The sequence below is a fragment of the Microtus pennsylvanicus genome, chromosome 9, assembly GCF_037038515.1.
Source record: "Microtus pennsylvanicus isolate mMicPen1 chromosome 9, mMicPen1.hap1, whole genome shotgun sequence".
NCBI lineage: Eukaryota > Metazoa > Chordata > Mammalia > Rodentia > Cricetidae > Microtus > Microtus pennsylvanicus.
Window position 1 is genome coordinate 82,807,618 of NC_134587.1, and position 72,089 is coordinate 82,879,706.

General features: G+C 41.4%; 1 protein-coding gene, 1 non-coding gene and 1 pseudogene across 2 annotated transcripts; 2 read left to right on the plus strand and 1 right to left on the minus strand.

The window, feature by feature from the left end:
- Positions 1 to 39,864: 39,864 nt before the first annotated feature.
- Positions 39,865 to 40,809, minus strand: Zfp42 (ZFP42 zinc finger protein). Its single transcript, XM_075984541.1, has one exon. The coding sequence runs from the start codon at positions 40,807 to 40,809 to the stop codon at positions 39,865 to 39,867; it is 945 nt and encodes a 314-aa protein (XP_075840656.1).
- Positions 40,810 to 42,769: 1,960 nt separating this feature from the next.
- LOC142856904 (vacuolar protein sorting-associated protein 29-like) lies at positions 42,770 to 43,332 on the plus strand (annotated as a pseudogene).
- A 12,954-nt stretch (positions 43,333 to 56,286) lies between these two features.
- On the plus strand, positions 56,287 to 56,393 carry LOC142858078 (U6 spliceosomal RNA). The gene has a single exon (XR_012911959.1). It is a non-coding gene; the product is annotated as a U6 spliceosomal RNA (small nuclear RNA).
- Positions 56,394 to 72,089: the final 15,696 nt, after the last annotated feature.

Below are 72,089 nucleotides of genomic sequence, written 5' to 3' on the forward strand. Positions count from 1 at the left end.
ATTCAAGTTAAAATGCTTTTGAAAACTTAGTTTTCACCAGAGGAGAAGTGTGAAACTACATTTTACAACTTGAGCCTCTTTGACCTCAAGATAATCTGTACTTTGCCTTACTTTCTTGCTGTCTTCTTTTGTATTCACAAGTTAAAGACTTCTAACAACATGTCTTCTGGCCTTAGATCACTTCCTACATTATGTCACATGTGGGCTTTTCCCTTGCAGAGTTTCTCCCTGGAAAGTCTGCCCCTGCTACCCTGTCATACGTACAAAACGACATGAAAGGCAGTTTTCTTACTCTGTATATACCCAGTTTCCATCTTCAAAAGAAATCACCTTGTCTTAGTTGGGGATTCTGTTGCTGTGAAGAGACACCATGACCACAGCAACTCTTATAAAGGGAAATCATTTATTTGGAGTGCTTACAGTTCAGAGATTCAGTCCATTATCTTCATGGTGGGACATGATGGTACACATATACGCATGATGCTGGAGAAGGAGCTGATAGTCCTACATCTTGATACACAGGCAAACTAAATTAGGGTAGCTTGAGCATAGGAGACCTCAAAGCCCTCCCACACAGAGACACTCTTCCTTCAACAATGACAAACCTCCTAATAGTGCCAATCCCTATGAGCATAAGGGGGCCAATTACATCCAAACCACCACACAACACTTCGACAGTTTCTTTCTTTGGGGGGGCGGGGCTTGATCAGAAGGACTTGGGCCTCCAACAAGTGATGCTAGAGAGTAGGTCTTCCCTACACAACTTTTCCAATGCCACACTGCACAGGGAATTCTGCACTGGCCAGTTTTAGATATAAACCCACCTAAGTTTGCACATCTTCTAGACCGACAGAAGTGTAAGGATGTGTATACAGCTAAACATGTACATGTCTACATAAAAACATGTACGTATGCATGGTTCTGCAACCAAACCCATCCATTTTTCTCCCACTAAATTTCAATGCCATATATGTGTATGTATGTATGTATGTATGTATAAATGCACACACACACACAAACACATATATGTACTACCTACTCTGGTGACCAGTTTTATGTCAACTTGACACAAACTAGAGTTATCTAAAAGGAGGGAATCTCGATTGAGAAAATGCCTCCATAAGATCTGGCTATAGGGTATTTTCTTAATGATTGACAGGGGAAATCCTTGCCCATTGTGGGTGGTGTCATCCCTGGGCTGGTGGTCCTGGGTTCTATAAGAAAGCAGGCTGAATAAGCCATGGAGAACAAGCCAGCACCCTGCATTGGCCTCTGCATCAGATCCTGCCTCTGGGCTTCTGCCCCATTTGAGTTCCTGTCCTGACTTTAATCGTGGGCAGTGATATGGAAGTGTAAATGAAAAAAAAACCCTTTCTCCTCAAGTTGCTTTTGATCGTGGTCTTTCATCACAGCAGTAGAAACAGTAACTAGGACTCGTACCTTTGTAGTTTGCTATATTAATATGTTATTTCAACTTCTGGAAAACACTTCCATGTAAAGGAAACATAAAGGAAATTATTTCTTGACCTATCTTTAATGACAAGTCTGGCATGGCTCATTGTGGTGGCATACTTGAAACTGGGTAGTTTGTTTGATGAGGGAGGGGCAGGATGGAAATCCTGCAGTATTAGTTAGCTAGTAGTTTTTTCTGTCTGTTTCCAGAGTGACTCCTTGTTGTCATATTTCCAGAGGAGGGGAGGAGTGCCCTCACATCAGGACAGAGAAAGGAAAATAGGCTGAAAGCCACTGGGTGAGGTCTTTAATCCCTATCACGACCTTAGAGATGGCTGAGCAGCATCCCATTAATCATAGCATTTGGGAAAGACACAAAATAGCACTGTTCTAGGAAGGGAATCACTGGACCAAGGAGCAATGCACTGAAGTCTTTGGTGACACTGATGCTTTTCCTTTCCTAGGTATTAGATCCATTAGACCAGAGTAAGCTTCCAGGGACCATAGAGAAGAGTGGAAGTATCCTCCATGCCCCCCCCCACACACACACATTGTTAGCCTCCTTAGAGGTTTTTAGAGTTTATAACTTAAAAGAATCACATTGTAACTTTAATGTTCCCTGTTTAAACATACTAATTATTCTCACATTTTAGAGACATTAGTGGTTGCATTTCTGTAATTCTCAGGAACTCTTTAGAGAGCCCAGCATACTTTTCAGGATTTTCTATGGCACTAGAATGGCACTTGTCACCAGTTACCCTGAGTTCCTTGCTTTGCACTTAGAATTCTCTTGCTGAAAAACCCTTTTCCAACCCTTCTTTACATCTTAAATCAAAACCCTAATCCATGTGAGCATACTACCTACAGGTGACAGATTGGAGAAACTAGATGGAGGGAGGAGCAGGAAATTGTGAGTAGAATTAAGTAAATGGAGGAGAGATTGGGAGAGAAGCTTCTTACGCATAGTGTCAGCTCGTGTTCTTCACAAAATATAGCTTCAGTGTAATTTCCACCTCCAATTATTGTTCTTCTGTATTCTAGTCATGACAATTAACAACCTATGTCTAATATTCCTATAAATTTCACAACATACACATTTTTATGGAAAACAAAGTTGCCCCCCTTTGACAGGTTGCGATCTTAATAATTTGTGCCTGCCTATGCTTTGGGTGCTACTAACATCCCTAACACGTCCCTCAATCAGTGTAGGACCTCTAAACGGGGTTAATTCACTCAAATATTTATTGAGCTGATGCTCTGGGAAGGATCTTGGTACTCACTGGCGATAGAGTTGACAGTCACAATCCTCACCATGAGAGCTCGGCTGATGATGAAAATAGACACATAGGTAACCCCAATGGATGTAATTTCAAGACAAATAAAGCAGCAGGAACTGAAGCAGAAATTATGGAGGCTCGCTGTTTGCTGGCTTGTTTTCCATAGTTCATCCTGCCTTCTTATCGAACCTGGGACCGCCTGCCCAGGGGTAGCATCTCTCATACTGGGATGGACCCTTCACATCAATTGTTAATCAAAATAATGCCCCCAAAGACATGCCCAGAGGCCAATCCGATAGAGTCAATTCTTCAAATAATTTTTCCTCTTCCAGGTGACTCTAATTTATGTTAACTGGACACCAACTAACCAGCACATTATCTATAATCATCCTATAGAGGAGATGTGCATTCTTCTGAGGAAGTAGAGGCTGAGTTTAATTACACAAAAGACTAATGAAGAAATCTATCTTTTTTTTTTCAGTGCTATGCAGTTGGAAGGCAAGTTTTGAAGATTTCTGTCCTTGTAAATTTTGAATTTAAATTGGGAGAAAAAACCAGATACGGAAGAATGCTATGAAATGCTTCTAGATGTAACTTATTAACTCACTTCAACTATGGTTACCTACACAAGATCTATACAAGAGGAAGCCAATGAAATCAATTGATATCAGGTATCACTAATTAGACTCAGTGAGATTTGAAGACAAAAGCAGAGGTGGAGATTAGATTAGATTAGATTAGATTAGAGGTGGAAAGGGGTGGAGGATGAGAGAAGAGAGTCAGGGATAGATGGGATAAAGAAATACTTAACACCTGTATGCAACTGTTAAGGAAACACCATTGAGGAGTGACGCCCAGAAAGGTATCGTGAACATTTATGACAGAAGGGCACAGGGTGGAAGGCAAGATCAAGAATGTTTCCTCGTGGGGGGCTGGAGAGATGGCTCAGCGTTTAAAAGCATTGCCTGCTCTTCCAAAGGTCCTGGGTTCAATTCCTGGCAGCCCCATCTGTAATGAGGTCTGGTGCCCTCTTCTGGCTTGCAGACATACACACAGACAGAATATTGTATACAAAATAAATAAACAAACAAATAAATAAATAAATAAGTAAATAAATAAATATTTCCTCGTGGAGGTGACACCAAACTCCCATCTGAGGAATGAGGGGAATTAATTGGAGAGTACACAAAAGAAGGTTAGGATAACCAGCTCTGAACACCATAGCAAACAGGGGCATGTGGTGGCATACAGGGATTCACAGTCCAACAGCAATAACAGCAGAGCATCAATGTTTCAATAGCCCTGCTAACGGTTAGTTATTAAACTTGTGCCCATCTCTCGAGTAGGAAATGCTATTTAATTTTTCAGTGCCCTTTTTATAAAGTTACGAACTATTTACACTGTTTTTCTACAAACCCTCTCTCGCACACTCTGTACCTTTCCTCCTTGTCCTCAGTCATTTGAAGAAGGCTGTCACAGATGAAATAAACTCATCTCTTATGTGTGTCACGAGGTACTTAGTAAGGGTAGCACATGTCCGGGACTGACGTAGAGTGTCTGTCACTGGTTTGCAAAACAGAGTAGAGACTGGCGTTGCTGAAGCAGAGGGATGGAGAATTGTGTCAGAGGTGAAAAGACCAGAGATGTTGACTGTGTAGGGGACAAGATGGGGTACAAGGGGGCAGAGCACACTGACTCTTAGAGGTCTTTTCCAGACTTTGATTTCAGTATGAGTAAGATTAAAAAGTGACTGGCAGATTAGAGAACAAGAATACTGTACATGCCAAATCTAAATCTGGGTATGTCAGATGGCCAGTCAATTCATTTACGGACATTTATTTGAAATAAACATTCTACACAGACAACAAGTTGTATGGCTGCAGGAGGGGGCTAGGGGAAAAGTTTTGTACAAAGATAATTGCAGTGTTTTTTGCAACTGAAAATTAGCAACTGAATTGTATATCCTGGTAGGGAAACTATAGCAATCTGTGCTGTGTCTATACTACAGAATACAAAGGAATGATTTGAAGTATGAAGATATATATATATTTTTTTGGTTGGTTTCCTGTTTTACAAGACAGGGCTTCTCTGTAGCTTTGGTGCCTGTTGTGGAACTTGCTCTTGTAGACCAGGCTGGCTTCGAACTCACAGAGATCCACCTGCCTCTGCTTTCCGAGTCCTGGGATTAAAGGTGTGCACCACCACTGCCCAGTTTATGAAGATAAATTTAAAAGTACAAAGAAGTAAATAGAACTTCTACCTTCATTTGTGTGTGTGTGTGCGCGTGTGTGTCTGTCTGTCTGTCTGTCTGTGTGTGTGTGCGTGCGTGCGTGTGTGTGTGTGTGTGATGTGTGGGTTTAAGTTCAGACACACACATGCCAGAGCTCACATATGGAGGGAGGTCAGATGACAACTTTCAAGAGTTAGCTCTCTCCTTCCTCTGTGCATTCTAGGATTTGAACTCAGATCCTTGGACTTGGGCAGCAAACATTTTTACCCACTGAGTCTTCTTGTCAGGCCAGGACTGTTACTTCTGTGGCAAAGAGGTGCCCATGGAGGGGGCCTGTTTTGTTTTGTCCAACTTGTTCCTGAAGTTTATGGGCTTATTTGAGATTGGTCATAGAACCAGGGCAGGAAAAAATAGGCCACTGAAACAAGAGAAAAAAAACAACTGGTTCTTACTAGTCTCAGTTGCTGATATATGGGATTCACTTTGTTTTTCTCTCTGTGTTCAGTAGGTTTGAAAGTTCTATAAAAGAAACTATGAACTCATTAAAGATTGAAAAAATAACTGAAGCATGAAAGTCAGGAAATGATTCCACAAATGTTTTGGTTGTTTCTTTGCTCTGCATTTAAAGCAAACTCATACAAAGGGAACATTTGTAATGAATGTTTTGATATACTAGGCAATCAGAGTTCTTAGAATTAAATGAGATGATCCATGTAAATTATTTAGCCCTGTAGTCTCTATATAGAAAACAAAAAGTTATTTTTTTCCTGGAAGTTTATTTTTTTTTTCACTTAAACTATATTAAAGTTATTATTTCTTAAATTGGCCAACCTGCCTATCTCTAACGAATTTACCTTCTGTTTAGTGATCTAATGCTTCATAATTTATTTAGACATTCTCTTGTTGACATTTTTTCCTTTATAACCTGTTATAATAAATGTCTTACAAGACATAGTTGTGCAGTTAGGGATGTAGCTCACTCTTAAAATGTTTGCGGGGCTCTGAGTTGATTTGAAGCATTTCATGAAATGGCGGGGTGGTATATGCCCATAACCCCAAGCACAGGATATGGAGACAGAAGGATGAGGAGATTAAGATCATTGACAGGTCCTTAATGAGTTCAAGGCCAGTCTTGGACAAATGAGACATCATCTCAGAAAAGTAAAAGAAAACCCCTCATCTATGTACCTTCTCAATTCTTTCTTTTAAACTTTTAACTTCTTTTTTTTTAGGTATTTATTTATTTATTATGTATACAATATTCTGTCTGTGTGTATACCTGCAGGCCAGCAGAGGGCACCAGACCTCATTACAGATGGTTGTGAGCCATCATGTGGTTGCCGGGAATTGAACTCAGGACCTTTGGAAGAGCAGGCAATGCTCTTAACCTCTGAGCCATCTCTCCAGCCCCCCTTCTCAATTATTTCTATGAAGTCCCATGAGTGGGCATTTTGGTCAAAACTTATTGCAGTTCCACAGAGGTTTTAGTTTGGCACGCAAAGAAAACCATATTTACTTTCTCTATGCATTAGGGAATTTCTCTATGCACTATGGGAATACTTGTTTCCCTATAATCTAGCCATAGGACATTATCAATATTTGCAGGCATAAACTGGGCTCACACCTGTGATTCTTACACTCAGAAAACTGAGGCAAGACCATCACTGCGGGTTCAAGGCCAGCCTGGGTTGTACATAGTGAGTGACAGGCAAGTCTGGGCTACAGAATGAGACCCTATCTCTTATCAAAATATTTCCATATATAAAATTCATTTTCTTCTTAAGACATGAGTTTTATTCCCCGAGTTACTGGTGATAGTGAGTTAATATTTATTATTTATTTTATCTTTACCATAGTCAAATACCTTATTGTGATCTTTATATTGGATTCTGTCTTTTTCCTACTGATTTCCTAATACATATAAGACTATTGCCACTTTTGTCAAGCATATTGTAGGACATTCCCCCTAGTTTCCTAATTTCTTTAATTCACACAAAGGTTCTCACCTTTATTTTATGGTATCTAGCATTTATGATATGCTAAGAAAAGACTTTTCTACTTCCAAATTAGAAGCCTATTTTTTCTGTAGTATCTTTCACTCTGTAGTATTAATTTGTTTGCATTTTGTCTTAATCCATCTGGAATTTATTATTAGGTAAGGTTATACAAATAATTCCTAATACATAGTCAACTGTTCCAGGCTGGGTCCTGAAATTTTTTTAATGTCTTTCTAGAAGTCTCCATCCTATATTTTCCTTTAGGTACTTTTTATGGGGCCCTTCCTGCTAACATACATACTTTAGAAACTTCAGTCAAGGCTACATTTGGAGGCACTTTAGAAATAGGGTGAGAACTAACATTCTCTAACACCAAGCATTCCTTCTGACTTTTGAGATCTTTTAAGTAAACCTTAATTTTAATTTCCCTATAAATCTTTTCCTTTTTTTTTTTTTTTTTTTTTTTTTGGTTTTTCAAGATAGGGTTTCACTGTAGCTTTGAAACCAGTCCTGGAACTAGCTCTTGTGGACCAGGCTGGCCTCGAACTCACAGAGATCTTCCTGCCTCTGCCTCCTGAGTGCTGGGATAAAAGGCGTGTGCCACCACTGCCCAACAAATCTTTTACATTTCTTAAGTATTTCATAATTTTGAAGGATTTAAAAGATGTTCGTCACTCTGATTTTTACCTGCTACTGCTAATATAACATACACAAAATGCTATAGGCCTTTGTGTATGCATGCACGCAATACATACACACATATATAAGGAAGCTCCTTATAATTCCATCAGTTTTAAGCCTGAGGCAGGAGGATTTCATGATTTCAAGGCCATGGATTACACTGGGGAGCGTGCCAGCCTCAGTGTCCCCTTCAGGGTTCAGAAGATGTACAGCAAGCACGGCACTTAGATCTGAGGGCAAAATGAACTCTCCACTACGTACTTTTCTGCATTAGTTTCTTTACTCTGCTCCTGCTGTTCTCCTGTTCTGTAAATTTTCCAGTTTATATGCACACGCAAAGCAAAGGCATTTCTGGGAGCTTGGACATCCCTTTATCTTTGAAGGTCCCAATGTGATCTATATGAAAGACCAGTTTCCTGACTGCATGTCCTGCCAAATGGAAGACAGTGGCAGGAAGGTGGCTTCTACTGTATCTCAGGGAGGGAAACAGAGATTAGACTGTGGGAACCAAGGCTATGGACTGTGTGACTAAATTTCCCACTGGTGGTCCCAGAGAAGGTGGGGGGCAATGACCCAATACACCAGTACATGGGAAAAAGTTGTGCCCACTTGTCCATATCTGCTGAGCACCAAGGGAGAGTCATTATGGCTTCACAAGACATCCACTGTGAGAATCAGTCCATATGCAGAAGGTGGTATGCCCAGCGCCTTGCGAGCTGGGCTTATCTCCATCAGAATGCGTTCATCCTGGTGGGTCAGCCTTCTGCTCTATCAGCTGCAATCTCACTCCATCATTCCTGCAGACCACAGCAGGACTATATAAACTCTGCTGCAGAAAGCAACAGACCACTTGTAGTCTGATGTTAACTCTTAATAAGGCACAACTGCTAACAGAAGAGCTCTAGTGTATTTGCCGTATCAGAACAGAACCTACAGGAAAGACAGAAGCAAAGAACGACTCCAGACACGCGCATCGTTCACTTTCAGACTAAGGTCAAAACAGAGTGGGGAAACGGAGCCAGCCTGGCCTACAGATAACACTTGGGCCAGTCCCTGTAGACACTGAAACAATGGACACCAAGAACTTAGACTATCTCCAGGGATCTTAGGTTGGAGAAGGAAAAGAGCTGCTAGATCCTGGTGCCAGCTGGAAGGGGAACTTGTCTCCCAGAAGGAGATTTCACATAGTTATGACAACTTGTCAGACCAACAAGAGCACACTTTGACCAGGAATGCTTAGCTGTGACTACCTCTTGCTTTCAATTTAAACCTAAAGCTCATGTTTGCAACATGAAAATGGACTTAGGGATATTACTGGAGATCTTTGAAAAAAAATCACTTTTCTGATATATATATGAAATCAATATAAATAAGGAAACCAGAATATAAAATACTATCTCAGACATGTCTTACCAAAGAAAATATGTCTACATTTACATTTCTGTTAGAATATGGAAGGCAATCCATTAAAATGTTAACCACCGTGATTTATCTTCTCCAGGTGGTAGGATCTGATGCACTCAATCTAACTTCTCTAAACTGTTACTGATCTCCTTTCAGAACAACAACCGCATATTCGCTTCTGAAGACAGTTGTTTACATTTTGAATTGTTTAAAGTCTGAATTACCGCTTCCTATAAGAACTTTAGCTGAAACATCACACAAATGAGAAGTTTCGAATGCTAGAATTCCATGAATGATGTCACTAAACAGGGAACAATGAAATGCGGTGTCTGTGGCCTCAAACACTGTCAAGGGGACTCCTGCAGGCGTGTAGACTAAACTCAGGAAACGATTTATGCCAAGGTGCCAACTGCAAGGAGGAAAAGAAAACTGCATGTGTGTATGCAGGTGCTCAGACACAGACTTTTAAAAGTAACTCACCATGGGCAGGATTTCCCAACATAATACAAACGCCGGAGACTCAAGTCCTAACTACTTGGCAAAAAGCTGTATGAAACAACATTACAAGAATCAGCTGGGAAAAATCTACAGTTAATATTGTATACAAAGGAGTGTTTCCTCTCAAGCCATCTACACACCTAGGAAAGCAGATGGTCAAGACAAAAGCCAAGGAAAGCTGTGAGATGGCACAGAGGGTAAAGGTGCCCGTTTCCGCACCTGATAACCTGAGCTGGGGCCCTGGAGCACATGGTGGGAAAATGGACGACTGACTCCCACACAGTTGGTCACCTTCATCTGCATACACCATGGTAGGTGCATACACCCCCACACTCACACACACGTATGCACACATTAAATAATAAGTCGATGAGTAAATATAAGAAAGTTAATTAAAGCACAAATAGGCAATTCAGTATAGGGAGTTTTCTGTGGGCAGGAAGGAAGAACCAATCAGGCAAAACCCTACAGAAGGCTTCTGCAGCTCTGGTGACACCGTATTCTTTGTTTTGTTTTTTTTTTTTTTTTTTGTTTGTTTGTTTTTTTTTTTTTGTTTTTCGAGACAGGGGTTTCTCTGTGGTTTTGGAGCCCGTCCTGGAACTAGCTCTTGTAGACCAGGCTGGTCTCGAACTCACAGAGATCCGCCTGCCTCTGCCTCCCAGGTGCTGGGATTAAAGGCGTGCGCCACCACCGCCCGGCTGTATTCTTTGTTTTTAATCTAAATTAAATCTAAATGGATTCACAGATATTTCATTACTCCCTAGTCCTTGTCTATCTATGTATATGTGTGAATACATGTATGTCTTAGTCTATTTTATGTTACTATAGTAGAACACTTAAATCCCAGTAAAGTTTTTGAAATTTATTTATTTAAATTTTGAGACAGGGCCTCACTGTGTAGCTCTGCTGGCTGGGTACTATGTAACCAAATGTAGTTTTAAACTAACTCATGATGATATTGCTAGCTAAGCCTCCTAAATGCTGAATTACAGGAGTGAGCCACCATGATTGCAAAGACAGGTGAATTTATAATAGAAAGGTATTTATTAATTCACAGGTTGGAGGTTAGGAAGTTTGACTTCAAGGTAGTCTCAGAAGGTAAGAAGGTGAGAGAGAGATAGAGAAGAGTCTCAAGCACACGATAGTAGCATGAATCTACTCATGAGAGTGTATAGCTACCCTAAATATAATAAGTAACCTAGAAAGTTTCATCTCTCACTACCATTACAATGGCCATTAAATTCCAACATGGATTTTGGAGGGAAACATTGAAAATATTTACCACCATACACAGCCATGTGTCACTTAATAATGGGGACATGTTCCGAAAAATGTATACTTGGTTGATCTCATCATTGTAAAAACCTCAAGAGTGCTTGGACTGATGAATACGATCACAGTATCACTAGACACAGGAACCTATGAGACCACCATAGTGTGTGTCTGGGACCTGTTTTTGAAAGGACCATCTCTACACGCACAGTTATATAGTCTGTCTGTGTGTCAAAATGTTAAGAAGTCTTAAAAACAGAAACAAGGCACATTAGGGCTGGTGAGATGACGTAGTGGGTGAAAATGCTTGCCATCAATTTCCTTGGTGGAAGGAGATGACCAGCAAGTGGATCTGCACACACTGGTGCATGTGGCCATTCACGCATGCACACACACAGAAATTAAGAAAGTAAATGCAAACTTATCTTTAAGAGACATTAGACTGGGGAGTGCGTGCCTAGTACGCACAGGTCCCTTCTACATTATTGCATGAAATACACCCATAATCCCAGCACTCAGGAGACAGAAGGTAGACGTTCTAGGTGATCCTTGGTTACAGTGAGTTTGAGGTCAGCATATGTTATGTGAGAGTCCTTCTCGAAAATGTTGTGTTTAATGTACTGAGAAAGGTTTGGTGACACTGGGGGCAAGAAGAAGGGGCAGAGGTCCTGGTGAATGTGTATCCAACTATCCGTGGAAAACTGTCATCTATGAAATTTATGGTGCATATATTTTTTTATTTAGCATTTCTACTTCAATGGTAGTCACTTTAAGTATGTAATTCTACACGTATTATATGAGATTACATGATCAAGGTTATTTAACAGTGCACATATTTTTTATTTAGCATTTCTACTTTAAATATTCACTCTAGATATATAATTCTACACGCATTGTGTGAGATTACATTATCAAGGATATTTATTTATTGTAACCTCGTGGGTTACAGTGCACATTGAAAACAGTACTTATAGGGACTCCAGTATATAAAACACACTAATGTACTTTTAAATATACAAGCAGTTGTAATAATAAAATAACGAGGGGGAAAACATGGGCAGAGGAATAGATTGATAGTTTTAAAGGATTGTATGATCTATCATTTTGTAGAAATAGTGGCAAACTCTGTTATAATCATAACTAGTTTATTGAGAAATATGGGGAAAGGGAGATAATTCAGGGGACAAAAGCACTTGCTACAAAGGCATGAGAGCTTATGTAGAATGACCTTGTAAAATCCCATGTGTTCTATGGAAGGAAGAGGCAGAAAAATCTCCAGAAGTTTAGTTTACGGAAAGTAGAGGGTACAGGGGTTGCTTCAAAAAAAATGTAGAAGTATGCTGGGCAGTGGCGGCACATGCCTTTAATCCCAGCACTCGAATGGCAGAGGCAGGCGGATCTCTGTGATTACAAGGCCAACCTGGTTTACACAGTGAGTTCCAGGACAGCTAGGGCTATAATACAGAGAAACCCTGTCTTGAAAAACAAAAAGGACAAAGGTGAGGATTAACTCTCCAGGCAGTCCTCTGACCTCACATTGTGCCATGGTGTGCATTTCCCTACATTCATGAACACACATGTTGACACTGACATACATACATATATACATACATTATCCACACACATGTGCGCGCGCACACACACACAAATATAAACATGCTTGTTACTTTGCATGTTCTTATTAGGTCTCAAACCCAGAGAAACCCTGTCTTGAAAAAGAAAAGAAAAAAAAAAAAACACAGCACCAAATAACTGACAAGGTTTTTTTGTTTTGTTTTGGTTTGGTTTTTTTTTTGGGGGGGGGGGGCACTGACAAGGTTTTGTCTTGTTTTTGAGACAAGGTTTTGGTAGGAGCCTGGGACGGCCTAGATCTCACTCTGTGGCCCACACTGGCCTTGGGTATATATCAAGTCTCCTGACTAGCCTTGGGTATGCATTGAGTCTCCTGACTGACCTCCTCAGTTCTGGGTTTGCAAGCTTGTACTCCAGTGCTTGCCTTCTCAGTGACAGATTTTAGAATCAAGTTTCCACGTGGACCTGTAATTTAGCCATCTGAGCAAATTAAGTGCGCGTTGTAATGTACATAAGACAGTTTCAGTTGCATAAATTAAAACCTTAACAGAAGAAAAGCAATTACAAGAAATTATCGCTGTATCAAATTAATTATAGTTGTATTTGGATGACAGAATACAGGGCGATAGTTAATATTGGTGTTTCTGTAATAACAGTGTAATAGCACAAACTTTTGGTGGGATTCATGAGTTTATTTAAGAAAGAAAGGAAGGAAGGAAGGAAGGAAGGAAGGAAGGAAGGAAGGAAGGAAGGAAGGAAGGAAGGAAGGAAGGAAGGAAGAAAGGAAGGAAGAGGTGCTGGAGAGATGGCTCAGTGGTTAAGAGCACTGGCTGCTCTTCCAGAGGTCTTGAGTTCAATTCCCAGCAACCACATGGTGGCTCACAACCATCTGAACTGATATCTGGCGCCCTCTTCTGGCATGTAGGCATACATAGAGGCAGAATGGGGTATACACAGTAAATAAATAAAAAGGAAGGAAGGAAGGAAGGAAGGAAGGAAGGAAGGAAGGAAGGAAGGAAGGAAGGAAGGAAGGAAGGAAGGAAGAACATAAACAAAAATAACAAATTGCCCTGACAGTATTTTAAAGAAGAAAGATCATAGCAGTGTTAAGATAACTAACAAAGTGCCCAATAATAAGAAGGGCAGCTCCGCCGGCGCAAGAAATCCAATTAGGTCAAATCAAACCAAATCAAAATGCCCACCATTTTATTAAGCCCAACCCTCTAGGGTGGCTGGGAGACAGGAAAGCAGGGAGGCCATGCAGAAAACCACGTGTTTCTATTCTGGGAGCCCACTTAAATAACCTCTGGGAGTGGTCAGGACCAGGCATGCTGGGATTTGGAGTCCAGACCAAAGCAACTCCAAGGCCTGGGGGCTGGGATGTATGCCAGGGGCTGGGTGCTAAGCTCCCAATTTAACAAGTAGTTCCTTTGTTATGTGTAGGGGAAAATAGTCAGTTGTTTCCTTATATCGTTCAACCAAGACCAGAGCATATTGGTGAATCACCCAGTCATGTCCCCAGCTAACTAGAATGTCTCTGGTCGATGAAAATGCAGCCAGTTTTCTCCAGGGATGGGACAGGCTCTGGGAGGGGTTAGAGCTGCTCTTTTATTTAACACCCAGGATGAGACTAGTTTGTAGCATTACATCTGAGAATATCAAGAAAGCAGCTCCCCAAGGAATAGACAGTTATACGATTTTGTAAAATAAAACTAGAGGCGGGGGGCTGGAGCTACAGCTCAATTGGCGGAGTGCTTGCTTGCACGCAGGAAGCTAAGCTCCATCCGCAGCACTGAATGACTGGGTATGCGGGCTCATGCCAGCAGCCCCACTACTGGGGAGCTACATAGGAGGGTGATTACAGGATCATCCTTGGAGGCACAGAAGGTTCAAGGCCAGCAGAGGGTACAGGGTCTCACAAAAGCTGAGGCCACAGGAATGGTGGCACAGGTTTGTAATCCACCTATTCAGGAGGCTGGAGCAGGCAAATCTGAAATTCAAGACACGTTAGGCACATTTGGCCTAAAAAGTGACCTTATGCCATGTGTATGGAGGTCAGAGGCCAACAGGCCATTGGTTCACTCATTCTACCACGTAGGTCCCTGGATCCACTCAGGTAGCCAGACTATGGCAGAAACCTTTCCTTTTGCGGAGGCCTCCCAGCAGGCCAGCTGTGGATTTGAAGGGAATCACATCTCAGGCACAGCCTGGTGCCTTCAGAGTCAATTGGAAAGAAAACCACGTCTCAAGAATTGACACTAACCACATCTTGAGACATGTAAGCAACCACCCTTAGTCAAAGGCTGACTATACTAAAATCCACCAGTTATATCAGTCTTACGATAAAATCATGGGCTTCCCACTGTTTCTTTCTTTTTCCATCATAGATGCGCCCACAGGCCATTCTGTCTCCTCAGACTCATCCATTTGCCCAAGTAAAGTGCTTGTTAATTCTTGCACTTTGGGAGGAATGACCCCAGGTGTTCCAGGAGTTAAGAGGTCTCAATGCCCTTAGGCAGTCATACCTCATCTTCCAAGATGGAAGGCTAATTTTCCAGACTAACCTTAGCCTATTGTATTCTACCATTGGCATAGTATTCTTAAAAGAAACTCAACACTACAAAGGAGTAAAAATGAAATTAACAGTGGGCTAAATAAAAAAAAGGTAAATAAATAAAGATATTTTTGTACTTTTAATTTTATATCTGCAGACAATCTTTCCATTTCTATTGGAAAATAATGTGAAGTTCTGGCAATGGCAATGCTGGCAATGGATCCAGTGTTTCTACCCAGCAGCAACGTTTTTCCTTCCTTCCTTCCTTCCTTCCTTTCTTTCTTTCTTTCTTTTGAAAAGGCCAACTGGCACACTTGGTCCCCAAGCATTTCCTTGAACACCCTCACCCTTGTTAAGATCTGTGACTTTCAGAACAGCCTCAGCACTGCCTGGGGAATTTCAGGTCCCATTTCATTCTGAGGCCCCAATAGGCCCTGTTAGCAAGAGCTCTAGGTGACTCATGGCACAATAAAAGTTTTTAAAATCCTTTACCCTCTGCATACCAATGTTGAGTTCTTAATCCCCAGGAGTCCCAAACTGGTAAATTCCCTACTCAGATTGCCTCTTATTCCCCCTGACTTAATGGTATTGGCCTTTGCCTTATAGCCCTCTGCATGTTATCTGCATTGGTCTAGAATCCAGGTAAACTCTTTTTTTTTTTCGTTATACTTTCTTACTAATTTTCGTATCCTGAGCACATTCCTCCCCTCCCCCAGCCCTTCCCAAGCAACTCAGCCCACCCCAACAAGGTAACCTTCCTTTCCCTGGTTCTTCTTACTTGTGTTTCGAAAGTTGTCATGTTCCACTTTCTACCTTGAGATTCTTTTGAGCAAGATGAGGTGACCATCTAAATTTTGTTTCATTTTGCTGTTGGAACATAATACCAAGAATTGCAAATTCGTATTGGATAGCAAGCTACTTGTGCAATTTCTATTTATGAGTAAACATTATGTGCAATGTTTAGATCAAGCTAAACATACATTTTCCCAACCATTCACCATGTCTTTATTTCAATGTTTTTTTTTTTAGCTTCTTGAGACAGTATCTCATATAGGGTAGGGTGGTCTTAAACTCTGTAGCTGAGAGTGGTTTTGAACTCCTGAGCTTTCTGGTTCCATCTTTGTAGGACTGGAATTATAGGCCTATGGCACTATCAAAATCCTTTCTTCTAGGTTTTTGAAATTCACAGCACATAATGGCCCTGCTGAACAACAGCACCCCACAATTGCATGGCCTCATTTAACTGTAATTCAGTACCACAGACCAGCTTCCCTTGCTTACTGGTAAAGTACATGCTTAGCATGTCTAGGGTTCTGGGTTCAATTCCCTGCGCCTAGATTTAAAAAAGAAATGCTGTTAATATTTCTTTTATTCATTTTCCTACCATCAAGTTCTAGCACCAGGTTGAGTGAAAGTTACTCCGAAAGGTCTTCTTATATATCCTAATTCCTGAGCCTTGTGAATGTGACCAGTGAAAGGCGGAGATGCCAAGAAGAAATGGTTTCTCCCCAGCCAAGACTGGGAGCAGGAAGGAATGAGCAGGCAGTCCACACAGCTGCCTATTTGAGATAAATACTGTATAGCAAGAACATCCTCTAAGTGTCTGTCTTGCTCTATATGCACAGACTCTTTCAGTGCCTCCCATGTATGCACAGGTGTTCCTAACAAAAGCTTCTCGTTTACCATTTTTTTCTTGTTTTGAGGCAGGTCTTTCTATGTGTTCCTGGCTGTCTTGAAGCTTGATATGTAGACCAGGCTGTTCTTGAACTCACAGATATCCTCCCGCCTCTGAGTACTGGTATTAAAGGTGTGTGCCACCAAGCCTGACTCTTTTGCATTCTTTTAGAAGCAATGACAGCTGGGTATGATGCCCCAGGGCTCTAAGCATAGCCGACTTGACGTTGGAGGACAGCCTGGGATACAGAATTACCTGTCAGCAGAACACATCTTTAACTCTGGTCAAAAGTCTGAAGCTGTGTCATAGGTTATTATCCTTAATCAATTCCTACATTGTGTACCTGGCAGGTCCTATGCTCCCAGACATTATCTAGCTATGTAAATTGTATGGTTTGTTACTTTATTACCTATTTTAAATATCCAAAACAATTATCTATATTCAAAGCACTGCCTACAACTTGTTTATACTTGTTGATCTGGCAAACCATTAGCTTAGAAAGCACAGGTTTTCAGTTCCACACGTTGTTTAGGGAAACATTTTAGTATTGCTGGGGGTCAAACTACACAGTAACACCTCACCAGCTTCTACCCACTCTGACCGGGAAGATGGGATACCTATGTCTTTATGATTAAGCACATTGTTATAAGACTAATCATCTAATTCTGTTAAGTTGCCATGACAACCTGTGCAAACCTACATTAGTTGATATTTTGTGTTTTCAGTTTTGTCAAGATTTTAAGCTTTTCTGAAGAACTGCCCTGGGTCTTGATCAATCTCCACCTCCAGGTTGCCCTGGAACTTTTTGTGTATAGGAAGACGACCTTAATCCCTGATCCACCATCTCCTGAGTACTGGTTGGGATTACAGACATGTGCCCCCATGGTTTATATAGTACTTTGGGACAAAAACAGGGCCCTGTTCATCCCATGTAAACACTATACCAACTGAACTATGCCCCCAATGCCCTCTCTCTTTTTTTTAATTTCTTTTCCTCCTTAGATGGTGTCTTGCGTTTCTGCCCCCTTTCTCTGGAACTAATCAGATTTTCTTTCAAAGTCAAAGGCTGTAACAACATTTAAAGCATACTTATTAAATATCATTCATACCGACCACATTCCTTTAAATCCAGCACACAAGAGCACCCAGCATTGGTGGATAGCTGAATTTTTTTTTTTTTTTTTTGGTTTTTCGAGACAGGGTTTCTCTGTAGCTTTGGTGCCTGTCCCAGAACTAGCTCTTGTAGACCAGGCTGGCCTCGAACTCCCAGAGATCCGCCTGCTCTGCCTCCTGAGTGCTGGGATTAAAGGCGTGCGCCACCACCGCCCAGCTTGTGATGTTTTAAATTGTTTTGGTTGAGCTATATATTTTTCTCTGCTCCCCTCTCTTCCTCTCCCCTCCCCTTCTACCCTCTTCTACGATCCCATGCTCCCAATTTACTCGGAAGATCTTGTCTTTTTCTACTTCCCATGTAGATTAGGATCTCTAATTTTGAGGTCAGCCTGGTCTATGAGTTCGAGGACAGCCATGAATACACAGAGAAATCTTTTCTTGAAAAATCAAACCAAAACAAAACAAAGAAACCACCACCAACAACAAAAACCTTTCACATAATTGTTGTCGAAATACTCTGATATTTCCGGTGATTTCTAACATTTAAATTTCCTTGGATGTCTAAAAGAACTGAAACACACCGTTTTTCATTCTTCATAGTTTTGAGTTTATCTGACTTTCACTGAAGAAACACAAGTTCAGCAGTGCAAAGGTGCTGTGAGATTTCTCCTTTGCTGAGGACATAATGGTGCAGTCCTGTAATATCAGTATGTGGATACTGGAGGCAGGGGGCTCTAGAGTTCAAGGACAGATTTGGCAACTCTGGTGAGATCAAATATGTGACCAGCCTGGGTTACATGAAATTCTGCTTTAAAAAAAAAACAATCATGAGGGATGGAGAGATAGCTCAGCGGTTAAGAGCACTGACTGCTCTTCCAGAGAACCCCGGGTTCAATTCCCAGCACCCACATGGCAGCTCACAACTGTCCGAAAATGCAATTCCATGAGATCTGATACCTTCACACCAATGCACATAAAATAAAGTTAAATAAAACAGAGAGAGGGAGAGAAAGGACAAGGAGGAAGAAGAGAGAGGAAGAGGAAGGGGCTTGTAAGATGGTTTAGCAGGTACAGATGCAAAGACTGATGAGCTGAGTTTGATACCATGGACTTACATGGAGGAGGGAGAGAACCCATCCCCGCAGGTTGTCCTCTGGCCTCCACAGGCATGCCATGGCCCATGCTCTCCCTACCTGCACATACAAATAAACAAATAAATGTAATAAGAAAATCTTTAAAAAAATCACGAATGATATTGTTTTCTTTTAATGATAAAGCAAATTCTTTTATCCCTTTAACTCAGTGTGGCATGAATAAATACACTTGATTTGAAGTTGTAAATGCATAATATAAAAATCTACATAATCTACCAGCACTCCTAATTTTTAAAAACTCAATTAAAAAGTTAATCATACAATAGAACAGAGATCAGGATAAGCCTATGTGGTGGCTCGAAAGAAAATGGCCCCCAAAGGGAGTGGCGCGATTAGGAGATGTGACTTTGTTGGATTGAGTGTGTCCTTGCTGGAGGAAGTGTGTTACTTGGAGGCAGGCTTAGTTGTCTCATATATGTTCAAGCCACACCCAGTGCCTCATACCACTTCCCGTTGCCTGTGGGTCAAGATGTAGGACTCCCAGCTATTTTTCTGGTACTATGTATACACATCACATCATGACAAAGGACTAAACCTCTGAAAATGTAAGCCACCTCAAATACATATTTTTCCTTTATGAGAGTTGCTGTGGTCATGGTGTTTCTTCATAGCAATAGAAACTCTACGACAGTGTACGGCAGTGCGGCAGTATAGTGCTCAATTATGACATATTATTGTGTGAAAATGCAGAACTATGAAGCTAGTGCCAATATAACTTCTTATTTTGTGAAAATCTTTCCAATTTCATGGTTGGTATTATTTTGTAATTAATAAGCAAATGTAACTGAGGTCATTTGCTATCTTTTGGTAATTAAATTAATCTCCTTTGCGCCCATTATCTATTGTTTTTCTGCCTGGTACTTAACCCAAAGGGCTAAGCAACGTAGATACAGGTGTTTTAACTTTGGGTTTGTTATTTTAAGGCCAAGTAATTTTCAGTTGCTACCACAGTTGACAAAACCTATTTGACTGCAAATATTACCCCAGGTTTCTCTTTTTAATTAAAAGTAATTTCATTGGTTTCTACAGTTTCTTAATTCCTTAAAATGGACTATTTTTAAAACTAACTCAAGAGGCTGGAGAGAGGGCTCAGTGGTTAGTAGCACTGACTGCTTTTCCGTAGGACCAGAGTTCAAATCTGAGCACTCAACTCTAACCTCAATGATGCTCTGAGTATTAATAAACTATTCTTAGCACCCGTAAGATCATAGTAGTGTGCCATAAAAAGCATAGTACATGCTGCCTACAACTCAAAATGATGGTCATAAAGTACATATACAAATCAAAGAAGTAATAAAACTGGGAAGAATTTTGATAATCGTCACCATTAAATGTCAAAATGCTGCACACAATATATGTAATTACACCCAGTTTTCTAAGAAAATTGGTGCTTGTACAAACTGCTGAGGACTGAGCATGGTGAAATTTTGTGGATGGAAATGCTTTGGGGGTTTGCCAAGTCTATGTGGTTTTTAGAAATTTCTACCTGTCCTATAGTAAAGATGGCAGCAAATTCTTTGCCATTCCTCCTATTAAAATGTAAGATCTAGCCGGGCGGTGGTGGCGCACGCCTTTAATCCCAGCACTCGTGAGGCAGAGGCAGGCGGATCTCTGTGAGTTCGAGGCCAGCCTGGTCTACAGAGCTAGTTCCAGGACAGGCTCCAAAGCCACAGAGAAACCCTGTCTCGAAAAAAAAAATGTAAGATCTTAGCCGGGCAGTGCTGGTGCATGCCTTTAATCCCAGCACCCAATAGGCAGAGGCAGGTGAATCTCTATGAGCTCAAGGCCAGCCTGGTCTAAAAGAGCCAGTTCCAGGACAGGCACCAAAGCTACAGAGAAACCTTGTTTCGAAAAACAAACAAAAAAAAAAAAAAGAGGAAGGAGGTGCATGAGAGGGGCTGGAGAAGGCAAAGAAAGGGCGAATGATGCAATATTCCTTCCTCCAGCACCTCCCATGAACCTCTTTGTTTCTCTCATAAGCTTTTTCCTAAAATGTTGTCACATATATATACATGTGTGTATATGTGAGTGTGTATGTATGAATACATAAATACAACCTGCTCAGTCCATATAATGTTATCTATATGTGTATGTCCTTAGGGCTGACCACTTGGTACTAGATAGCCAATTAAAAGGTTCCTTCCTGGGGGATGACCATTTTTCTTTCTCTCAGCATTCCTCAATTGCCCATAGTTGCACATACACGTATGTATATATTTGTGCAGTATCTGGAATCTTTTCCCAGGTTGGTCTTGCACTTGCTATGTAACCAAAACTCATCTTGAACTTCTGGTCTTTTTGTCTTTACCACCCAATTGCTAGCACTGGGGATCAAACCCAGGGCTTTGTGCACACCAGGCAAACAATCTACAAACTGAGCTACATCCTCAGCCTATGTCAGAGTTGAAACAAAACTGTACGGTTTTGCCTGTCATGGTGAAGCTTGCTCATAATCTCAACATGAGGCAGGGAAGTAGACGAAGACAAAGGGATGGGGAGTTTAGTCATTCCTGGTGTCTTAATTTCTCCTTTCTTTCTTACTTTCTTTCTTTTTCTTTCTTCCTTTCTTCTTTTCTTCCTTTTTTTTTGTTTTTTCAAGAAAAAGTTTCTCCATGTAGCCCTTGCTGTCCTGAACTAGCTCCTTAGGCCAGGCTGGTCTTGAACTCAAACATTCACCTACCTCTGCCTCCACAGTGCTGGGATTAAAAGAGTGAGCCACCACCACCAGGCTTTAGTTACTTTTCTATTTCTTTGTTAAAATCATGACCAAGCAATGAATAAAAGAAAGCATTTAATTTGAGGGCTTACAGTGTCTGAGAGTTAAAGTCCATAGCCTGATATCAGAGCAGAGAAAATGGCAGTGGGCACATAGGCATGGCACTTGTGCCATCTGAGAGCTAACCTGACCCACAAGCAGAGAGCACTAACTCAATGGCATGAACTTTGAAGCCACAAAACCTATCCTCAGTGATACACCTCTTCCAACAAGGCCACACCTTCCAAACCTTCCCAAACAGTTCCACCAACCAGGGACCAATTATTCAAGCATAGGAGCCTATGGAGGCCATTCTCACTCAAACTACCACACTTAGCTATATATTTGATTTGAGAAAAATCTCAAACAAAACAAAACAAAACTGTATCCAGGTTTTGTTTTGTGTTCCTATTGCAACTTGTGTGAATTCTGGTATCTTCATTCCTTTGACAAAAAGTGAGTATTCCCAGCCATTGTGAATCCCACCATTCTCTTAGCTATGCAGAAACAGTTCATTCTGATCTGAATTTGCATTCCTTAGTAGCTAACTATGTTGAGTATGATTTATGTTCTTATTTGCTTTTTGGTATGCTCACTAGTGAATTATCTCTTCACATATTTCTCTCTGTTTTTAATCAGGTTGGTTGTAATTTTCTTATTGAGTTGTAAAAGCACTTTATGTTTTCTAGCTATGAACCCTTTATTAGATATACATGTTTCCTATGCTTTTTCAAGATTAGAGCTGCTTTAAATTTTATGTGAAGTACACATAAAATTTATTTTGAATTTTGGTAGAGTACAATTTATTAATTCCTTTTTTAAAAGTTTTATACTTTTCCTATATTACTTTTCTTATCTTATACAAAAATTATTTATGGAGCTATGTATAATGGCAAACACCTTTAACCCCAGCACTTGAGGCAGAGGCAGGGAGATCTCTGTGAGTTCAAGGCCAGTCTGGTCTACAGAGCAAGTTCTAGGACACCCAGAGCTGTATAGTGAGACTCTGTCTTGGGATAAAAAAAGAAAAAAATGTGTGTGTGTGTGTGTGTGTGTAATAGCAAGATAGCTCAGATAGCTCAGAAAGTAAAAAACATTTACTTTCAAGGCTAATGGCCTGAGTTTGGGCCCCAGGACCCACATGGTAGAAAGAAAGAACTGACTCCTGAAAATTGTCCTCTGACTGTAGGAGGAAGGGATGCTTGTTAGTTACTGGCTCCCTGACTAACTTAGACCCAAAATAATCACATAGAAACTGTATTAATTAAATCACTGCTTGGCCCATTAACTCTAGCTTCTTATTGGCTAACTCTCACATATTAATTTAACCCATTTCCATTAATGTGTGTATCACCACGTGGCTGTAGCTTACTGAGTAAAGTTCCTAGTATCTGTCTCTGGCAGCTCCATGGCTTCTCTCTCTCTCTCTTCCTCCTTCCATGCTATAGGCCAGGCCAGTTCTGTATTTATTAACCAATAAAAGCAACACATAGAAGAACCTCCCACACCATCTGACCTTCACTCACTTTATCCAGACCACCACCTCCTACCCCCAAAATACATGTAAAAATAAAAAAAAAATCAAGTATGTTTTTGTTTTTAAATAAATTCTCCTCAAATTGCCCCATACATACAACACATTCCAGACTAATGTCCCAAAAGGATCATTTGCAGAAACTGACATTTGGCTCAATATACATAAAAATGCAAAGAACATAGACTAGCCAAAGCGAGTTTAGTTAAGGAGAAAGCTATGGAACTTAGCCTACCTCAAGTGCAGCTTCCTGCGGAGGGACAGTGGTTGAGTGTGTTGTGCTGACAACAGACGTAACAATCAGTCATCTGTGGTACATGGTCACATACTCCTGACTTCTGGCACAAATATCAAGATAAAGAGAAAGGAGAATCATTGCCACAAACAGTGCTTGGAAACTAGGTTAGAAACACATTTAGGAAGCTGCGAGGGTGGTTCTGCAGTGTAGAGCGTGTCCTGCTCTTGCAGAGGACCTTACATGCTTGTGTATTAAAACTCAGTTTTGCTAACATATACAACATAACTTCAAGCTAGGTCAGAGATAAAATAAAAATAGGAAACTATATGTTTCTGGAGAGGAAGAAAAAACAGGGAAAACATCTGTGTTTATAAAATAGACTAAAGCAGGAGGCAAACTCTGTCTACTAGGCAAAATGTAGTCCCTGGACTGCTTTGTATATAAAGTTTTATTTGAACCTTACTGTGTTTATTCATTTAGACCTTATCTCTGGCTTCAGTGCTTCAGGGGCTGAACTGAGCAGCTAGAGCAGAGATCACAGAGACCATGAGGTTGGAATATTTACTGTCTGACCCTTTATAGACAAAGGTTGCTGACCGGTGGGCCAGAATGCAGTTCTCCTTGCTGTGCGCGGAGGATTGGTTCCAGGACAATGGAGGATATTTATGTGCCTATGGTTGCATATGACATATCAGCATCTTCCCGTACATGCAAGCCATGTTTAGATTGCTCACGATACTTGATTCAATACCAATGCTATACAAATAGTTACTGTGTAGAGAATAATGACAAGAATAATACCTGTATATGTTCAGTACAGAGGCAAGTACTTCTCCCTAATATTTTCATCTCTGGTAACTTGGATCCAAAGAGAAAAACCAATGGGCATATAAAACAATTGTATTTAAAATGGATGCAGAGGAGCCGGGTGTAGTGGCACATGCCTGAAATCCCAGGAATCTGGAGGAGGTAGAGGAGAATCCCTGTTCTGGAACTCACTATGTAGACCAACCTGCCTTTGCCTCCCCAAGTGCTGGGATTAAAACCATGCACCACCACTGCCAGGCTTAAATGTTCTTTTTAGATACAGTTTTGCATAGTTTAAAATCAAGAGATATTTAAAGTTTGGTTTTATGAAGCATACAATATATTGCCAGGGCTAATTTTTTTTTTTTTAGGGTAGAGAATAATTCACAGAAGGTAGACTCCATGGAGGAGCTATGTTAGCCACACTGAGTTCCTATTTCACGACGAGTGAAGTTATTAAAGTCTAGCTGTTCAATTAGCATGGTAGCGGGCCCCAGTGGAGGTAAAGTATAATTAAAGTTTAAAGTGGCTCTCTGCTGAGACGGTTGGGAGCGGCAAAGCACACAACCAGGCTAGCTCAGAAGGTCTCTGGAATTGTGTGTGTGGAGGGTGATGCTATGGGCTAGCCCAGCTTTGGAGAATTGCTGGAGGTTTGGCAGTGAGTGGTCCTGTCACCGGCTGAGCTCTCAGCATGTCTGCCAAAGTCATAAAGGTCCTGAGTCCGGTAGTGAGGCCAGTAACTCACACAAGGAGGCTGCTAAGGTGTACTGTACCATTCCCATGGAAATGGGATTGCACTCCCCATTCTTATCAGAACGAAACATATGTCATTCAGGTAGCAAACCATGTGTTCAATCACGTCAAAGCGATATAACAAAAAGTCATTTTGCAACCCCACAACAGCTGGGGGAGTGTCTAATGAAGCACTAACGTTCTTTCTGTGTCATATTAATTTCCTATAGTTCTTATTTTAACCTAGTATTTATTGAGGCATTTTTCTGCTTTACATTATTTACTTTGACAAAAAAAATATCTCTTTATATAATTATTTTCTTTGAAAATAGCCAGCATTCACTCTGTGCCTTCCAAGGGCCTGGCATAAAGACTTGGCATCATTGTTCAACTCTCACAGCAACCTAGGTACAAAGTTAGTATTGCAACATTGCAGAGTCACTTGCTGGTTTGCTCAGAGCAAAAGAGTCTAACTGGGTCCCCTGTCATGCTCACACTTAGATCAGTGTTTCAAATTCCAGATATAGTGAACTCTAGACCCCGAGCCATAAACTCTGTTGACACCAGAGGCCAGCCACCTGGATCCGAGATGTCTCTTAGGAACAATACCATCATCTGTACAATCGGTGCCGACTGATGCAGATTTGAGCTTCTGTAATTTCTTTACACAGCTGCCACAAAAATGCAAGTTCGCACTTTGACAGGTATGCTAAGTTAATTGTTAGCATGTTATTAAGGCAGCTAATTATTGATTGGCATATGAAATGGTACAGGCCAGAATCCCTTTTAGGACAGATGCCATCCAGAAGAGAAAGTGGGCTTTAGAAGCAGACAGTAGCATTGGCAACACTGTGAGTGCTCTCAGGGGGACTTGGGGTGCTGTGTAAGCCTTTCTGCAGGAACAAGTATAAATGCCTCACTCAGTGGGATAATCAGAGGTGGCTAAAAGCTTCATGTGTGTTCTGACACCAAATGAGGTCAGAAGTTTTAGCTCCAGCTCCTTGGTTACCAAGAGTAAAACCTCATCCTGGGCATCATTTCTCTGTCTGTGGGAATGATACATGTTTTAACTTGGAGAAAATGTTTCAGGATTTGGACTCTGTGCATAGTCAGTGCTCATTAAGTGTTGGTGAAACACGTGTGTGTACACTGGGACAGAGGATGAGAACACTCATCTGGGTTTCCTCACGTAAACAATTACAGTATTCTGTCCTTCGTCAGAAATAACATGTAATTTAACTTTGGAATACATAACTCTTTCCTTTTTTATCTTAATTATTTTTGTTTGTTTGTTTCAAGACAGGGTTTCTCTCTGCAGGCCTTAGCTGTTCTAGAACTTGCTCTGTAGACCAGGCTGGCCTTGAACTCACAGAGATCCACCTGCTTCTGCTGGAATAAAACGTGTGTGTCACCACTGCCCAGCTTCCTTTATTATCTTAATCAGAAAGTTCATAAGCTATGTCTGCCTCTTAGCCGGGCACTGGTGGTACAAGTCTTTAATCCCAGCACTTGGGAGGCAGAGGCAGGTGGATCTTTGTGAGTCTGAGGCCAGCTTGGTCTACAAGAGCTAGTTCCAGGACAGGCTCCAAAGCTACAGAGAAACCCTGTCTCAAAACAACAAAACAACAACAACAACAACAAAAAAAAAAAAAAGGAAGGAAGGAAGGAAGAATGAAAAAAGAAAAGCTTTCTGTCAATATGTAGGGGATGGGGCCTTCTCTGGGCTGTTGACTGGTTTGATTTTCTGCAGTTCTGATGCAAGCAACCACAGCTGCTGTGTTCCTTCCCAATGATGTCCGTTTAGCATAATAATAGTAGCCAGTTCCCTCCTGGCCCTGGGAATACCCTGGCCATTGTTTTTTTTTTTTTAAACAACTTTACAGTCCTAAGCACATGTTTTGTACTAGTGCTCTCTACACAAATAAAAAATTAAATTTTAATAGTAAAAAATAATGAGGGACTGGTGAGATGGCTCAGTGGTTAAGAGCACTGGCTGCTCTTCCAGAGGTCCTGAGCTCAATTCCCAGCTTCCACATGGTGGCTCAAACCATCTGTAATGAGATCTGGTGTCCTCTTCTGGCATGAAGGCAGAACATGATACATAATAAATACATATATCTTTTTTAAAAAATAAATAAATAATAAGGAGAAGTTAGATTTACTAAAATTGTTTGGATTTAGATAAGTGCCCCCAAAGACCACTTGTTAAAGCCCTGCTATTGGTTAGTGGTGACACTGAAAGACAGTAAACCATTCTGGAGTAGGACCTAGGACACTGTGATGGGGATGTTAGGATTCCGGCCCCTTCTTTTCCTTCTCTTCTGTTCCCTGAAACTATGACCTTTATCATGAAGGGGTGTTGGATTTTGTCGAAGACTTTTCAGCATCTAATGAGATAATCATATGTTTTTTTTTTCTTTCAATTTATTTATATAATGGATTACATTGATAGACTTTCATATGTTGAACCACAAGCACCTGATTTTTGACAAAGAAGCTAAATTATACAATGGGGAAAAAGGAAACATCTTCAACAAGTCTTGTAGTGAAGGGATCCAGGGAACATATCTAAACATAATAAAAACAATATACAGCAAGCTGACAGTCAACATCAAATTAAATGGAAAGAAACTCAAAGTGATCCTACTCAAATCAGGAATGAGAGAGGATATTCTTCAAAGAAAGTTTTCTCTCACTTTGAAAAGTGGCCAAACTGGGTGGTAGTGGCATATACCTTTAACCCCAGGTGGGAAGCAGGGGGTGTGGGATCTCTGTGAGTTTGAAGCTAGCCTGGTCTACAAAGCAAGTTCCAGAACAGCCAGGGTGACAGACAGAGAAACCCTGTCTTGAAAAGCAAAACAAAACAAAAAATAAACAAAACAAACAAAAAAAAAAAAAAGGGGAAAGAAAGGCTTTGGCCAACAATATATTCTAAGGCAGGTCATTTTCGTATCCAGACAGTGAGTAATTGACTTGCAGCTAGAGGTGGAAGAGACATGCACATTCCCTCGTTAGGAGACATAACAAGGATATTCATTACAGTTGAACTCACAATAGCTCAAATTCGTATGCTTCTCATATGCCATCTACGGTATGCCAGGACAGAAGAATGGCTATTTTGGGGGGAGGGAGGGAAAGGTGTGGTGGAGACTTAGAAAATGTAAGTGTATTTATGGTTTATGCATTTTTCTGTATCTGACACTAATAAAAGAAAACCATGAAAATTTGAGGAAAATCATTTTATTCAAGAATATTTTCCTGGGGGCTGGAGAGATGGCTCAGAGGTTAAGAGCATTGCCTGCTCTTCCAAAGGTCCTGAGTTCAATTCCCAGCAACCACATTATTATTATTGTATACATAATAAATAAATATTTGAAAAAAAGAATATTTTCCTAATCTCTCTCTTTCTTTTCCTTTCCTTTTCTTTTCTTCTCTTTCTTCCTTTCTTTCTTTCTTTTTTTTTGTTTGAGACAGGGTTTTCCTGTTTGTAGTCCTGGCTATAATGGACCGGGCTGGCCCCAAACTCAAAGAGATCCACTTGCCTCTGCCTCCCGAGTGCTGGGTGGGATTAAAGCCATGCGCCACCACTGCCGAGTAAGCTCTATCATCTATATATTAGACACTACAGCAAGCCTTGAAAATACACTGGTAAACAAGAGATTTTGTTTCCTTTAGTCTCTCATAGTTATTTTCTTTTGAAAGTGTTTGTCTCGTGGTAACTCATCAACTCTAGAGGGACAGCGGTGGAGCCTGCGTGGACAAGACTGCATGGGTCTGAACTAGGCTCTCTGCATGTGACAGACAGTTGTGTAGCCTGGTGAGGGGGAGTGGGATCTGATCTACCCCTGCTATATGAACTGGCTTTTTGGAGCACAGTTCCCTATGGTGGGAAGCCTTGCTCAGCTTTGATGCAGTGGGGAGGGGCTTGGTCCTGCATCAGCTGAATGTACCAGGCTTTGTTGAGACCCCATGAGAGGCCTAACTCTTTTGGATAAATAGATGGAGGAGGAATGGGGCAGGGAGCAGGAAGAGGGATGGGAGGTGGAGTTGTGGCTGGTATGTAAAATGAATGAAAAAAAAAAACTGGAGGAAGGAGAGCGGTGCACTCTCTTGGACAAGGAAGGTTTCCTGACACCATGCTTGGTGACTGGTCTGGAGCTTTCCCTATCCTTCCTTGGTGGAGGAAGAGGCAATGCACCAGTTCATTCTACAGTCGTGAGTTGTGTTATTTCCAATTCATCCCTTAAGAAATATGCCTTGATCTCAGAAAAAAGAGAGTCTGTACGTGCAATTTGTGTATGCACATGTGCGTGAGTACATATGAACACGTGCTGCCTGTGCACGTGGAGGCACCAAGCTTGGATCAGGAGTGTTCCTGAATTTCCGCCTTCACCGAGACAGGGTCTCTCTATTTAACCCAGAGCTCACTGAATTGAGGATACTGGCTAGCCAGTTTACTCCAAAGATTCCAGCCGGGTCTCTACCTTCAGAACACTAGAATTACAGTTGGCTACTATACCCGCTGAACTTTAGTGCTCATACTTGTTTGCCACACACTTCAAAGTTTGAGTCATATCCTCAACTCTATTTCTTGTATTATAGATGCAGAGTCTTTGCTAGGGGGAAGAAGGGGAGAAAAACTGATTCTCGCTATTTCTGTACAATCCTGAGTCATAATTCATTCAAAGAATGTTTGTTTACCCAGCCCTTCCCCTTTAAAAAATTCTGAACTCTTCCTGATCCAGAGTTTCCTGTATCCAGATAAAGCTTTACATGTAAGTCTTTCCCCTCAATCTTTGGAGGTTACAATGTCAAGCTGACCAACCAGTTCGTGAGATATTTAAGTCTGATCATCTGTAATGGCTGTGAAAGGATCAGAGCATGCTCAGTTGAGACATTTCCTCTGAGCTTGTTTGTTAATGAGTGATTTGCGAGAGCACCAGGCTCTGCATTTTCATGCTTTAAGACTTTCGCGAGACAGTATCGGTTCCCCATATTTCTTTCAGAAGGGCACAAAAGGGACATCATTATCCACTCCCCTATCTGTAAAAGTGAGAAGCACGTGTCCTGTTAAACCTGGCTGCTTCTTCATTGCGCTGGATGAATAATTAACCTTTCCAAGAGCTGACATCAGGAAACTCGCGAACCCTCTCCTTCTTCCAAGGGACTGAAAATAAAAGTAGAGCCGGTGCTTTTTAGCGTTTTCTTTTTAAACACATATTTAGTATGTGAAAGATATTTAATAAGAAGACATGAGTGGCAAAATCTCAAATGTTGATCCAGTATTATTATTTTGTTTATTCTTCAGTGATAAGGATTTTATTATTAATGTACGCTTCTTAGAAGTGATAATGTTCTCTAATGCAATCATTTGGAACAATATGGCCACCAATCTACTTTCATTAGTCACACGGGAACACTATAAATCAATTTATATGATCTTTGCAATTGGAATTTGACGGATGCCAGCTGTGTTAATTTCTGTTAATTATCACCCTTTTAAATCTCATTCTTTCTGTAAGTAAGATATGCACTTTAGGATATATATATATATATATATATATAGTTTAAATTATCTGCTCATCCTCCTACAGATCTCCTACAAGGATTTTGCCCCTCTACGTTGATTTATAAGGTAACCTTGAGACAATGAGATGCATTCGGTTGGCTGTTGTTTTAATAAATGGCATGCCAGCTCCTTTACTGCCATGGCTATTTCTTCAGCTACATAAGTTTCTAGACAGCAGGCCTCTGAATCCCCAATTAGTTCAGAGGCTTAGCCGGACATTCCTAATTATGTCCATCTTCCAGCAAATACATACTCGACGAATAGAGAGGAAATAGCTTTGATTTGTCTCCACGTTGTGATTTTTGTCAGGCTGAAATGTAATGAAATCCCTTTATGTCTCACCTGTTCTGGCACTATGTTCCTCTCCTGTTTATGCTTATTCCGCAGGAGTTATATTTTCTTTGGAATTGGAGTTCTGTTCACATCAGCTTCCCTGGTCAAATTCGTTAGTTTTACTTTTCACAGTGAGTTTTTCACTTTCAACACGCAGGATGAGATTCTTACAGTGAATTATCTGGTTTTCTCACCTCTTCATTGCTCCCTTGCAGTCCTGATTTCTGTCTTAACTGTAACGCAATCCATTATTGTACTGTCTTAAGATTTCATTATTATTATTATTATTATATTACTATTATTGGTTTTTTGAGACAGGGTTTCTCTGTGGCTTTGGAGCCTGTCCTGGAACTAGCTCTTGTAAACCAGGCTGGCCTCAAACTCACAGAGATCCTCCTGCCTCTGCCTCCCGAGTGCTGGGATTAATGGAGAGTGCCACCACCGCCCAGCTGTCTTAAGACTCCTATTGCTGTGAAGAGACACAATGATGTTAGCAACTCTTATAGAGGAAAACATTTAATTGGGACTGGCTTATGGTTCAGAGGTTTAGTCCGCTGTTATCATGAAGGGAAGCATGGCAATAGACAGGCAGATATGGTGCTAGGGGAGGAGTTGAGAGTTCTACATGTGGATCGGCATGCAGAAGGAGAAAGGGTGAGTCACTGGGCATGGTTTGATCTTTGGCACTTTGAAAGCACACTACTTATGACACACTTCCTCCAACAAAGCCACACTACTAATAGTGCCACGTACTCTGAGCATATGAAGCCATTATCACTCAAACCACCCCAGGTACCCATCTGAAAACCTCAGGATGCCACTCCTATTTCCCTGCATATTGACAAGACCAGATGGCTGACCTGAGCATGGCTTGTGCTCCTACCTCCTCCTTAGTGCTACAACAGCTACCCTTTTCAGACTTCTAGAACTTTTGTCTTCTATGACGATCTTTCTCCAATCCTTTCCTCACTTTTACCTCCTATACACTTATGTCCATAACTATATATTTGGCATAACACATATATTTGCATTTATTTTGTTATTTATTTGTATTTTATGAGTAAGAGTGCTTTGTTTGTGGGTATATGTGTGAATCATTTGTCCACATAGAAGCCAGAGAGGATGTTAAATCCTCTAGAACTGGAGTTACAGATGGTTGTGGCGTCTGGGAACTGAACCCAGGTTTCCTCTGGAAGAGTAGCCAGTGCTTTTAAGTGCTGAGCCATCTCTCCAGCCCCTGAATGGATAGGTTTTAAGAATGCATTCTCTAGACTCTCTCCCCATTTTTTTATTGATTTTTATGAGGCAGGTTTCTCTATGAAGCCTGGCTTGATTTCCAACTCAGTATGCTCCTACCTCAGTCTCCCAAAGCTAGTGTTATAGGTGTTTACTCAGATTAGGGCAATAATAATTTCAAAGAATAGCCGGGTGGCACATGCCTTCAATCCCAGCACTCAGAAGGCAGAGGCAGGAGGATCTCTGTTTGAGATCACCAGTTCGAGACCAGTCTGGTCTACAAGAGTTAGTTCCAGGACAGGCTCCAATGTTACAGAGAAACTGTTTTGAAAAAATTTTTTTTCAAAGAATAATTTTAATAAAGCTTAACAAAGAGAGCAAAATAATGTAAATAAAGATTAAGTTTCTAATAGAAATAAAAATATTTATAATATAAATGAAACAACTCTAATGAAAATTAATAATAATTTAATAATATATACTTTAGGTTTTTTTTAATACACTAAAACCAGATATTTATTACTTTTTTTTTTTGGTTTTTCGAGACAGGGTTTCTCTGTGGCTTTGGAGCCTGTCCTGGAACTAGCTCTGTAGACCAGGCTGGTCTCGAACTCACAGAGATCCGCCTGCCTCTGCCTCCTGAGTGCTGGGATTAAAGGCGTGTGCCACCATCGCCTGGCTGATATTTATTACTTTTATATCATGTTTCATTTTTCTTTTTTGGGGGGGATATAGAGTTTATTTAGTGGGATATGGAAAGGAAAGAGAAGTGGAAGAGTGAGAGAGTGAGAGAGACAGATAGAGGGGGGTGTAGGGGAGAAGAGAGAAGCAGAAGCCACCTCTTCAGAAGAAGGAAGAGACATTTGTCATTTTACAATATAAAAGAGACAAATAGTAACACTCCATAAAAATGTTGAATCCCCATGTCCTTTCCCTAAGTCCCAGCCCTCCATCAAATATCCCCTCCCATCCCTTACAGAACTCTTTCCTGAATAAAACACTTATATCATAAATAGCAAATTATGAAAAATAGCAAGAACTGTTTCTTTCCTTCTTGTAAAAGAGAACATGACAGCAAAGACAGGCCGTCAGAAGCTAGCTGGGGTGTCTAATACAGACAGATACTTCGGGGACAGACTAACTTGCTATTAAATATCAAGGTGGGATGGGTGGAAGAATTAACTACATGAGGTTTAAAATTTTTTGGATTTTCAAGACAAGGTTTCCCAGTAGCTATGGAGTCAGTCATGGAACTTACTCTGGAGACCAGACTGACCTTGAACTCAGAGAGATTCTCCTGCCTCTACCTCTCAAGTGCTGGGATTAAAGGCATGCACCAACACTGCCCAGCTAATTTCATAATAATTTTAAAGATATGAGGTTGGGAGGGAGGCATGTTTGGGGTTGGGGAGAGAATTGGGAAGTAGATATAATGAAGATAACTACATAGAGGTATGAGTCTGTCAGAGAATAAATACAAAATACAATAAAAAAAGACATATGGCAAAGTACAACCATGAATAAAAAATGCTCTTTGTGTATGGCCAGACCAAGAGAGGGCTTGTGCCTCTGCAAAGCCTCAAGGTGCCCAGTCTTGGGTGTTCAGACATTTTAAAAGCAAAAACTTCAGAGGTCATACTGTAATTTATACCAATGTTAGATGAGAGTCAGAGTAACCTTGAATGGTTCGTTCCTACCAGCGTATAGTAATTGTTCAGACATAACATGCCAATTATTTTTGATGTATATCTTTTCTAGCTGTTTTAGTTTACTTCAGTTATTTTGGTTAATACATCTAAACTATGGGCTGGTCCAGGCCATGAAATCGCAAATGTGTTGCCAAGGTAGACTGTTAGGGGAGGGAAGAGCTAAGAAGTGTGTGAGCAAACACAAAATAGAGTCAGAAGAAGATGATGCTGGTTTATTCGCTTCAGACCCACATAATCATCCCATCCAGGGCAGAATGGTGATAGCAAGGGATCAAGGGATGGAACGGAGGGAGGGAGGGAAGGAGGGAGGGAGAGAGGGAGGGGCTTCACTAGAGAGATGTTAGGAGGAATCAGTTTACTAGTTTCAATGCATAAGATGGTGAGGGTGATTAAAAAAACGGGTGCATGTTGTGTAGACTAAAAATTGTTGAAAATAAATCTTACAAGTTCCAGCTACAAAAAAAAAAAGCAACTGCAAGGTAAGGTTTAAGTTTAATTGCCTCTATTTTGCTATTTGAATGTATATTGGAATATATGTGTTTCAAAACAACGCCTTATACATGAGAAATCTCAATTTCATGTGCCACCTAAAAAGTAATTCTTAAAACTTGCTTTGGCTATCTTGCTATTTTAGATGTGCCTGTTAGTGATACTCTGCATATTTCTTGTTGTAGGTCCCACTTGTAAAGAATGCACCCAGTGGCCTGAACAATTATATAATCTACAGGTCCTCAAGGAGGCAATGTATTTATTTTCCTAATCTGGAAGACACCTATACACCAGGAAGAAAGAAAGGCCAACCTGAAGTACACTGTGAAGTGTTGGACGGCGGGATGATTATGGAGTATCTAAATGAGAGCTAACCTTCTTAAAATGATCAGTATCCTTTGCATGGTTTTTTCCCCCATCTAACTATGACTGTCAACTTCAGAGTGCTACCATTCTTCAGGAGAGTATCCGTGGAAAACAAAGAGTCACCAGGATGGCACACATCTCTTTTATGACATCAGAAGCCACTGTACTGGCTGTCACCAGCAGTGGCTGAGGGTCTGGTTTCCTCCCCATGTGGAAAACCCATGTTAGTGAATGCGAAGTGTGCCAACTGTGGTTCTGACGGGCATTTCTCGAGTGACACCAGGGAACATCTTCTCCTGTGTCTACTGGATATTTGTGTACCTTCTCTGGAGAAGTGTCTTCTCAAGCCTTATGGCCATTTTAAGTTAGATGGTTTGTCCTTTGATTGCCATGTGTCACTGACTTTGAGTTTAGGGCATCTGTCGTTTTTCTATTTTTACTGCTGCCTGGAAATCTTCTCAGTTATGTCTAGCCAAGCATTTATTTAAACACCCATTAATCACTTCTTGTGTTCTCTATCTGCGCTGGAAATATAAGGCCCAATAAGACTTGTCGTCTCTCTTCTGGGTTATTGCAACAGCTGCTTATTTTCCTTCCTGCTAATCCATCTTCAGTCTGCCTCCCAGATGACTTTTCTCAAAAGTGAATTTGATCATGTCGCTACCTGCTTAATCCCTCTTATGCTTACTTTATTGACTAGAAGATAAAGTCCTAGTCCTTTTAAGATGGGTTGTAAGACCCCTGACCAGCCGCTACGAAGTTCTCTCTCATGTCTGTTTTCCATTCCCATGTTGGAGGTTTAAAGGTTTTCTAGTTAAATACTCTAATGTTTTTAATGTTTTCTGTGGAGTTCCAGCAGAAAAAGTTCATGACGAATGTGTATGAGGACTAGAAATATAGCCCTGACCTTGATCCCCAGCACAAATCCAGGCACAGTGAGTGGTACCTGTCTGTAATCTCCATACTTAGGAGGAGGCAGTTAGATCAGAAGCTCAAGGACAGCCTTAACTATATATAAAAGACCCTGTTTCCATTCATCTGTATTTTGAGGCTGGCAAATTGTATGTATCGTCAACACATAAGAGAAACGTGAAGTCACATGATTGTGTATATTAAACTTTCAGAAAAGGAGGGAAACATATTGAGCAAACAAAAAGAAAAAAAAAGCAGAAACCAGGTCTCAGAGAAACATGAACCACGAGTGCTTTTTGGTTAAATTCAAATTCCGAAAGAAGTGGCTCTGTCTTAAGCCCAGGAGCTGAAGGAAAGCAAGTTATACTGTGTTCCTTTCTTCCCAGTAAGAAGAGGCTCTTTCAATGTTTCAGTCTCATCTCAGTTTCACTGCTAAGAATTATCCAAGAGCTGTGGCTTGGGTCTGAACGTTAAAGGGGAGCGTGGCTTTTAAGGGCAATGGTGGGATGCTGAGAGCTCTCAGAGGAGAAACTGCTCCTTCCAACTGGGGATTATCCCCGCACTAGCCTTGAAAGACAAGACTCAGTTTTGGTTAAGGCAACTGCAGTTTCTTTAGATCATTTAACAAATACAACTGCCTTCCCAGTCCACGAAGAGGGAATTCTCCAGTTTTCTGTGTTTTCCTCTGAAGCTACATCAAGAATGCAATTTTGACATTACAGTCAGCCCTCCATGGAACTGCACCCAAACTTCAGCAGACCTCAGGCCGGACATATTTTTTTCTAAAAACAAACAAAAACTATGTGGTACATCTGGTGGAGTACTTCTCTACCATGTATGAATTCACAGATTCCATCCCAGCGCACAAACACTGGATGGTGGATTACAAGGGCACTCAAGAGGTGGAGGCAGGAGGATTAGATGTTCAAAGTCTTTTGCAGCTATATCTTAATAATGAGTTTAAGCCAGGCTGGGCTGCATGAGATACTGCCTCAAAACAAAACAAGAAACCAACCAAGCAAACATACAAACAAACCACAACAATCCCCCCTCCAACAAAAATTGCATCTCCATCTACTTTTCTTTTCTGTCATTTTCTCATAAACACAGTGTGACAATTGCTTACGAAGCACTGACATGTGGAATGGCTGGCTTCATGGATGGCAACCCTATGGACAGAGTAGAAAAAAAATAGTGGACGATTTCCACCTGATTCTAGACATTATCTCTGTATTACACTATAATATGCTTATATCTAGGCTGTGTCTGTGCATATAGAAAACATACAAATGTCAGGCAGTGACTGAACTTCAAATAACCCTCAACAAGGTTGATAATTGATACTGGCTGCCAACCCCCAAACTTCTGAACCCCCAAACATCTGAAACAGCCACTTCATTTTGTCATTTACGGACTTAGAAACATCACAACGAACCCTTTAGAAAATCTGCTTCCCACGGTAGAGCAAGCTCCCTGTGGGTTGGTGGTGGATGAACTTCCCAAAATGGCTCCTTCACTAAGGCTCGGCAGCCTCATTAGTCCATGGCCAGGCTCTCTGTGCTCTCCCCCTACGCACGCACCTAGACAAGGTCTCCATGCGCACATAGATTTTTTTTTTGTCCTGGATGTTATTCTTAGTGAGAGAAGTTACTCAGGCTCATGTGAGCGCAGGGTAGGTGGGGTGCACAGATTTTTACAACATCACAAATAATAGTAAAATAATCACAAACTGATAATTTTTTATTGTATAAGCATGTGGTACAAAGGCGTGCACCACCACTACCCAGCTAAGAGCTTACATTTTAGTAGGGGCAATGGTAAAGAAGTTGCTTCCATCGTTACTAGGAGAGATAGAAAGTTCTAAAAACCATAGACTTCTTGGCAAACCCCCAAAGCATTTCCATCCACAAAATTTCACCATGCTCGGTCCTCAGCAGTTTGTACAAGCACCAATTTTCTTAGAAAACTGGGTGTAATTACATATATTGTGTGCAGCATTTTGACATTTAACGGTGATGATTATCAAAATTCTTCCCAGTTTTATTACTTCTTTGATTTGTATGTGTACTTTATGACCATCATTTTGAGTTGTAGGCAGCATGTACTATGCTTTTTATGGCACACTTCTATGATCTTAGGAGTGCTAAGAATAGTTTATTAATGCCCAGGGCATCACTGAGGTCTTCTTTAATACCTTTGATTTACTAAAGTCACAAAAGTTCTGCTAGCTTGCTTTATGGATATGACTTTAGCCATATGGTAAAGCACAGTTTGGTACAGGTGTTCTTCATGTCTGGTCCACTAACATCTAAGAAATTCAACTCTGGGGTCACAGAGAAAGGAGCAAAGAAAAACCTAATAAAACCCACATGTTAACCATTAATGTTCATTTACCAAAGCTTGCTTATACTCTTGTGCTCTTAAAGCTAATTTCATCCAATTGCCTTTTAATTATAGTCTCTTGCTCGGAGTTGCACATACAATGGGCTTTTAATGTAACGTGCACTGTTCTATGTCCAGTGCAGGATGCAATCATGCAGTTTATTCAATCGGAGCCAGTGCATAGGGTAATTACAACACAAGAGCACACGGATGTCCACGCATGCATGCACCCGGCAGGAGAGTGTAATACAGGAACCTGACAAGCAGCTTGTGGTGGAACACTGTAAGATTCAGGCAAGCCAGAGTTACAGTTAGACCCTGTCTCAAAAGGTTCCATGAAGTCGAACAGTGTTTCATGTGCTACATAAAGTCATTCTTAAAAAAAAAAAAAGAATCAAAAATCATTTGTGTGTGTGCACCACATTTGCATGGGTGCTCATTGAGGTCAAAGGGCATTGGGCCACCTGAAAAGGAGTTATAAGAAGTAGTAAGCTGCCTGATGTGGGTGTTGGGTAAACCCGCCTTGCCCGCCTCCAGTATACAAGTACCAACTTTTATTTTCTGAGCCATCTCTCCAGCCCCAGGGCACTATGGTTAAAGAGAAAGAATCTGTATTGACAGTTTCCAGCTTGTTCAATCAATCACATCTCTATATATTGGCAATAATCTGGAGTCAAAACAATCCGAATATTCTTATGTACGGTTACATTAAATACTTTGGAAGAAATTTAACCAAGGAAGGAAACACACTGAAAAATTATAAATAGTGCTGAAGTTGAAACTTAATGTAAAATGAAAAGCTATCCCATGTTTATAGATTGGAGGAATTAATGTCAAACAGAAAACAATAGCAAGAACCCTGGTGTGACCTTTGATTTCAGACAGGTGGCCTCCACAATCAGAAGATAATTTTTAGTATTTGAGGCACTGTTTGGTCACTATGGTGGTGGCCCTCAAAAATTTAATAGAGCACTCTAACAGAACAGACTGGACAATTTCTGCCCTAACAGACTGGTGCATTAGTATTAAATTTTAGTAACTCTCTAATTTTGGAAACAGCTTCTCATTGTGTAGTTCTGGTCAAACTGATACTTGTCCTGTGAACCAGGCTGGCCTCAAACTCACTGAGATCTGCCTGCCTATACCTCCTGAGTGCTGGGATCAAAGGTGTGTACCACCACAACCCACTCTTTCGCTATATTTTAAAAAACAACTCCTCCTCTCCTCTAGAGATATAATCCTCTATAGTTTTGACTGGTCTCCTGAGCTCAAGGTTTACCAGGCTGGACTCGAACTCACAGATCTGCCTGTCTCTGCCTTCTGAGTGCAAGGAATAAAGGCATGCACCACCATGACCAGCTGTTATCTTTTTAATGCAGTTTTGACTTACTTTTCAGAAATGTAGCACATTTTCAGAGCTCTCTCCTTATGTTTTGAAACATCTAAAATTCAGATGGATCAACTTTATTATGTAACCATTCACATTTAATCATAATTAATAGTTTGATACAAGGAGGAAAATGAAAATTAAAGAATTTAATTTAAAAACATGTAAGTACTCATTCATTTATTTAGGATTATCGCATCTACCATGAAGTACAGTTTTAAAGGTAAAGCTAAGCAATCAGAAACTATAATTAAAAATCAGTGATTTTCTACGAAGTAGGCAAAAATCATCACATTCAATAATGCAGCACATATATTATTAAAGAGTATGCTTCTGAAGTAACTCCAACATTGACTTTTCTGTTGGAACTACACCATGAAATAAATGTCCTTAAAATGGTATAATGAAGCATAAAGAATAAAAGTTTGCTTTCTAGAGTTGCGAAACTCCCAACAAACATTCCACAGTGGAGGTCTCCCCACTGACTGATTCTTCCATTAAGACACCCAGCCTGAGGACAATCTCTGTCTTGGTCTTCAGCATTTCTTCCCTGCCTTTGCATGGGTGAGGATGTGAGTTTTCAGATTATTTGACTGAATAAAGCCCTTGGAGCAGCCATCAAAGGGGCACACAAAGCGCTTATCGCCAGTGTGGATGCGGATGTGGGTGCGCAGGTTGAAGTCCAGCGAGAAGCGCTTCCCACACCCTTCGAAGGTGCACTGAAATGGCTTCTCTCCATTATGCACCAGAAAGTGTCGCTTTAGTTTCGAGCTCTCAGCAAAAGCTTTCCCACACTCTGCACACACGTGCTGACGGGGACCGTGAACAAGCATGTGCTTCCTCAGGGCAGTTTTGTCCTTCAGCTTCTTCGTGCAGCCTGTGTGGGGACACTTCAGCATCGATAAAATGCCACCGGACGCACCACCCTTTGGCTTCTCTTCAGTTGATCCCACAAGCTGCTGAGGATCTGATGAATCAACTTTTGGTATTTTTTCAACAGGAAGCTTCCAGCTAGTCATGGACTTGGACTTGGAACACCCGAGTTCTGAGTCTGCTCCAACAATCTGTTGAGGCTGTTCTTGCATGGCCTCCCTTTTCTCCTGTTTTGTTCCCTTAGTCACATATTCCAAAGAACTTTCAAGAAGGGAACTCGCTTCAAGAACCTGGCGAGAAAGGTCTTGTTCGGCTTTCTCTAGGTTTTCAAAAGCTTTAAAAAGTAAATCCTCTTCTAAAATAGGTTCAGAAAACTCACCTCTGATGATGCACTCTATGTAACCATCAGGGAAGTCATCTTCCTCAGTGTCGGGGTTGGTCTCACCGTATATATCTTCATCGTGGATGGTGTATGTTATGTGAAGAGGTTCCATGTTTGTCTTCTGGACTTGGTCCACCTCCTCTTGTTTAGTGTTCCCTCTGAGGGCTCGACTGTCCAGGCCGTTCTGGCCACTTGTCTTTGCCATTTTCTTTACTTCCTTGTTCATGTTGTCTTGGCTGCTTCCTTCGTGAAAGATGAATGTTAATCACTTCCAGAGAGTGCTGATCCAGAAGAGTCACTCCCAGGAAACACCTGCCTTAGATAATAACCTAAAGTTAAAACATATTCCAGTACTACAGCAACTGTGAGGAAATGACGTCAGTAAATGGTGTACAGACAGTGGGATGATGGCTCAGCAGTAAGTTGCTGGCCACTCAAGAGTTTGATCCTGGGACCCAGGTAGTAGGATAGAACCAACTCCCACAAACTGTTCTCTGACTTCCACAAGTGAGCCACATATTTGAGTGAACACATGTGTGTGTGTGCAAACACAGACTCTCTAAATAAAATTACATATACCTTGGGAGGCAGAGGCAGGCGGATCTCTGTGAGTTCGAGACCAGCCTGGTCTACAAGACCTAGTTCCAGGACAGGGTCCAAAACCACAGAGAAACCCTGTCTTGAAAAAAAACAAAATGGTTTACCACATGATCATCTCATTAGATGTTGAACAAGACTTTGACAAACTCCAACAGTCCTTCGTGATAAAGGTTGTGGAGATTAGGGATACAAGGGACATACCTAAACATAAAAAAGGCAATTTACAGCAGGCCAATAATAGCCAACATCAAACTAAATGAAGAGAAACTAAGCAATTCCACTAAAATCAGAAATAGGACAAGGCTGCCCACTCTCCATCGCATCAATGTAATACTTGAATTTTTAGCTAGAGCAAGACAACTGAAGGAGATCAAGGGAATACAAATTGGAAAGGAATAAGTCAGAGCATTATTATTTGCAGATGATAAGTATACATACGCAACCCCAAAAATTCTACCAGGGAACTCCTACAGCTGATAAACACCTTCAGCAAAGTAGCTGGATACTTTAGCAACAACTACAAATCTGTAGCCCTCCTACATACAAACAGCAAACAGAAAGAAACCAGGGAAACAACACCCTTCATAACAGCCTCATACAATATAAAGTATCTTGGGATAACCTTAAGTAAGCAAGTGAAACCCTTGTATGACAAATACTTTAAGTCTTTGAAGAAAGAAACGGAAGAAGGTATCAGAAGATGGAAAAATCACCCATGCTCATGGATTAGTACAATTAACATAGTAAAAATGGTCATCCTACCAAAGGCAAACTACAGATTCAATGCAATTCCCAATAAAATCCCAACACAATTCTTCACAGAAATTAAAAGTATAACACTCAATTTCATATGGAAAAAGGAAACCCAGGATAGCTAAAACAATATTGAACAATAAAAAAGAACTTCCGGAGGTATCACCATTCCTGATTTCAAGCTCTACAGACCTATAGTAATAAAAACCATATGGTATTGGCATAGAAAGACAGGTGAATTGATAGAATGGAATCGATGACCCAGAGGTAAGTCCACACACCTATGTACACCTGAGTTTTGATAAAAAAAAACCAGAAATATACAATCCAAGAATGCATCTTCAAGATGGTACTGATCTAAAATGTCTGCATGTAGAATACAAATAGATCCGTGTATTACCATGGGCAAGACTCAAGTCCAAGTGGATCAAAGATCTCAACATAAAACCAGATCACTGAACCCGGTAGGACAAAGTGGGGAGTAGCACTGAATGCATTCACACGGGAGACAACTTCTAAACAGAACATCAATAGCACAGGCATTAAGATCGACAATCAATAAATGGGACATCAGGAAACTGAAAATTTTCTGTAAGGCAAAAAAGGACACAGTCAATAGGACAAAATGAAAGCCTACAGAATGAGAAAAAATTTTCACCAATACCACATCCTATAGAAGGCTAACATCCAAAATATTTTTTTTTTTTTGGTTTTTCGAGACAGGGTTTCTCTGTGGCTTTGGACATCCAAAATATTTTAAAGAACTCAAGAAACTACACAGCAATAAAACAAACAAATTAAAAAAATGTGGTAGAGCTACTAAGGAACCTGAGGAAGAGGGCATGAGTGTTCACGGTGACTGAATGAAGTCTGGTGACAGAATGAGTGGGCACAGATTGGTGTTGGTGTTAGGAGATCTGCACATTCCACACCAGTGCAACAGTCTGCTGGCTAAATTAAAAACTCCTGATGCCAGGAAAAATCCAGAACATTCTCTGCACTAAGAACCTTTGCACCAAGGAGAGCTATGGCTATCTCAAGACTCTGGCTGGCTACATCCACATTGTAAGAGAGAAGACTTCAATGAGAATCTGAATTCCCCAAAACAGAAGGCTGTGACTGTTCAAGATCAGTTTGATCCATGGACACCAGTTATTCCATGGGGAGAAGTGGCTAGCTTGGCCCTGCTGCAGAGGCAGTTGGATGTGGACATTCCTATCTCAGGACACACAAATTTGAAGCATTTGAGTATAAAAATAAATTCTACATTAACCCAGGTTCTGCCACTGGGGCATATAATTCCTTGGAAACAAATATTTTGTCATTTGTCTTGATGGATATCCAGGCTTCTACAGTGGTCACTTACGTCTATCAGCTTATTGGAGATGACGTGAAAGTAGAACAAATACAAACTGAATACAAAAAAAAAAAAATCTTAAAGCTAGGCTTGTCTTGATTATTTGTATTTTTCCATTTCCTTGTTCAAATGAATTAAACACTTAAGAGACACACAGTTGTGTCACTATTATATTTTGCACTAAAAGGTATCCTCTGTTTAATACCCGTTGCTCTAAGCTTCTTGTAAACTATTAGAATATTCTTAGCTTGCAGTATATGGTTTCTATTAAAAGTCCACCATATATACAGTAAGTACAGGGTGATTAAGAAAAATTTATCCTTATAAATACCTTCCTAGCTGGTATTTGGACTTCATTACAAAACTAGTGAATGAAGAGAAAGAATCCAGAATTTCTGTATGTTTTCTCTTCTCTACTAATAAATGTTTATATTCTATTAAAATGTGGTACAGATCTAAACAGAGGAATTCAAAATAGAAGAATCTCAAATTGGCTTGAGAAACACATTAAAACATTAAAGAAATGCTGAACATCTTAAGCCATCAGGGAAACACAAATCCAAACAAAGATTCCATCTTACTGAATGGCTAAAGTCAGCTGGGAGGTGGTGGCACACGCTTTAATCCCAGCACTCTGGAGGTATAGACAGGCAGATTTCTTTGAGTCTAAGGCCATTTTGTTCTACAGAGTGACTTCCAGGACACTCCCAAGCTACAGAGAAACCGTGTCTTGAAAAACAAAACCAAACAAAAAAAGAATAGCTAAGATCAGTAACACAAGGGACAGCTCAAGCTGTTGAGGATGTGGAGCAAAGGGATCACTCCTCAATGCTGGTAGGAGTGCAAACTGGTACAACCACCAGGCATATCAATATGGTGTTTTTGTCAGAAAACTGAGAATGGATCTACCTTGAGACCCAGCTATACAACTCTTGGACATACACCCAAAAGATGCTCTATCCTATCTACCACAAAGACACTTGCTCAAATATGTTCATAGCAGCTTTACGCCTAACAGTCACAAACTGGAAAAGGAAACAACCTAGATATCCCTCAACCTAAGAATAAATACAGAGAACTCAGTGGGGTACTACTCAGCTGTAAAAAAAAAATGATATTGCCTTTCATACTAAGACAGGAAAGCAGAGAGGCAGGAGGGGGGGGTAAATCTGTGCATTCAAGGCCAGTCTGGTATGCAAAATAAGTTCTATGACAGCCTGAGCTGTTATAGAGAAACCCTGTCTTAAAAAATAAAACAAACAAACAAACAACAAAAAAAAAAACTCAACCAACTTTGGGAGACAGAGGCAGGTGGATCTCTGTGAACATTCAAGGCCAGCTGGTCTAGAAAGACTAGATCCAGGAGAGCCAGGGCTGTTACATAGACAAACCTTATTTCGAAAAAACAAAACAAAAAAACCAACCAACCAACCAAAAAAAAAAAAAGGCACCATGAGCTTTTCAGGCAAATGGATAGAAATAGAACAATCATCCTGAGTGAGGTAGCCCAGACCCAGAAAGACAAAAACAGTATTAGTTGTAAAGTCAATGCTAATCATGCTACAACCCACAGATGCAGAGAGGGTAAGTAAGGAAGACTCAAGTGGGGGGTGGATGCCATGATCTCCCTGGGTGGGAAGAGGAACTAGAACAGATTTTGTTGGTGGAGTGGCGGGTGGGTGGGGATGGGAACAGGAAGGATCAGATGGAGGGAAGGAGAGAGTACTGGAATTGGAGGGCATTTGGGGTTGATGCAGAAATCTAGTAATGGGGGAATATGGAGCCTGAACTGGCCAAGGCTTCCAATGGTGGGGAAGGACACCAACTTAGTCACAAAACCTTTGACCAGTCCTGCCTGCAGGATATGCTAGGGAAATGGTGGCTCAGAACTTGTGGGAGTGGCCAATCACCATGCATGACAGTGCCTGGATGACACAAGAATGGGAAGTTGGGTAGCCCAGGATATAGGGCAGAAACAAAAATGACTGGCAAAAAGCTGAACAGGAGGCGGAAGGATTGTAGGAGCCAGAGAGGTCAAGGACACAAAGAGAAAGTGGCCCACAGAATCAACTAAACAGAGTTCATAAGGTTCAGAGACTCAATTGGCAATCATAGAGCTTGTATGAGTCTGCGTGGTACGTCCTCTACATTTATGCTATGGTTGTTAGCATGCTGTATTTGTGGGACTCATAACAGTGGGGATAGGGAGGCAGAGGCAGGCGGATCTCTTGTGAGTTCGAGACCAACCTAATCTACAAGAGCTAGTTCGAGGACAGGCCCCAAAGCTACAGAGAAACCCTGTCTCAAAAAAAATCAGTAAAAATGACATTTGCCAGGCGGTGATGGCTCCCGCCTTTAGTCCCAGCACTCGGGGGGCAGAGGCAGGAGGATCTCTTGTGAGTTCAAGACTAACCTAATCTACAAGAGCTAGTTCCAGGACAGGCACTAAAGCTACAGAGAAACCTTGGCTCCAAAAAACCAAAACAACAGCAGCAACAACAAAACAGTAGGGGTAGGGGTGTCTCTGATTCTTTTGTCTGCTTTTGGGACCTGTTTCCTCCTATTGGGTTGCCTTGTCCAGCCTTGATATAAGGGGTTTGAATCTTGTTATGCCATGTTTGGCTGATATTCCTGAGAGCCCCGCTCTTTTCTGAAGGGAAAGGGAGGAGCAGGACGGTGGAGGTGTGGGTAGGCAGTGAGACTGGGAAGAGTGGAGGGAGAAACCGGGGTAGGGATACACTGCATGAGAAAAGAATAAATAAAAAGGGGAAAAAAGGTTTACAACTCACTTTACAAAAAAGCTTAACTAACTTACACTAACACCTTAGACTAAAAGAAAATAAATTGTAACCCTCAGCACACCTGCCTGACTGGAACTTTCCAGTGGGCTAGCACTGACTGCACACTCAGTACGGTGCCACCCCTATTCTAGACTAAGCATTGCGCAGGACACATCAGTAAATAAACATACCAAAAATATGCCTTAATAGCACAGAATGTTCATAAGCACATAAAATAACAAACGTGGACCGGGGACGTGGCTCAGCTGGTAGAACGCTCAGCTAGAGTGCACAAGGCCCTCGGTACAATCCCCAGCAGAGCATAAAAGGACTGTGAGAGTAACACTTGTAACCCCAGCACTGTGGGAGGTAGAGGCAGGGTGTCAAAAGTTCAAAGTTATCCTCAGGTATAGAGTTAAAGACCCTACCAGAACTACATGAAACCCTACCTCAAAAAAACAAATGAATTAAAAATAAATAATAAAGTAAGCAACGCATGCCAAATGCTATTAAGTTGCAAACTCTGGTATGAAATACTAATAAAGGCATTTGCGGAAAGTTTAAGTTTGCAATTTTAAAAAGTACCTGGGCAATCCTACTGTTTGGTTGCAGTTGATGAAAAGACTTAGAGGCAACGAAGTGAGACAGTCCTGCTTTCTTTCCTCCGCCGGAGTGGGAGGAGCGGTGAATGGGAAAGGTAATGAGGCTTGCAAGGGCATAGTCCACAGTACACAGTGAATGCTGGGCATACATGTGAGTTAGTGCTATTTTTTTTCTTGTTTCTCATTCTACCCTGGATCCTACTGCTTTAAGTGGGGAAGGAACAGTAGCTATTATTATTATTGTTTTGTACAGAGTCAGCTATAGGCTTGAACAGGTCCCACGTGTCTGTTTAAACTACTCAGCCTTCTTGAAGTGAGAAGCAGAGAATAAAAGGAATGAGAATGTTGTCACAATAAAATAAGAAGGGGCAAAATTTCAATCCTGGACTGGAGTTTGTTGGCCTATTTTCTAGAAGATTCTCTGGGATCCAAAAAGTAAAACACAGCCGGGCAGTGGTGGCGCACGCCTTTAATCCCAGGAGGCAGAGGCAGGCGGATCTCTGTGAGTTCTAGGCCAGCCTGGTCTACAAGAGCTAGTGCAAGGACAGGCTCCAAAGCCACAGAGAAACCCTGTCTCGAAAAACTAAAAAAAAAAAAAAAAAAAAAAAAAAAAAAAAAAACACACAAAATTGATGGAATCCCAGTGAATTTAAGGCTATTTTTCCATTAATTTTAAAAAACAAACCAAAGGACCAAGAGCAAAGCCAAATTGAAAAAGCAAGACCATTTAAAGTTGCAGCATAGAAGCACAGACACACTGTTGTTTTTCTACCTGCCTTTTGCTTAATGTTCAAATCATGTGCCCAACAAAAGGTATCTTTATTGTTCTGATGTCTTGCTGTAGGAACAGAAAGTAAACGCTCTTTAAACCAGGGCAAATGCCAAAGCTGCGGGATGACTATTAACAGCTTAAAACTACTTCGAAATGGTCATGTTAATAAAAACATCATCTCAATGGAGATGATGAACAAAAAAAGATGAATACAGCAAACAAAAACAAAGCACATTTCAACTGCTAGGGCCAAGAGCATCCCCCTCACCCCCGCCCGCACACCGCACACACCACATACCTATTCTTTATGTCTTTAAACTAATGACATAATTGAGAAAGGCCATATTCAAGAATATTTAACGAGCAAAATCATGTCATGATCATATCTCGGCCGGTATACAAAAGCTGTTCTCTTAATCAGCTCAAATGAAATAACTGCAGCGTGGTTTGATTCTCTTTTCTCCAAGCTCCTCTCTTGCCACTTCTACTTCTCCTAGTTCTCCTTTGCTTAAAGAGTTTATTTACCAATAGGGAGTTTACTCAGAAAATGCTTTTCAATTCTTGCATGGTTAAACTCATCAGGGGTCACGCCAATAAATCACATGGTAAAATCAACGGCGCCCAAGAATATATTTAAAAATATGAAATAACGTGTACAGGGAGAAAAGGCTAACAAAACCTTCCCAAGCACGTGCTGGTGAGGTCTAGAAGTATTCCTAGACAGCCAACTAGGAGCCAAGGCTAAAATACTCACACTGACCCTGTTGAGGTTATCCTCCAAACACTCAGAATCAGTCATTCTCAAATATGAATTTTGGTAATAAAACCTCATGCCCACAATCCTCGGCTATAAGAGTCTAAAAAGCTACAGGAGTCTAAAAAACCAAACAAAAATAACCTCGATAATAGAGCTTGCCAGCAAGAAGGCTCTATAGAAATCACCTCCTGCCAGTGACACCATGGGGCTCCGACTTTCACTTGCACTGGACTGCATAAAGCACACGAGCATGCAAGCGTGTGCTCTCACACACAAACTCACACTAAATACAAAACATAAAATTAAAAGGAGAGAAACTTCAAAAATAAAAACTGAAAATGTTGTTTTGTAGCTTATAGATGTCCTGGGGCAGTTTTTCCTATTGAATATCAGAGCTCTGAAAACAAGCACATTCCCAGGACTTGCACACAAACAAGAACTGGACTCGGTATCCACAACCTGTCTAGTGTAGGGCTACATGGCAGACACCAGAACCCATTGTCACACATGTTCCGAGAGGAACGGGCTGGCTGGTATTTCTCTAAGGCTGGCCAAAAGGGGCAAAGCCAAAGCCAGAAGGCAGACAGCCACCTTTCCCACATAACATTTTTTTTTCTAAGACAGGGTTTTTTTTTTTTTTCCAGGTTAGCCTAAAACTTGCTATGTAGCCAAAGACGACCACGAACTCACAAACTCCCACTCTTCTTGGGTGCTGGGATCACAGGTTGTTTTAATTATCCTAATTTAATTAGTCAACCATAATAAACTCCCTAGAATAAGGCACCCCACTAGTGCACTGCATCTTCTCTCTCACTAATACACCAAGGAATGTTTTCTGGCATTGTTAGTGTGCAGGAATACACCCACCTACATTTCAGATCTCTGATTAAACACTGCTTCCTCGGAGCTTCCCTTAGGCGCACTCAGATCCCAAGCTAAATGTTCCCCAGCTTCTTATGGTACACATAAGAACAAGGTTCTTGGTATTGTCTGGAAAATACGTTCATCTTACCTGCTGGCTGGACTGTACATTCACATGACCAAGAGCAAAAGTCTGCCTTCTTTGCCAAGTACCGGAGCTTAGTCCATTTCCCTATAAAAACAAGTTTATGAATATGCATTAGTTATAGTCCTGGTGAGGCCTGATACAGAAATCTTGAAAAAAAAATTAATTCAGTAAGCATTTACTCATAACTGTAGACATTTAAAATGAAAATTTTTCAAGAGCTGCTTGCAAATGCTATTTAGATAGACTATTTCCTAACAGATCAAAGCCAAAGAAATATTTTATGAATATATCACCATCTAAATATAGATCATTTACTTTTCTTCTTTAGGTTATTTGTCAGATATTTTGAGCATTACGCTATCCCCCACCCAAAACGCAATCTTGAGAGAATAGCAAATTAAGTTAAGGTGGTGATTTTTTTTTCCGATACAGGATTTCTCTGTAGCTTTGGAGAATGTCCTGGAACTAGCTCTTGTAGACCAGGCTGGCCTCAAACTCACAGAGTTCGCCTGCCTCTGCCTCCTGAGTGCTGGGATTAAAGGCGTGCACCACCACAGTCCAGCTAAGGGCTGTGATTTTTAAAGCTGTTACTATGTTATGAAGACTGGCTTGAACTCACCATCTCCTGCCCCCACTTTCCAAGTTCTGGAATTAGAGATACGTGCCACCAAGCGTGGCCCAATAGCTTCTAATTAGTTACAGTAATCATACATTGTTCTAGCAGCTCAATATAAAGAATGAAAAAGACCCAAAGTCCACAGTTAACACGGAGACACGCTTTCATAATGTGGGGAACACAGATACCAAACAGTAAACAAAATAGTTCCCGGTAGAGAAAAATACTCCGGGAAATATTCGTATGAGAGACGGCACACGGAAGGGAATCCACCTTTGTAAGGACCATCTAGGAAAGCTTCCAAAATGCCAGTCCCCGGGGAGAGAGGGGAGATTCAATTTCCCAAAACGCCCGCTTTAGCAAGCCATGTGCACTCACTTTAAAAGGAATTTGATGTGGAACGTCAGGAAATACAGTAATTTTGGATAAAGGTAAGTACGGAGGGAAGCCATGTTGACTACAGGGGGAAGCCATATTTACCACAGATGCCGTAATTCTTTGTTCTCCCCCGTTCGGTTTTTTTAAGACAAGGTTTCTCTATGTAGCCTTGACTGCCCTGGAACTCGCTCCGTAATCCAAGCTGGCCTCCAACTCACAGAGATCCTCGGGCCTCTGCCTCCTGAGTGCTGGGAATAAAAGCATGCTCCACCATGACTGGGATAAAGCCGTACTTCCTATAAAACAGGGACCGGAAAGAGGCAGGCAGAGTCTATGCGCAAAGGATGCTGGGAATTGTACGGAAAGTCATTTGCATTGCGTTTCTACAGCGAAGGAAACCACTGCAGCCTTGCAAAGGAGCAGCAGGCTCTAGTTTAAGTTAAAGGATTGTTGTGGATCTACTATTGAGAGACAAGAGTGAAATGAGAACTCCGGTAATTTGAGAACCAAGACCTGAAATGCACAGAGGGCGGGAAACCAGGAAAACATTCTTTCCAGTTTGCTGTTGGATTGGAAAACGGGGTGAGGAATTTGAAAAAAAAAAAACGAGCAAGGAAAACAATAAAAACAAGCTGTCTTATTTTGTTCTCCTGGAATAATCTAGCGGAATTTACAGAGGTAAACGGAGAGAGAAATGTAGGTGTCCTGTTGTCACAATATACGTTTTTGTTTGTTTTTCTAGACAAGTTTCTCTGTAGCTTTGGAACCTGTTCTAGAACTGGCTCTCATAGACCAGGCTGGCCTTGAACTCAGAGTTCCTCCTGCCTCTGCCTCCCGAGTGCTGCTAAAATTAAAGGCGTGTGCCACCACTGCCCGGCTAAATATTTTAATATAAAATAGTTTTACGGGGCTGGAGAGATGGCTCTTGCCTGCTCTTCCAAAGGTCCTGAGTTCAATTCCCAGCAACCACACGTGTTCACAACCATCTGTAATGAGATTTAGTGCCCTCTTCTGGCCTGCAGGGATACATGCAGTCAGAACACTGAATACACAATAAATAAATCTTTAAGAAAAAAAAAGGTCTAGCTAAATAATTCAATGAGCCCGGCGGTGGTGGTGCACGCCTTTAATCCCAGCACTCGGGAGGCAGAGGCAGGCGGATCTCTGTGAGTTCGAGGCCAGCCTGGTCTACAAGAGCTAGTTCTAGGACAGGAACCAAAATCTACGGAGAAATCCTGTCTCGAAAATAATAATAATAATAATTCGATGAAATAATGGTAATGAAAATTTGAAACAAAATCTAAAACACAACTTCGAGGAGATTCCAATTAGAATTTTGCTTTCTTAATGTTTATCTACTTTGCTCCTCAATCTGTGTTTGAAAAATTGGTGGTCAATGGCTCAAGGTAGCGGGAGATGGATGCAATCTGAAAGCTAGCAGAATTTTAGATGTCAAGCCTAGTTTATCACCAAGTTGCAAAATTCGAAACTCTGAATTTAGGTTTCCAAACCCTTCTCTCTTCCCTCTCCTTGTAGCAGAAAAACAGACAAAACCCAGCCATTTCATGAAGCAAGACTTACCTAATTTTCCTGCGATGCGCTCCTTTCTGAAATCCCAAGAAGAACTTGTCACTCATACCCGGAGCAGCAGTGGAAATCTCCCCAGTCTCGAGCTCGGCTATTTGGACGCCTCTGGAGATTCTGACTGGCACGGTCTATACCAGCCACACTTATCCAGCCCCCCTACTCCGCCTTCGGCAGGCTGAATTCCCAAGGCTAAGTGGTCCAAGTGAAGGGCGCGTGGCAGGGGCGTGGCCCCGGGCCCAGGTGAGCCACCCCAGGCGGGTCCGCGTCCTCGCTTAGGGTGGGGTCAGCTCGGGAGGCTCGTCGGGTCGCCGGAGGCTGCTACAGCGCCGAAGAGACAACACCTTTTCGAAATCTCTAGCCGTGAGACAGTAAATTCTCAGGACCTGTCTACGAACTCATGACGCAACTGTAACCAAATTTACGCTTTTATTACCTGATGGAAAGAAATTCAAGGAGAGAATACTATTTCTGCCTCCTAAACACACATCCAAAACTTCCTTTGCACTTTGGTTTCATCTCCACTCTGGATCCAGGCCTCCCTGATTGCGACTTTAGCCACGTTAATTTTTTTTTTTTTTTTTTTTAGCTCTTAATGTGACTGTTGGAAACCCTGCAAAGCAACACAACTCATGTTGAGAGCGTGGATCAGCCGGCGTTCACCACTGACTACTGTCTAGTAAAATTTACTACTTCGTATAAATACACCGGCACCATTAAAACGAAAACCAAATCAATATTTAAGAACCTCTTACATTTCATTGAACCTGAAGCTTTTCTGTAATTTACTTGTCAGGGAGGAGTCAATCATTTATTTTAGTTTGCTTGCTTCTTTGTGAATAAAATTTAATTGTGAAATCGAAAAGGACAAACTTTCCACTGGTGAAATGAGACTCTTTTACTCTGTGAAGGCTTTTGCGTTAAGTGCCCCTCATCCATCTGAATGGAAGTTGAATAAACCTGCCTTGCCAGCTCTCTTCTCCCAGGAGCAAGCCCTGTGAGGTGAATTTCTGGTAGAAGGGAGAATAAAGTTTTCCTCCTGGTTTCTGTACCTCATTGTGGCGTTTTAAGAAAGTACGTAGAGGCCGGGCGGTGGTGGCGCATGTCTTTGATCCCAGCAGTTGGGAGGCAGAGGCAGGCGGATCTCTGTGAGTTCGAGACCAGCCTGGTCTACAAGAGCTACTTCCAGGACAGGCTCCAAAACTATAGAGAAACCCTGTCTCAAAAAAAAATTTTTAAAAAAAGAAAGAAAATACATATGCAAATTCTCAACAAATTCTCAGACCACGTTTGCATCTACCGCTGTGTGTGTGTGTGTTCCCGCGCTCACACGCACGATTTTAAAAATGTTAGTAGTTAGCCGGGTGATGGTGGCGCACGCCTTTAATCCCAGCACTCGGGAGGTAGAGGCAGGCGGATCTCTGTGAGTTCGAGGCCAGCCTGGTCTACAAAAGGAGTTCCAGGACAGGCTCCAAAGCCACAGAGAAACCCTGTCTCGAAAAACCAAAAAAAAAAAAAAAAAAAAAAAAATGTTAGTAGTTGAAGGCAGCCTTGGTAACACAGTGAAGTCCTGTTTCAATTTTCTCCGCGCTTAGGTTTTTAGGTTTCAAGAACAAATACATCAAGGAGAGAGCAGAAAGCTTTTCTTTGACCTAATCATTCAGAGCCAGAGCCACGCCCTTTTGTTATCAAGTCTTTTAGACTGTGAGACTCCTATGAACTAGATTAACGTCTAACTTCCCTTTGCGGGATTTTGTCAGCCCCCTAGTTTGTGTTGGGGTGAGGCTGTGGCTAGGGAGGGACTCACAGAAAGAGAGCACCTGACAGCCTGCTATTCCAGTCCATACTCTACCACACAGCCATTAGTTTGTTGTTGTTGCTTTTTGTTTTTCGAGACAGGCTTTCTCTGTGTAACTTTGGAGCCTGTCCTAAAACTTGCTCTGTAGACCAGGCTGGCCTCGAACTCACAGAGCTCCGTTTGCCTCCACGCACTACCACCGCCTGGCCAACATCCATTATTTTTGATCCCAGTACAATTTACCTTTCTTATCCAAGTCCCTCCCCACACCCCAAAGTAACAATGAATGAAGGAACTCACCTGGTTTCACATGACCTTTGTTTAAGGGAACTTTGGTTTCTCCAAAATGAGTTAGGTAAATAATTAAACCACACAACAAAAACAGGCTGTCTTTTGAAGTTCTACCCACAAGGGAGGAGGGTATTAAATACAAATTTTTCCATGTTTGATGGGTGGTGCTTGTATACCCAGTATTTGGGTGGATGAGACTGTAGGGATGATTTTGAATTGAGAAAAATCATAGTGAGTTCTGGGTTATCCTGGGCTATAGAATGAGACATTGCTACAAGCAAATAAACAAATAACAACAACAAGATACAATAATATTCAGATTGCTGAAATTTTATCCGTTTTAATTCTTCTAACAATAATATCCTGGTCGTTAAAATATATAGTCTTGGGGCTGGTGAGATGGCTCAGTGGTTAAAGATTATTGTTGCTCTTCTAGAAGACTCAGGTTTGATTCCCAGAACCCTGATGCTGCTCAAAATTATCTGTAACTCTAGTTCCAGTGAACTGGATGATGCTTTCTGGATCTCCCCCTCCCACAACCAGGCACATTAGTGGTATACAGACATGCACGCAAATCATTTATATACATACACTTTTTAAAAATTTCCGACAATTAGTAAGCACTATTTGTATTCAAAGTTTACAAAGCAAAACATGAACCATAGACATTATTTAGGCCACACAAATTTGAGTTTCTCACCTATACATGTCCTTGTCCAGGCCCTGGGGATAAGGTTCCTGGCATTCAGGGGCAAACCTGCAGGGCCAGAATTAGGAATAGAGTAGTAACTTTCTAGCCTCTGGGCAATTTAAGGGCATCAAGAAGAATTCATCAACCATCATTAACATTATTTAATATAGCTTTTTTTTAAGAGTTGAAATTGGAGTACAGGCCTGGTGGTGGTGGCGCACGCCTTTAATCCCAGCACTCTGGAGGCAGAGGCAGGCGGATCTCTGTGAGTTCAAGGCCAGCCTCCTCTGCAAAGAAGTGAATTCTGGCACAGCTAGGACTGTTCTGGGGCAGAGAAACCTTGTTTCAAACAAACAAAAATGATTATCACAGTGAACAGAGGTGTCATAAGTTTTAGGGAGTTTCCTAGGAGCTGCTGTGAAGTGAAGGAAGAAGGAATTTAGACGCCAGAATCACTCTGGTGGTAGACCGAAAACTGTAGTTAAAGAAGGGTGAGGACAGAGATAGGGAATGTGGAGAAAGGGTTCAGCATGAGAGTTGGAGCCTTCATGGTACTTCCATCTCCATCCCAATGGTGGTGGGAATAGGATGCGAAGGAAAATTTGGGCTAACTGGGTAAGGTGGTCTATGCCTGCAATTCCTGCGTGTGGGAGGTAGCAGCCAGAAGAGCATAAAGTCAATGTTCCGTCTCATTCCATAGAATGAGCTTGAGATTTTGCCTCAGAAAAATAACAGCTCAAATAAGAAAAAAATATGGGGAGGGCAGTGAGAGCATAAATAACAACAAAATATAATGGCATATGTTGTATGGAAATGATACAATGGAATACCACTTTGTATACTAACTTAGAAAGAAAATATACGTTATCTACAAAATACTGATCAATCTTAAAATTCCAAAATATTTATTGTTAATGCTTAGTTTCTCTCTTTTCAAAGTACTCTCATTAGAATTTCCTCTGCATTTTGACATGATGATCCCGACCCACCAAAACCTCATGTCTAGAAACTCTGTCTAGACTCAAATCAGAACCCTGGTTTTATGAATACTCTCTGGTGCCTTGTGGTGGTCTTAGGTACCACTTTATGTTACTTTCCAATCTTTCACAAACCTCCTTGAATTTTTCCTTAAAAGTCTGTTTTATTATTTGCTGTTATTTATAACACCCTTTCCAAACTTATTTGCTCTTGATGACAACCTTATGAATCCTATTTGATGGATAAGAAACTAGAAAGTCATTAATGATGAATGCTTATTTAAAGCCACAGAAACATTAAGGTGTCAGGGCAGATTCTGGATCCCAAGGCTTGCTATCCTGTCACAAACTTTAAATGTGGAGCTAATTTTTCCACGTTCAGTCAACTGTTTAAAGAGCTTGCTAGATGCAGTTTCAACTTCCGTAAAAGGGATCGAGAACTCTTCCAGCTAATAATTTATGTTTCTATGGGGAATTAGATATCTTAGAGCATAATTTCTTTTTTTTTTCTTTTTTTTTTTTTTTTAGTTTTTCGAGACAGGGTTTCTCTGTAGCTTTGGTTCCTGTCTTGGAACTAGCTCTTGTAGACCAGGCTGGCCTTGAACTCCCAGAGATCCGCCTGCCTCTGCGTCCCTAGTGCTGGGATTAAAGGCGCGCGCCACCACTGCCCGGTTTAGAGCATAGTTTCTAAGAGTACAGTGAGGAACATTTATCTCTAGGCTTCAAAACTCCTCTACTGTGCTCGCTTCGGCAGCACATATACTAAAATTGGAACGATACAGAGAAGATTAGCATGGCCCCTGCGCAAGGATGACACGCAAATTCGTGAAGCGTTCCATAAAAAAAAAAAAAACTCCTCTACTTTTTAAAATCTAAATGGAAAATGTTTGGTATTTCATGCTGAGACAAATGAAACTTCTCTTTACATTGTCATAGCTTTTCAGAAAATGTTAATGCTCATTAGATGAAAGCTATAAGCATAAGCGTTATTATATTTCATTTTCTCCTCCTGGAGAATTCAGCAATGGTGTAAGTACAGACGCTAGAGGCTCCTTTTCAGATGTCAGATCTGCTAACAATGATTTGTTAATGTTATTTTTTGTCAGTTGCATGCAGTAGCTCTTATGAACTCTTAATACTCGAAATGTTTGTGTCCTTCTGATGTTTAAGGATTGAAATATAAACATCTGGAGCTGGAGAGGTGGCTCTGTGGTCAAGCTCCTGCTGCTCTTCCAGATAGTCAGAGTGCAGTTGCAAGCAACTGCTTTGGACTGCAGGTGATCCAACACCCTCTTCTGGCCCCAGGGGCATCCACACATTCCACACATAAGTGGTATACACACACACACACACACACACACACACAAATAAAGACAGAGAGAGAAATTCAATCCTTCGCAGGATGGTAGCAACGGGTGTGGCTTTGAGGAGGTAATTAGTTCCAAAGAGTTCTGATTTTGTGAATGTGAACAGTACTCTTTAAATGAGATGCTTTGGTGATGGCAGACACTGATGGGTACTAAGGAGGCTTTGAGGAGATAATTAGCTCCTAAACGCTCTGATTTTATGAATGTGAACAGTACTATTTAGAAGACACTTGGGTGGTGGCGCACACTGGACAGTAGTAAGGGTGGGGCTTTGAGGAAGTAATAAGTTCCCAAGAGCTCTGATTTCTGGAAGGTAAACAGTACTCTTAAAAAATGTGCTTGAAGGGCTGGAGAGATGGCTCAGTGGTTAAGAGCATTGCCTGCTCTTCCAAAGATCCTGAGTTCAATTCCCAGCAACCACATGGTGGCTCACAACCATCTGTAATGAGGTCTGGTGCCCTCTTCTGGCAGAATAATGTACACATAATAAATAAATATTAAAAAAAAAATGTGCTTGAAGCCAGGGTGGTGCAGCTAGCCTGCCCTCTGAGACAAGAATTTGAGTTCAGCCTGATTTCCACAAGTGATTTCCAAGCCAGCGGGAGTAGGGTGGGGTAGGGAGTGGTCCATAGTGAAGCCTCCACTCAAGGGAAGAAAGGAAGGGGAAGAGGCAATTTGGAGACTCCCGTTTGCCCCTCTCTCTCTCAAGGACACATAAGAGGCAACACCTGCAAAAACCAGGCCTTCAGTAGACTTTGAATCTGCTGTTTATTGGATCTGAGACAGCTCCGGCCACCACCACCACCTCCAAGCACAAACAATAAGTTTCTGTTAGTTATGAATGACTTGATTGATTTTCGGGCTGTAGCCTCTGAAGACTTAGACCATTGTTCAAGTGACCCCCTTTTCCTAATACTCCTTGCCGCTCTGCTGAAGAACTTAGTAAAATTGAGCCCACTTAGGGTACTTTCCCAAACTAACCCTAACTTAGTTATATCAATTCTCATATTTCCTTCACAGGTTTTTGAATCAAGCTCAAACAGAATGACCTTTCAATTATTTTTGGCATGCTTTTAGATTTGTGCATGGGTTGAAAAGCTGTTATGTAGAGTTTCCATACCCATTTCAACCAGTTTCCCTGCAGTTTAACACATTATATAGCCAATTTCCATTTACTCCAAGAATTCCACAATGGAATGCTACTAGCCAAACTCTCAACGTTTTTGGACCGAAGCAGTTTTTCCATGAATGTATTTTTTTTTATCGGTTCCAGGATCCACTCAAGGATGCCATTTCCATCAAACCCCAGTTCTAGCTCAGAAAATGTAATTTATGTCTTGGAATATATTTCCTTCTGCCACTCCCATAAAATTCAGTCCCACCCCACAGTCCCAAATTTATACTTTTGCAAACCTCTCGTTGAGATTTGAGGCTCCTAGGAAACCTTTTGGGAATTCAGTGCTGCGTCCACCTCCACCGAACCGTCTGGAATGAAAGGATTATAATTATAGCACATTACCTTCAAAATGGTATACGTATGTATGGTGTGGAAAGGGAAAAACAAATAAGGTCCACAGCTCTCTAGGTTTTTCCAGACTTTACAAGGTCAATCTATGTGAAATAAAGACTGTAGAGAAAATTAGTTCCTGGTTTATGTGATTTTTGAAAAGAAGGCAAAGCATGATGATCACAGTTTGTTAGTGATGCTGGCTGGCCTTATCCCAGCAGGGCTAGAAAATAAACGGTTTTGTGTCACTGTGCTAGACTTGGGTTGTTGCTGGAGTACAGGGCTACCAGACAAACTTTGTAACAAGTGAGCTACACGTCAGCCCCAACCTTTAATATTTTAGATAATATTTGTTAAAGCGATGAATGGTTAAAGAAAGTGCAAGAGAGTATGAGTTGACTTTGACCCACAACTATGGTGACCCAAAGGAGCCATGGGAAATGCTTCTGTTTCCATAAGTAATGATAGAACACTGGCCACACAGGTGGGGTAGGATTTTATCTCCTAGCTCATATCATACACACAAACACACAAAATATTTCCAGTAAAGTTTAGATCTAACTGTGAATGCATAAAACCCTACTTCAGACGCTTCAGACACGTGCTTTCTGGAGGCTGTGGCATTCATGCCCTTCAGCTATGAGCTTTGGGAGTCTGTTCTATTCATGTCCCATTCAGGCATGTACTTTCTGGAGCCTGCTTCTTTCAAGCCCTTTTAGTTATGAGCTTTCTGGAGCCTGTTCCATTCACGCCTCACAACCACGAGCTCTCCGGAGCCATCTCTATTCCATGTGGTGTATTCTATGCTTTTCCTCTCACTTTTATAAAACAATATTTCCTGCTATAAACGAGCAATATCACTTAAAAAGGAGACCAGCAACCATCAAGTTGAGTCAAACAGTAAAGGCATTTGTCACCAAGCCTGAGGTCTCGAGTTTGAACCCCATGTCCCACATGGTGGAAGGAGAGAATCAACTTTCCCACTTTTTCTTCCGTCCACCACATATGAACCCTGACATTCATTTTCCTCCACCCCCTGTTAATTACAGTTTATTAAAGAAAAAAGAAAAAACAAGACAGAAAAAAGCCATGAGAGTGTTTTTTCTCATATTTGGAATCAGAATAATCTTCTTAATCGACAGAAATAATTTTGATGGGCTTAAAATTATGGGCTTTAAGAGTGGCAACTGAGAGGATAGAGGACAAGCTATCTTCTGTAAGTATCATTGTGGTGGGATTTCCTCTAATGGTTTCCCCTTCCTTTTTAGAAGGGACCCAAGCCCTGTCTTAGAAGGCAGTGCATAGTCTATCCACAGCTCTTCATCTAGCTTCATGGATTTCCCTTTGAAAATATTCAACACCAGCCGGGCGGTGGTGGTGCACGCCTTTAATCCCAGCACTCGGGAGGCAGAGGCAGGCGGATCTCTGTGAGTTCGAGACCAGCCTACAAGACCTAGTTCCAGGACAGGCTCCAAAACCACAGAGAAACCCTGTCTCGCAAAACCAAAAAAAAGAAAAGAAAATATTCAACACCATGCTCGCTAATAGGACTTGTGTACATGTCTTTCTTTCTGAAGTTCTTTGTTCAGATCTCCACAAACTTTTCTTCATTCTGATCGCAGTTAAAGCAGTAGATGGGGACCCTTGGATGTGAGTGACTGGTTGTCATGTTAAAAAAAATTAATTTGTACCCTGGGTGGTGGTGGTGCATGCCTTTAATCCCAGCACGTGGGAGGCAGAGGCAGGCGGATCTCTGTGAGTTCGAGGCCAGCCTGGTCTACAAGAGATAGTTCCAGGACAGGTTCCAAAGCTACATAGAAACCCTGTCTCAAAAAGAAAATTTAATTTGTTATCTGAAAATTTCACACCTGTCCAAATGCACACTGAGCTGTCTCACCTCCGCCTTCTCCTATCTCCACCTGCCGCACTTCCCTCTGCATTGCTTCCTCTCATTCATGTCATTGTTTTGTGACCCACTGGGTTTAACCATGGCTGTCTGAATGGTCGTGGGTTTTCCCATGAATTTTCCACTGGAGTCTGGTAGGCTAAGTAACTGGAAATAATGATTCCCCATCTCCCAGAAAACATCAATAGTTCAGCAGTAAGGAGTATGACCTCGTGGTTGTCCCCAAACATTTCCCAGCAATTCTTTAACATTCCCCCATAGTTTATTTTTATTTTGTGTGAGACAATTTTTGCTATAATTGACATTCACACCCCCATTTCTGGGCAGAGTATAAGTAGAAAAATAGGGCAACCCAGAATCAAACTTATGCGACCCAATTCAAAAGGGCCAAGGACAAGCCTAGTGTGTCCTTGCATGCCTCCACTATACCTTTAGTGCTGGGAGGTAGAGACAATGGGATCACACATCCAAGTCTAGCCTCTACTACATAGTAAGTTCAAGACCAGCCTGGGCTACAGAGCAAACTCCAGGCCAGTCATGGCTATTACACAGAGAAACCCTGTCTTGAAAAACAAAGATAAAACAACAAACTAACAAGAAACTCAAAAGAATAATCCCCCAGACTCAACCCCTAAACAAAATCAACTTGGTAATGAGGAAATACTGAGAACAATGTTGATTTCTTTGAGGGCTTTTGACAGTCAATGAAAATCTTGGGGACAGGTTTTCAGTCTTGAAATGACAAATGTTTTGGGACTACTTGTCAAGCTATGATGGAAATATTTTGCTAGGGTCTTTGTACCTTGTATTCAACAAATACTCTCTGATGGGCTGATTCAGCATTTATTTGGCATAAATGATGTTTAAGTAACCAGTATCAATTAACCACTATTAATATGAAGCTTCAAAAGAAAACAAAGGACTCCACACAGAATTTTAAGCCAACACATGACCTGGGGTCAGCAGTTTGGGCACCAGCTTGGAAACTGTTAGTTGTGAAGATTTCATCCAGCTCCCCAGATTCACTTAGGTAGAAACCTAAATTTCAACAAAACATCCAGACATTCATACATCTTGGGAGCAGAGTACTAGATCCATGCCTAGGAGTGCATGAACAGGATCTAAGGTGCAAATAAGTAATGGCCGATTCTAATAAGAGCAGTGACTAGCAAGGGTGAACAGAGCGGAGTGTCTTGGCAGTGAGTTAAGGGGAACAAAAAATTCAAACAAGACTTTAAGTATTCATTTCTGCCTTGTGCTAAAAAAAAGGGGGGGTGGAGACACAGACGTCATTGAATCGAAAAACTAGATAGCACAGGTATTTAGCACCAGAGAATGGAAGGCAGATCTATTTTCTGACTGGATAGTAATGAAACACACATTTATTTCTCTGAGATAAGGTCTCACTCTTGTAGCCTAGGGTAGGTTTAAACATGGTAGTCTTTCTGCTGTTCAGCTTCACAGGTGCTGCAATTTATAGCTTTGAACCACCAAGCTTGGCCTGAAATATACGTTTTCCTGGTTCAGAGTCTTCATTCAGTGTTTAATGGTACTTCATCAATTTTCTTTCCTTTTCCGTTTTGGTGTGTGTGTGTGTGTATGTGTGTGTGTGTGTGAGAGAGACAGAGACAGAGACAGAGACAGAGACAGAGTGAGACAGAGACAGAGACAGACAGAGAGACAGAGACTGTGCTGTAGATAAATGGGGAGGAAAGACAGAGATCCAGTTGATGTTGAGATTATCTTCCCCAACTGCTCTATTTTTTTAGTTTCATTTTGTTTTTAAGTGTGTGTGTGTGCATGCACATACATGCATGCATGCACACATGTGTAAGCAGAGGTGCCTTCAGAGCCCAGAAGAGACAATGTTGCTGGAGGATGGTTGTGGGCCATGAGATGTTGGTGATGGGTGTTGAACACCGGACCTCTACAAGAGCAGAGTTACCTTTTGAGTGGCTCCATCTCACTTTTAAGACAGGGCCTCCCATGGAGGTTCACTGGCTGGTCAGTGAGTCCCCAGTTTCTGCCTGTCTTAGTCTCTCTGGTTCCAGAGACACAGATTCCCTCTGCCTCCTACAGCTTTTCCACATAGGTGCTATAGATCCTGGGCTTACGAGTCAGACACTTTACTCACTGAGCCATTTCCTCTACCCTGTAGCTGAGCCATCTCCTGGACCCTGTGGCTGAGCCATCTCCTGGGCTGTGTGGCTGAGCCATCATCTCTTCAACCCTGTGCTTCAAAACTTTCCTCAAGGCTTCAGTACTGGGAGTGAAGCAGGGAGCAAGTCAGATGTTAAGAGATCTGGCTTTTGTGCAAGTCACCAGTTTTTGGTCCAACGGAAATGGGAAGAAGATGCTGGAAAAAGTTTGTCTGACAGAGGTTGTGTAGGACAAGGTCTGCTGGAATAGTGGCAGGCTCGTGTATGCTTATGCTTATATATAAAAGGGGATTTACTTTCCCCTTACTGAGGAGAACATAAATTATTTTATAGATGTTATTTGGGAACAAAGGAAAGACGTTAAACTGTGTTCAAGTAGGCCTTCAGAGTGAGCAGGGGACTCGTATTCTGAGATAAAAATCCAAGATGGAATAGATTGTGCTTATTTGCCTAGATCTGGGAAGTTAAGGTGATTTAGCCACACACTATATTGCTCTGACATCTTTATGAAGTCACTTTAAGTGTGCCTATATTTTTAATTAGAAGTCATTTAGCCAGTCCCTCATCCCCTTTGCAGCCATGGACTTAAATGGCTATAGAATAAAAAATGAATAATGAGCAATGCCTTCCCCTCTAAACCCCCCAGATTGACCAAGGAGAAAGAGTGACTCCCTGAATATTGAAGGTTTTTCTCAAGCAAAGGTTGATTAAATGGAGTTTTACCTTTCATCCTCCAGTCTTACTTCAGCCTAACAGTTTGTGGGACACGAGTTCCAACACAGGGCTTTGTCTTCAGAAAAACTGCCTTGTGCTCTTCGCCCCTTTAGGGAGCCTACTCCGTGAATTCGCGTGAATTCAATGAGAAGATGGAGACTCGAAGAGAAGAGTGTGAACTTCAAGGGTCTGTTTCTGTTTGTTGTCTTTCGCTGGAATCCACAGCTGTCTAATGTTGTGCCTGGCATGAACAAGGGCAGAAGAAATTGTGCAGGCTGCTGCAGCCCTACAAACTCATGCAACTTTCTTGTATCTCATCTAGTAGGGGTCAGAGGACAATTGGCAGGAGTTGAGTCTCTCTTTCCACCATGTGGATCCTGGGAAACAAATTCAGGTCATCAGGTTTAGCTCAAGCACTTTTAACAGACGAGCCCTCTCACAGGTCCTATTTTTGCACAGGTGAGTTAAATCATAGATGTACTTCTTCCTGTGTGAGAGGGTGGGGCATAGGTGGCGCTGTGGGTGATGTTAACCTAGCCTTCACGTGTATATAGCTTGCCTCATTTCCAAGGCCAAGACCGATCACACAGGTGCTCAGCCATGACAGTATCAACTATGGGTGCTTTGTTTATTCTAAGACTGAGCTCCTCTACAGACTTTTGAATGAGACATTCGAGAATTACATTATAGCTGGGTAAGGTGGTACATACATATAATTGCAGGACTTTGTTAGTAGAGGCAGTAGGATCAGGAGTTCAAGGCCAGTCTGTAAGCTGCTATGTGTTTCTTCTTCTTTCTGCTTCTGCTTCTGCTTCTGCTTCTGCTTCTGCTTCTGCTTCTGCTTCTGCTTCTGCTTCTGCTTCTGCTTCTGCTTCTGCTTCTGCTTCTGCTTCTTCTTCTTCTTCTTCTTCTTCTTCTTCTTCTTCTTCTTCTTCTTCTTCCTCTTCTTCTTCTTCTCTCTCCTTTTTTTTCCTTTTTCTGATGCCTCAAAGTTTGTTACACGTTTATATTCTAAAAGGGAATACAAGTGCATGGCACACAGGAAAAATAAATGAGGAAGTCTATAAAACAGCATCTCTTTCCTAGTCTTGATCTTCAACAATGGAACTGTCTTCCCAAGGACAACCAGTACTGAGGTGTCTTCTGCAACCTCCTAGCTCTCTCTAGGTATTTCTTGCTTCCACTTTCAAGACATCAACTTATTCCTAAGAAGCAACACATTGTATGAACAGTGATTATTTATTTGCTTGCAGTGGTCTATTTACCTCAGAGAAATCCTCATTGCTTCCTAGTTATCCTGAGTAAAAAACCTGGGAGGTGATTCTTGAAGTTTAACTTCTTAGGAATGAAAGAATTCACAGAGACCTTTGAATTTATACAGGTTACCCCATGGGAATCCATGCTGTTTCTATGGATACAGTAGATGCTCACTCACAATATTCCCTGGCTTTTCAGCAAAGTAGGCCTTTTTGAAATGGGCGGCCAAGCCCTCCCCCACAGTTCTGAAAAGTCAGTATCTCCACAACACATCTTTCATTCTTCATGATGTCATTTAAGAGCTGCTTTTGATTCCAAATCAGGTTAGACACACAAAAGGACATGAGTTTGTGGTGCTAAGACCATGAAATCCTCCATATTTTATTTCAAAATTAACATTAAAATATTTTCTTTCCATCAAAACATAAAGATTTAGAAACATTTTTAAAATTTAATTTCTCTCAGTGGGTGTGGGTGTCTGCATGTCTCTCTCTGCACGTTACCTCTTGATCACAGAATACTTGTGGAGGTCAGGGACAAATTGCAGGAGTCAATTCTTTCCTTCTACCCAGAGGATTCCAGGGATCAACCTCAGGTCCTAAGGCTTGGCAGCAGGTGTCCTTGCCAGCTGACTCAGCTTGCTGACCCTCCTGTGGACTTTTAAGGATTAGTCGGAAACTTTCAAAGGAAACATCTGTCTGGACCACTAGAGGAAATCCTTGGAAAGATTTGGCAAGCATTATAAATAGACAAATCTCTGCGGAACTAAACTTAGCCTATGTAAAACAGGGAGCAAAGAGTAGGTGTTGAACTGTCGTGTGGGAGATGAACAGCCCTTCAATGTCTCAGTCAAATGAATTCAATTTAATCATGTAGCTGTATGCGATTAAAAAAAAACCACAGATGAACCCAACTGCTGCAAAGAATCTTTTAAATACGCTTTTTCATATGCAAGGCAATGAGACTATTTGTCTTGCGCTTCTTAAAATTAAGATAATTTAAATTTTTCTGTCAAGCAGATGTTGATTTAAAAATCACTATTGCCACTCCGAAATACAATGTTTTAATAAAGGTGTAAAAAGGTTAGTTCTATTATATACAGAGAGCTAATTTGTTCTTTGCTCGTAGAAAAATAATGATAGAGAATAACACAAAAGGACAGGAAAAATACAAAAAAGACATTAGTTTTGCCTCTTTCCAATGTCAGTATTTAAAATCCTGTTTTTATATTTTTTCCAGTATCCAGAATTTATTCAACTTTTTTTGCATCCTCCAATTCACTGTTATATTATATTACATATATTATGTTATGTTAAATTATATTAGTAATTTAAATGAAAATATTTTAGTATGCATTCAATATATTGCTTTTCATATGACTTATTTAGAACATAATTTGTGATTGGTACAGAGTATGATATTTGTGTTTACATATTACATGTAATTTTCCTCATTAGAAGCAGTCAATTACAACTTAGAACAGTTAGAAGTGGTCACATAAAATTTCAAATATCAAATTTCAAATCTAATCCATAAAGATTGTGAATTAATGAAGAATTGCCTCCATTAGACTGGTTAATGATCACTTCTCTAGGATATTTTCTTGGTTAATGATTGATGTAAGAGCTGTTTACGTGGGGTGATTTTACTCCTGGACAGGTGGTCCTGAGCTGTATAAAAAGACAGTCTGAAAGCCGGGCGGTGGGGGTGCATACCTTTAATCCCAGCACTCGGGAGGCAGTGGCAGGCGGATCTCTGTGAGTTCGAGGCCAGCCTGGTCTACAAGAGCTAGTTCCAGGATAGGAACCAAAAGCTACAGAGAAACCCTGTCTCGAAAATAAACAAACAAACAAAAAAAAAGAAGACAGTCTGAGCTAGGCCGTGGTGGTGCATGCCTTTAATCACAGTACTCTGGAGGCAGAGAAATGCAGATCTCTGTGAGTTCGAGGCCAGCCTGGTCTACAAGAGCTAGTTCCAGGACAGGCTCCAAAGCCACAGAGAAACCCTGTCTCAAAAAACAAAACCAAAACAAAAAAAACAACACTCTGTGGTGAACTTGCATAGAACCAAACTATGCCCACTGTATACAGATGACAACGGGGTGGCTTGGGCAGTATATGAGGCCACTGGTAGTGTGACCAAGATGTACTTAATGTATGAACTGACTCTGTAGAGCCCATTCTCTGTAGAGAGACACCTTGCTCAACCTAGGCACTGTGGTGGAGGCGGCTTGGTCCTGCCTCAACAAGGTGATGGGACAGACTTAGCTGACTTTCCAGAGGAGGCCTTGCCATCTCCGAGGAACAGCTGGGAGGTGGGGTGGGGAGAAAATAGAATGGGGAAGGAGAAGGGAGGGGGGCAACTGGGATTGATATGTAAAAAAATAAATAAATAAAAATTATTTTAAACAAGTGAATCTGGACTGTGGTGGTAGTTGCTAAAACATAAAAAAGAAAGAAAGCAGTCTGAGCAAGCCATGGAGAGCAAGGCAAAAAAGCAACATTTCTCTATGGTTGCTTTCTTTGTCTCTGCTTGAGTTCCTGCCATGACTTCTCTCAATGATGGACTGCGGTTGGGATGTGTAAGACAAATAGACCCTTTGTTTCCCAAAACTGCTTTTAGTTGTGCTGTTTATCATAACAATGTAAGGCAAATTAGAATAGATGTCGTCAAGAGGGTTTCACAAGCTCTACTGTCTTTGAATAAAGAAGCAAAAATTTCTTAGGAATCTTAATACTAACCAGACATAAAATGTTCTTTTTCTTTCTTTTGCAAGACAGGGTTTCTTTGTGTAGCACTTTTGGCTGTCCTGGAACTTGCTTTTTAGACCAGGCTGGCCTCGAACTCACAGAGATCCTCTTGCCTCTGCCTCCCCGGTGCTGGGATTAAAGGAAAGCACCACCACTGCCTGGGAAGACCACACTTCTAAAACCTACCCACACAGTATTACAAACTGGAGACCAAGTATTCATATTCTTGAGACATGAGCCCATCTCATTTAAACCACTACAGTCTGCATGGTTGTATGTGTTCCATGTATGTGTGTGTCTGTAAAGGGCAGAAGAAGGTATCAGATCCCCCAGAACTGGAGTTATGTGGGTCGTGGGAACTCAACTCAGATTCACTGCAAGAACTGTATGTGCATTTTACCACTGAGCCATCTCTCCAGCCCTAGAATCCATTTCTAAAAGTTACATTTATTAATTTGCTGAGTGTTCGTGTGTGCGCATGCTACCTCATGTACGTGGAGGTCAGAGGACTCTTCCAGGAGTCAACTTCTCCTTTGCTATGGATCCTATTGGCAAGCGCCTTCCTTACTCAAATCCCAGGCATCCTTGAACTTGTGGGCAGTCTTTCTGCTTCAGCCTCCCTAGCTCTGGAATGTCGGGAATGAGTCACCACACCTGCCATCCATAATCTATTTCCGATATTTGTTTTTCTTTTTTTAATTGAAAAGAGATTCTTCTCTCATACAATACATCCCAACCACAGTTTCCCCTCCCTCCATTGATCCCAGCTCTGCCCTAACTTCCCTTTCCCTCTGTTTGCCCTTCAGCAAATAGCAGACTTCCAAGAGACACACAAGCCAGTTAGCAAGTAGCACTCCTCCAAACAGCCAAACAGGACAAAACAAGATACAATAAAACAAGGCAAAAGCTCTCCTAGCAAGGCTGGAGAAGGCAAGCTAATAGAAGGAAAAGAGTTGTGGGAACAGAAGAGTCAGAGATACATTTGCTTCCACAGTCAGGAGTCACACAAAAACAGCACACTGACAACCATAATGTATACCAGAGGACATTACGCAGACCCCTTTGGGCCCTGTGCTTGCCATCTCAGTCTCTGAGCCCGTGTGAGCCCTGCTTAGTTGATTTGCAATGCTCTCCTGGTCTCCTGGTGTCCTCCATCTCCTCTGACTCCTACAGTCTTTCCTCTTCCTCTTCTGTGAGGTTTCCCATCTCCAAGGAGAGGGACCCTTCAATTTAGACTCTTCCCACATAATGTCTGACTGTGGGTCTCTCTACCTGCTCCTAACTGCTGCCAGAGGAAGTCTTTCTGATGACAACTAGAAAAGGCACTCCATCTATGAGTATAGCAGAATATCAGTAGGAATCATTTCATTGATTTTTTTTCCAATTCTGTCTTGTTCTATCCTGGCTCTCTGTGCTATCCAGTCTCCAGGTCCTGGCGATCCAAGCAGTGTAGGACACGGGCTCCCTCTCGCGGTGTGGGCCTCAAGTTAAACCAAACATTGGTTGGCCACTTCCACAACTTCTGGGCCCCATTGTCCCAGCACATCTTGCAGGTAGGAAAGATAGTAGTTGAGGATTTCTGGATAGGTTGTTGTCTAGGTTTCTCTTTCAGTATCCTGCAGAGTATTTTGTGTGTGTGTGTGTGTGTGTGTGTGTGTGTGTGTGTGTGTGTGTGTGAAAGAGATCAGAATCCAGGGGTGAAGCTTTCAAGTTCTCACCAGCTCAACCTCTTTCAGTGAGTTCTATACATGTTGCGCTTGGCAATGAGTCATAGCCATCAGTTTCCAGAGAGTGGCCTTTTAGCATCAGCTTGAGTTATTTAAGGGATCTATACCAACCTCATCTGCCAACAATTCAATGGACATAACCCAGTTTCACCACTGGAAGCCTTGCCTGGATCCAAAAGATGGCCAGTTCAGACTTAGTATCCATTACTAGGGGTCCTTACTAGAATCACCCTCATAGATTTCAGGAAGTTTCCATCTTACTAGTGTTATGGTTTAAGTAAAACGCTACAGATTCCCTGAGGGGCGCAGCAACAGAAATGCTGCAGGTCCCCGAGTGGCGACAGTGGGCAGTGGGCTATGAGGCTACAACACTGCAGGTTGGCAGCAGGCAGTGGGTCCCGAGATCATGACGGGCCACAAAGGCAGCCAGTCTCAGGCGGGTGAGAGAATGAGACGGATAGGCATGCTATGCAGAGCGAAGTTGGATATTTATTTAGTAGGTTATAGAAGGGAAGGGGAGAAGGGGGAACAGAAGAGAGAGAGAGAGAGAGAGAGAGAGAGAGAGAGAGAGAGAGAGAGAGAGAGAGAGGGCAGAAGCTGCCTCTTTGCAGGAGAGACAGAAAAAGAGAGAGCTCAGGCCAGAAGCAGAAGAAAGATCTGCCTGCCTCAGCAGTGGATGGATGGGGTGGGGGTGGGGGTGGGGATGAGTGGGACTTGTCTCTTAAAGGGTCAGGACAAACCTAGGTTTTCATACCCTTCCTCAAATGCCCCACAATTCCAGCTGTCTCTCCTGCACTCTCTCTCTCTCCTCCCCTCATCTGATCCCCTTCTACTCTTCTCCCCACCCACCCCCAGTCCACTGCAGAATCTATTCTTTTTTCCCTTCCCAGGGAGATCCAGGCTTTCCTCCTATAGCCCTCCTCTTTACCTGACCTCTCTGTGTCTGTGGATTGTAGCTTGATTATCATTTACTAAACAGCTAATATCTGATGTTTATTTCGTAAGCTTGAGTTTGAACTTTTTTTTTATTTAAGTATAGTGTCTATGAATATTAAAACTCCATGGAAAATACTATTTTCGGGGGTTGGGGGTGGGGTTGAAACAGGGTTTATCGATGTAGCTTTGGAACCTGTTCTGGAACTCACTCTGTATACCAGGCTGACCATGAACTCATAGAGATTCGCCTGGCTCTGTTTCCCTAGTGCTGGGATTAAAGGCACGCGCCATTACTGCTTGGTGGAAAATACTATTTTTAGAATGGACACCTAAAGCTGAGCATCGTGGTGCTTGCCTATACTTTCAACACCAGAGAAGGAGGCAGGTGAATCAGAAGTTTAAGATCATCCTTTGACACATAGACTATTGAAGCTCAAGGCAAGCCTGTGCTACAATGACCATGTCTCAAAAGCAAGCCTACAAAAAATGCATATTTCAAAATAAATAATACATTTTTATATGAATCTCATTTTAAAAGACTCAGCCATAACACAAAAAGTATTTTTTTAAACACAAATGTACAAAACCCAATACTGATCCTCTTTTTAAAACATTAGAATGGCCTTTGGTATTCTATTTTATGCTCAATAAAATATCTGTTCAGTTTAATAAAATATTGCATCACAATTTGTTCAGGGATAATGGGGCAATAAAAGGAAGGGAGGCTTAAACACAGGAACTATGTCAATACCATTTTCTGGGTTTTGTTTCTGTTTTCTTTTATTTTTTTTTAATTTTAAACCGGCTTAGATTATCATAAAGAATCCTGAAATTACAAAGCTGTTCCCACAGAACACTTGGGATCTAATTCTCCTCCTGTCTGTGCTAAGAAAGTTATTAGAGGAAACAAATTAATGCTAATTTTGGGGAAACATTATAACGTGTTAAGTAATTGGTATCCTCCTGGTAATGAATCCAGTGTTCCCTTCATTTCTTATGGAAGTAACATTTTCATTTTACTTTACATGTCAAAGTAAAACAAATACAATTATTGCTTTTTTTCATTGAAATCCTCAAAGAGATGCTGTCAGTCTCCCTTTGGCAATGCTAAATGCCGAAGCAATCAGCTGCTGATTTGTTTCTTCTTCTCCTAGAAGTTTTGATCACAGTACTTGCATTTTTAAATTTATTAGCAGAAGGCAACTCGAGGAGATAAAAGACCACAAAATGTACAAGGATGCTCTTACAAAAGAATTTAAAACAAGATTCTTAATGTAAAGAGGACTTCAGAAAGGGAAAGATGCGTATATTTGGTCTCTTTGTTTGCAACAGAAATAGACTATGAAACAGCCAGAGGAGGAGGAGTGGGAGGAAGAGGAAGAGGAGTGGGAGGAGGAGGAGCAGGAAAAGGAAGAGCAGGAGGAGGAGCAGGAGGAGGAAGGAGCAGGAGGAGGAGCAGGAGGAGGAGCAGGAGGAGAAGAAGAAAATGATGACCCCAGCTGTTTCTCTGGTTCCTTTTGAGCTCCACTGTGAGATGGGGAGAAGCAGTGAGAAAGTGAGCCCCCAGGCCGTTGGAAGGCAAAGATCAGCTACTGGGGAGTAGATGCTGAGAGTGGACTTAAGATACACCTGGCTAATCAGGTACTGTGTGACCAGCCTCTTACAGGCATTCTGAGGATGAACAAAGAGCAGGAAAGAACGAAGAGCTAGCTGAATGAGAAGTTATCATCTTAAGTGTCCAAGACAAAATAAAACAGGAAGAATGTGATAGCTGGAAGGGAGCGTTTCGTCTTACCCCAAAGGATGAACGCACTGACCGGCAGTCTGAGGAGAGACTAGCAGGCACATGAAGACAACACTGTACAGTCGATCACAATTTTCACTGAGGAGAGAAATGGAAAAGAGCAAGTACTTGAGAGCCACAAACGGATTTTACATCGAATCTGAGCATCAGCTGCATAGCACTGGGCATAAAGTGTTGAAGCATTAGTGTCCCAAGTCACTGCTCCACGAAGAGCGCCCGTGGTGTTGTGCATAATGTGTGCTAACGCTGCCCCAAAGGCCTTCCATTTTCAGTACTAATTAACAGCTGAAAGTCGCAAGGAGTTGTGAAATCTCTCCTGCCTCGTTGCATACTTTTCAGGGATGCTCATTTCTCTGCAAGGATGCAGGAAGTCCGCGTTCTTTTTGACAAGTCAGGAAACTGTAAAATGTAACC

Bases quoted from the DNA above. Each gene is read 5' to 3' on its own strand.
- Zfp42 (XM_075984541.1), bottom strand. From the start codon at position 40,809: ATGAACAAGGAAGTAAAGAAAATGGCAAAGACAAGTGGCCAGAACGGC.